The 72089-nt window shown below is 37.0% G+C and overlaps 3 protein-coding genes across 4 annotated transcripts in view; 1 reads left to right on the forward strand and 2 right to left on the reverse strand.

Annotated features, from left to right (window-relative positions):
• The window catches only part of MRI1 (methylthioribose-1-phosphate isomerase 1), a 12437-nt gene extending 41 nt beyond the window's left edge, over nt 1-12396 (reverse strand). Inside the window, exons 1-7 of the mRNA XM_081328922.1 lie at nt 12184-12396; nt 6350-6591; nt 6098-6267; nt 5337-5513; nt 4126-4350; nt 3490-3653; nt 1-961 (exon numbers count right to left, since the gene is read on the reverse strand). The exon at nt 1-961 is cut by the window's left edge and continues 41 nt beyond it. Coding sequence (XP_081185048.1) covers nt 3520-3653; nt 4126-4350; nt 5337-5513; nt 6098-6267; nt 6350-6591; nt 12184-12315 — 1080 coding nt within the window. The 5' untranslated portion in view covers nt 12316-12396 and the 3' untranslated portion in view covers nt 1-961; nt 3490-3519. The remainder of the gene's footprint in view (nt 962-3489; nt 3654-4125; nt 4351-5336; nt 5514-6097; nt 6268-6349; nt 6592-12183) is intronic.
• A 3249-nt stretch (nt 12397-15645) lies between these two features.
• Nucleotides 15646-35222, forward strand: COPB2 (COPI coat complex subunit beta 2). Of its 2 annotated transcripts, XM_081328826.1 has the most exons (22): nt 15646-15733; nt 17464-17601; nt 17977-18063; nt 19991-20117; nt 21825-21973; nt 22710-22856; nt 23169-23268; nt 24093-24235; nt 24442-24641; nt 24967-25077; nt 25460-25548; nt 25638-25744; nt 26069-26212; nt 26699-26829; nt 27486-27693; nt 28354-28464; nt 29347-29561; nt 31043-31135; nt 31218-31398; nt 31487-31552; nt 33066-33155; nt 34330-35222. In XM_081328826.1, exons 1-22 carry the CDS (start codon nt 15731-15733, stop codon nt 34420-34422), a joined length of 2733 nt encoding a protein of 910 aa, XP_081184952.1. In that variant the 5' UTR covers nt 15646-15730; the 3' UTR covers nt 34423-35222. The 2 variants fall into 2 exon arrangements, 1 of the variants encoding a protein (XP_081184952.1); XR_014026580.1 differs by lacking the exons at nt 31487-31552; nt 33066-33155; nt 34330-35222 and having other exon boundaries at nt 31023-31135.
• MRPS22 (mitochondrial ribosomal protein S22) lies at nt 34770-41612 on the reverse strand. Its single transcript, XM_081328828.1, has 8 exons — nt 41483-41612; nt 39042-39205; nt 38794-38958; nt 37237-37383; nt 36685-36768; nt 35909-36054; nt 35200-35308; nt 34770-34911 (listed from the first exon to the last, which is right to left on the reverse strand). The coding sequence occupies exons 1-8, from the start codon at nt 41598-41600 to the stop codon at nt 34810-34812; spliced, it is 1035 nt and encodes a 344-aa protein (XP_081184954.1). The 5' UTR covers nt 41601-41612; the 3' UTR covers nt 34770-34809.
• Between the last annotated feature and the right edge of the window lie 30477 nt (nt 41613-72089).

Raw genomic sequence — 72089 nt, forward strand, 5'->3', positions numbered from 1 at the left:
AAACAAAAATTAGCAAACTATTTTATTCTTCCTCCTGCAGAAATCATTGTAAAACAATGGACAGAGTTCACATGCCACCTAGTGCCAAAAAACAGTTTTGAGTCCAGAGATGAAAGTACAAAATAAATAACATATTTTAAAGATATTATTTTAATTAAACAAATACAAAAAATTGTCTTCTCATTTGAAGAATCCATGGCCCAAACTAGACAAGAAAAAGAGGTGATAAAAAGTACATTTTCTGACAGATAATATGGATTTTGTACATATTAAATAAAATCAATACCTTTATAAAGTTATGACTTTTCTTTTTAAAAAATAATTTCTGCTACATTTGAATGTCCAACCCATCTGAATCTTCTGGCAATTACAAACCTCATAGCTTCTGTTGATGTTAAAATGAATAATCAGCAATAATTGGAATAAAGAATAATTTATTTCTATGTGGATTCCATATGGATTAGAAATGGTACATGATGTAGCACATGTACAAAGTCATAACAATGACCTAATTTTAGGCTATTCATTTTAGGGGGAAAATGTTAACTTGCTCTTGATACATAGATATAACAAGAGCAGCATTCCACAATGAACATTTTTATGGCTGCTAATTGTTTGACCCATAGTACACAATGGAAATGCCAGCAGGAAAAAAATCACAACAATAATTGGTTTTAACCTTTCCAACAAGAACATTAAATAGGCATTACAACATCCAGAGAGAGAAATTATTTTTAATATACCCGCTATACGCACTGATGAAAGAGGAACTTTCCACTTGAAAGAACAGAGCCAAAAATCAATGTCTTAATATAAGGCATACCTAATGGGAATTTTTGCAGATTAGAGTCACACACTGAGTTTTCTAAAAGCTTCTCTTGACAGGCTATTTAAATTACCCTGACCTTAAGCAAATTTTCACATTAGGATTTTTCATGAACACAGCGCATCAAGAACCCATCTGTGAATTGGAGAAACAAAAAAATCATTAGGGTCAGTCAAACGCAACCAAACTATACAGAACATTATCACAGGTTGTGATCAGCTCTACTGTAGTAGTCATAACTTCAAATTCAGTTCATTTAATTGATGCAGCATTTTTCAAAATAGGGTTAGATCTACAGCTGCTGAAAATTATAGTCAATCAAAGCTAGCATAACCTCTTTTTTCCCCAGTAAGTTAAATATAGCTCCTTTGAGTTATACTTTTGCAGAACGATTAGTTGCAAATTAAAATCCCCTACATAGATTCCTAGCCCTAGGAAATTTAAATGCTTTAAAAACAGATTTATGGTCATGAACTACTATTGTGTTCATTCTTTCCAATTAAAATGGCCCATACCCATACAGAACCCCACAGATCCTTTCTTTCTATATGAGGTTGTCCATTTTTATTTCAGCATTAATTCTGCTGTCTTAAAACCAGGGCTTTTTTTCTCATAGAACACTCAGAACGGAGTTCCGGCACCTTTTTTGGATGGAACCTTGTAGGGTAGGCAAGGCATGACATGTGTGAGTTCCGGCACCTTTTTCTTTTACAAAAAAAGCACTGCTTAAAACAGTTAAGAAACAGAATCTGTTAAGGGTTCAAAGCATTTCAATACATAAGCATAGTAATTCTTCTAACAGCATCACTGACAGAAGATGGCTTGACTAAAAGGATCCAACAAGAGAGATTATTTTGATTGTATTTCTGGATCAACACAATTTCTGATACACATTTATTCATGCTTTTGTTTATATATCCTTATTAAGTAAAATTTGAACATTGTTCATATACATATGCACCCATCACACAATTTCATCTTGGGATTAGCAGTGTTACTCAAAGAACAGAAAGAGTAGGAAATAGTAAGGAAAAGACGGAAAAGAGAAAATGAAAGGAATCTAACTACATCTAGTTGACATCAGCAACATTCAAAATTTCTTTTCCTTACTTTTCTATCCTTGCAAACTATCCTTTTTTCCACTATGTCCATACATTGTGTCATAAACTGTTTTTGGAGCTTTAAATTTATCAGTTTTTTTTCTTTTTTGAGGAAGTCATCAACTTTATCAAATCTTTATATTTAACGTCTCTTTCTTTCAGCTCATTCATCTTTTGTGTGTGTGTGTGTGTGTGTGTGTTTGTGTGTGTGTGTGTGTGTGTGTGTGTGTTGCATTTTAATTTGCAATTATTCAGGCCACCTCAATAAACTTATGTTCTGGTCACACACTTTTGTATTTAAACCATTAATTCAAAATAATTTCTGCCTATGTTTTTAATTTGTATTTATTACTGTAGAAACTTTATCCCATTCCACTGCATTGAAGTTTTATCTTTCTCCTTCTGCACCTAACTCTCATTTCAAAATAACACATTGTGGAATTTCATCTTATTCTGATGAAAAGTAATGGGAAGTACATGGCCTGTTGTAAGGAATGCATTTTGTCTGAAGAACAGAAAATGAAAATAAATGTTGTTACAAAGAATCAGCTTGCAAGATCTGAGGTAGTCAAGAAGGAACTTAAATGTTATGTCACACATTTACAACTAATATTTGCCATGTGCATTGATCCTAAACAGTTACCCCACTGAAAGTAAAGCAGAAGTAAGCCAATGGTGACCTCTGTCATGAACATTATGTCAAGCTATCATGACTGAATTTCCTTGCCTCTTCCACAGTAGAGATCAGCAAGAGGTCATACTTTTATATCTACCAAGATTAGGTTTATGTAAAATGTATTGCAGAAGATTTCCTGGTACAAAACTACATTGGAAGACAATGTTACAGAGAACCTGTTGTCATAAGATTAAAATCATGTGAGATACAACACCAAAGGACCTTAAAACAGGTGCATAACAATAGCAATAGCACTTACATACTGCTCCACAATGCTTTACAGCATGCTTTGAGCAGTTTACAATGTTAGCATATTGCCCCCAACATCTGGATCCTCATTTTACCGACCTTGGAAGGATGGAAGGCTGAGTCAACCTTGATCCCCTGTCAGGATCGAACTCCAGACTGTGGACAGAGTTAGCCTGCAATACTGCATTCTAATCACTGCACCACCAGGGTAATGAACACATAATAGAATGTTAATAAAGAAACCTAAGCAACAAGTGATAAAGAATTATACTATGCATATTTTAAAAAATCACTTGATGTTAAAGAAAAGTTATATGTCATAGTATGACTCAAAAATTCCAAAATGAAGCAATCCTCACAAAGCCAAAGTAGATGAAACTCAAGAAGCAAGATTCCCACATTATTTATTTGCTGAATTTGCAAAAAAACATTCAGTAAAAAACATTGCGGAAATATCAAGCATTCCAATCAGACCCAGACTGAAAGATTTCTAGTACAACTTCCCCAAACCCAGTGGTATTCAGAGGTACTGGAACTACCATTTTCAGCTGTACAAAATTCTGCATCCCAAAAATCTAGAAAGATGCCAGATTAGGGAAAGAAGCCCTTGTAACAATTGTTGAAGATTATATTCCCACCTTATCTGGAAACATCTTAACTCAGGTTCTTTATACTTTATACACTTTCCGTGTCAGGGCTGCCTGAAGTTCAGCAGGAGGAAAGACCCCAAACTCAGTGACAATACCACCCGTTATCAATTCATGAGGAGTGACATCAAAGGCTGGATTCCAAACTCCAATGCCTAAGAAAGAAGGAAGCATATGTGCTGTTCCATTAGTGTTATAAAAGAGATGTATTTATTTCATTAATGGTATATATTATGGCTTAGTTTTCAAAAATGGGAAACTCTAAAAAGAGAAGATGTAGAAAGGATATCTAGATGCCTCTAGAGTAAAAAAAATTACAGACAATGGTAGGCAACCTTATGTCCTTCAACAAACTTTGGACTAAATTTCCATAATCAATAGTCATTCTTCAAAAAGTAGATAACAGCTTACTAGACTGTCATGCATCCAAAGAGATTCAAGTCAGAATACATTTTCTTGATCTATGACAACTTACTTGAAATATATACATCATCTAGACTTATGTAAGCTGGGGTAGCCCGTTAGATTACTGATTACAAATAGTACTGAAAATATTAGTATTCTATCATGTCTCCTTTCTTTACATACAATCTTTGTTTACATATAACCCTTCTAATGTTTTGCTACCTGGAGCTGCGATTCGTACAGCATTGATGTCTGTCAGTTCGTGGCTTGGCCGTTCCTCAATAACGATCTGCCCTCCATGTTTTAATTGCAGGTCACAGGAAGTGCTGGGTGCTGCCACATAGAAGGGAATCCCATGGTATCTTGCAGCAATAGCCAGCTGATAAGTACCAACTTTATTGGCAGTGTCTCCATTAGCAACAACCCTGTCTGCTCCCACAATGACAGCTGAATTACAAAAGGAAGGACAATGGCAATTAAAAGCCTAATGCATCCCAAATTAGTTCAATACCAGACTATCCACAATGCAGAGCAAGGGGAAAGTAGAAGAGAACAAGGAGAGCTTGCTGTGAGTTTTTGTTTTTTTCTCCCACAAAATTTCTCTAGTGTGAATTGCATGCCTGTTCTGCATTTTCCAGAATCTGGAACATGATCCCATATGTTTTTAAAATTTCCTAACGTGGGAGAGTGGGAACAATTCATTATTTTTCTTGTTCTTTGAACCATTCTTGTTCTTTGTGCCATCTCCTAGAGTTTATTGGGACTGTAGAAATTTTGGTTAAACTGGGTTGAAGCCATGGTTTAAGTATATCTTTTTGATTAAATCCCTATTAGCTGGGTTCCCACAATACATATGCTAAAACTTAACAAATCAGATATTGGCGTGGCATGTTGCATGTACTAGGCTATTCAGTAAGAAAATATAATTAGGGATCAGCACATAGAAAACAAAACTATGTCTTCAGAGAACCGTCAAATATTTTTATATTCATGGTAGCAGCAGCCCTCCAAAATTTCAAATATGGGTTTCTCTGTCCTTTCATCTGAAATCCTTTTAAGTGAAGATTAGAGATTCAACCTGAGACTCTCTATATAACAAACATTGCTTTCAACTCTGACTTCCATTTAGCCATATGTTCTTCCTTCCAACAAGATTTTCCTTTGCATGTTTGTATATGATTACTGCTACCAATTCTACCAAGCAATTCTACAAGCTTTTAGTGGTCAGTAGATTTCTTTATTATCCAATTAAAAAGTATGTCCCATCCCAAGATATCAGTGACATGACATCAGTGACCTGAACAGCAACTTCCTTAGTAACTTGACCTCCTGGGTTCTTGGCCAGCCATAGACTCACATGTACACTTTTGTCCTAGCATGGAATCTAGAAATGACACCAGTAATGCAGAAAAAGAAGAAAACCAGACATCTACCTGATATCTTTTTTTCTTTCATTGCCAAGGAGGCCATGCTGTCAGCAATGAGTGTTGAAGGAACCTGCTCATATACTAATTCATAAGCAGTCAGCCGGGCCCCCTGATTGTATGGCCGTGTTTCAGTACAGTAAACATGCTCCAGACGACCCATTACATGTAACGAGCGAATGATACCTATGAAGCAATGTTACAAACGAGTCAAAATAACAGACTACATAAAAGGCTACAAGCTGTCAAGGTACCAAGCAACTTGGAGTCTTCCTTCAGATGTTGAGAGCCCAAATCCTAAAAAACATGGAACAGTGGGGAAGGCTGTTGTAAGAGGTGACATCTCTTACAACCAGTACTTGCACTTATGACCACTAAAGCATCCCCATGTTCACATGACCAAAATTCAGATGCTTGGTAACTGGCATGTATTTACAATGGTTGCAGTATCCTAGAGTTATGTGATCACTATTTGCAAACTTCTCAGTCAGCAAAGTCAATGGGGAAATCTAGATTCATTTAACAACTCAATGATTTTCTTAACAACCATGACAAAAAAAAATCAGACCAACTCACTTAATCGTCTTGCTTGTTTGTTTGTGTCAGAAACCTCACAAATAAATTAAGGCATACTATATGACATCACATGACAAAATTTTAAGTTATTTTAGGTCATACTGTATGACTACCTGTATTACCATAATCTCTTACCCTTTATCACAAAGGACAGAAATGGCAATGCTTCTTGAATGCCGAGAGATGCCACTTACCAAGTGCAGTGCCATAACCAGCAGTGGCCAATGAGCCAGTATTACAGTGAGTCAGGACTCTCACTTTGTCCTGCCCTGCTTGTTGCAAGAGATGGCAAGCTCCATGTTCCCCAATACTTTTGTTGTCTTCCAGATCTTTGTCCAACAACGCTTCTGCCCAGTTGATCACACTACAATAAGAGGTTACACAAACTTGCACATTTCTTGCTTACAATTTCAGGGCAGAAAGAAGATAGGCTCTTAAACCCTCACCTTTCTCGTAAACTCTCTGAAGTAGTCCCTTCACGTTTTGCTTCCTGCTGGACAAAATGTCCCAGCTCCTGAGCTGCCCGGGCCATGTTGACAGCAGTAGGTCTGGCACTTATTAAGTAGCTTAGTGAGTCCAACACAAAAATCTCCAGGTTACCCAAACTCAGTTCTTCATTTCCTTTATTATGCAATTCCACTGCCAAACTCAGACAACCTATAATGGCAATGGCTGGAGCACCTCGCACCTAAGAAGAGATATTTATTTTAACTTTAAAATAACACCAATAGAAAGGGAGAAACACAAATAGAATCAGGTAGAAAAGACTGTACATTGGGGAAACAGCAAGCATATTTAGAATGTTACCACCTAATGGCTGTTCTCATAAAATGACTGTCCAAGGACAGCCTTGATTGCTCATAAAATGAGAACCCCAAAAATCCATTTACTAAAAGGCCAATGAGTAAACTTGTTCCTTAATATCTTCTCAATCCCCCAGCATTCTCTTTGCTCCCTAGGCTTCCAGTTTACATTTGATTTTCTCCCCCCACATAGATAAGAATACTTCTTAAAAGCTCTTGCTTTCAAGTATCCACTGCTTAAGAATGTTCCAATGAGGCGAATGGAATCTATATGAGATCTAGAGGCATGAATATAAACTAAAAAATGCTGGTGTGTCAGTTTTTCGTTTAATATTTTTGTGGGCCAGTTTGGTCTAGTGGTTAAGTATCAGGCTACAAAGTGGGATATCATGACTTCATTTAATATTTTTAATTAAAAGAGTCTACAACAAAATAAAAACAAGGGAGAATGGGAAGCCTCATAGGAAACAAATTAAGTTATTACAACCACAATCTTACCCATCAATCAGTATAAAGCTACCAAGATGTAAATTACACTCTAACACACTCTATGTAGATTTCAATAGAAAAGAAGTATGTAGGATTGCTTTTAAAGACAGAAACATCAGCTGGAACAGAAAAACAGCTTTCTTAGTATTTATGAGGGAAGGGCAGATGGTCATCTACTGTATATAAGCTCAGTCATTTTCCTTTACCCATGCAACTGAGAGCTGGTGAATACATATTTTCAAACACTCCATAGAATGTTCTGTGGATTAATGACTATTTCATTAACTATCTTTCTGTATCCATTTTCCTGAGAGTACACAATATTGAATCTAGTGGGAAATAATTCTGCACAGCATGTTTTATGTAGTCAGTTTTTAGTATTATTTATTTATTTACTTATCAAATTTATATGGCCACCCATTTCATAATAAATGACTCTGGTAATGTACACCAACAAAGGAATAAAAACAATAAGTCAAACAATCATATTAAAAATAATTCAACATATCAAGTACACAAGGTTAAAACTGTTTATAAATACCGAAATGTTCCTGAAGTAATGGAAAAGATTATTTGGAATAATCTGATCTGAATTTTAAAAGGACAACTTCAAACATCTAGAAAAGTGACCTGATGGAAATTAAGTCCACACTTGGAAGGACTGAGTATATTTAGCTTGTAAAGAGAAACTTAAGGAGAGATAAGATCACAATTTGACAGGCTGCTAACACAGAAGGTGAAACAGAATGATTTTCTATTATACTTGAAGACAAAACATGAACAAATAGATAGAAATATTGTCAAGTATAAGAATAAACTTATGATAGGCTTTGTTCACACTGTTAACTGAATGGTTACTTAACCTGATTTTTGTAATTTGCATGTTCTGTGAATTAACCAGATTAGTTAGGTTTGCAGAAAACAATAGGCTAAAGAGGATTATACAATACACTGAACATCCATCTTTTTCTTATGAGGAATTAGCTTGACCCAGGTAATTTAATAGGGAGAGGATTTCCAGGCACTCATGTTGGAAGAAATCAGGAGGGCCAAGACTTTCTGATTAGTAGAAAGAGAATTTCAACATTCTAAAAATACGGTGGGTTAAAAATAAATAAATTTTAATGCAGCAACAGGTTTATTTGTACATTTTGCTGGTTTTATAAATGTATTACTCAGTTACAGTGGCAGTTAGTGCACTGTTGGAAGACTTGAAGAACAGGTTAAGGATAGATCATGATGGAGAACACCTATCTGTGTGATCACGAGGAGTTGAAAAAACCTTGATGTCACATAATCATAATCAGTAAATATATATTATTATTTTATTAATATTAAATGTTGCCTAGAATCAGAAGAGTAGCTGGCATGTAAAATGTGTTTTATAAATAAAACAAGATTAAATCCAGCCAAATGCAGCCCCAATATTTCAATGCTTTGACAGTGGAACAGCCTGACTTGAGATGAAGTAGATTCTTTCTGGAGATATTTAGTGAGATAAACTGAACAGAAACATGATTCACAAGATCACGCCCAATACTTTTAATTCTACAAAGCCATACTTTATATAAGTATGTATTAAATAAGAATCTATAACCCTTTTTAGACCTCACCTATTCTGGTTCTGAGATAGCTAGTGCCTCCAGTTAGATTATTGAAAAACTGTTTTTCTTGGAAATATTTGTGATGTTTAACAAAACATCTTTCTACTGGCCAAATACAAGTGATTTCTCAAAGACCATCCTATTATGAAGTAAGTCTTGGTTCATATATTACATTAAAATAGAGAAATTTAAGTTCTCAGTTAACAATAGTAATTAGGGTTAGGGTTAGGACTGGAATTTAATATGCTGAGTGAGGCAGTTGTAAAATGCGATTGCATTGCTTAACAATGGCAATCCTGGCAATCCACACTGCTGTCATTAAGCAAGTATCATTGGTCATTAAGCAAGACCCAGGGAGTCTCAATGAGATCCGCAAGCAGGTAAGGTGTGGCATACAGCAGGGCTGGGATTGGCTGCTGCCAGGCAGGTGAGGGGGGAAAGCAACTTACAGAGCCACTTGCATCCTTCTTTACCAGCTTTCCCATTGACATTCATTGTGGGTAGCCAGCAGAGGTCACAAATGGTGATCACTTGATCACAGGACGCTGCAACAATCTTAAGTGAAGGCCAGTGTCCAAATTATGATCAGATGACCATACTCTGGGTGCCCAAACCTCAAGAACTGGTCATAAGTTTTCTTTTTCAGCACCTTTGTAACTTTGAACAATTGCTAAATAAATGCTGGGTAAGCAACAACTGCCTGTAAAGTGAATTTAACATGCAAGTGCAGTTTTCCACTGCCCCCTGGTGGCCAATGTAATTGAAACCATTACACAGGGTATATACATGGTGTAAAAATAGAAAAATCCCATCTTCCTCCAAAGGAGGTATGGAAGTCATGTAAATCTTTGTAAATAAGGGCATAACATATGTATATCTTTCTGGTCTGAGATTTTAAGAAATGGAAAGTAGACTATAAATACCATTGTAACAATAAACTTTATTCACTTGCACAGGTATAGGATAAAGGATATAAAAGGTAAAGGTAAAGGTTCCCCCGCACATGCGTGCTAGTCGTTTCCAACTCTAGGGGCTGGTGCTCATCTCCATTTCAAAGCCGAAGAGCCAGCACTTGTCCGAGGACGTCTCCGTGGTCATGTGGCTGGCATGACTAGACGCCAAAGGCGCACGGAACGCTGTTACCTTCCCACCGGAGTGGTCCCTATTTTTCTACTTGCATTTTTACGTGCTTTCGAACTGCTAGGTTGGCAAAAGCTGGGACGAGTAACAGCCGCTCACTCTGCTATGCGGCACTCGGGATTCGACCCGCCAAACTGCCGACCTTCTGCTCGACAAGCTCAGCATCCTAACCCACTGAGCCACCGCGTCCCTAAAGGATATATAGCTTAGTAATTAATGGTATTTGTGAAAGGTATTGGAATAGTGATCAATATATCAAATAGTAAATCAACTGAATACAATCAGCAGCATCGGTTGCTGCAAAAAATGCAAATGCAATTTTAAGGCTCATCAGGAGAAATATAATTTCTTAATCCTCTAAAATTCAAATATCTTTTACATTGCTGAAGTCCCATCACAAGAATTATATCTATCCAATGTAACCAGAAAAATAAGAATATGAAGATGAAAATTGAAGCATATTTGTTTATGAGAATAAATGGATACACCTTTTAAACACTGAAAGTATGGCAAATTTGTTGGCCATTGTTCTAGATTATGAAATCCAAAATAACATTTAAGTTTTAAGAAAACAGATTCAGATTGAATGTTAGAAAACACTTCCCATCAAGTACATCTATTTGACAATGGGATCAATTATACAGGAAAGTGGTATATTCCCTTCATAGAAATAATCATGAAGCGGTAATGCTATATGTAGGAGATAATTTGATTCCGATTTCTGCATTAGGTAGAAGGTTGACTGTGGCTCAAATGGTCTCTTTCAATTTTATGATATGTTTAAATATTCTGCATTCAATAATTTAAAGTCAATATATAGAAGCTGCACTGACTCATTTTGCTGAGCATGGCACATATCAGAAACTGCATTTTGGTTAAACAGCTAGAATTCCTTGCATTAATAGAAATTATTAATACCATTCTTAAAGTTGGAGAAATTCATAATATAATATTATACTTACAAGTGTGTGTAGTTAAATGAACAACCTGGCTCTTCAGATATACAGATCTCTTACACCAGGGGTCTTCACACTTGGCCCTTTTATGACCTGTGGACTTCAACTTCCAGAATTCCTAGTAAATAGCTGAGAAATTCTGGGAGTTGAAGTCCACAAGTCATAAAAGGGCCAATTTTGAAGACTCCAGTCTTACACAATGACTGAATTTGGATAAAACGTGAACCACAATTCAGTCCAAATCCTTATTTTATCCTAGCATGGTATGTGAATATTGTTTTATGTAGGGCTATCAATTTGGGTTTATGCAACTCTAAACAATTACTAGATAGCAATAGCAATAGCACTTAGATTTGTATATTGCTCCATTGTGCTTTGCAGAACAGGTCCCCAACCTTTTGGGCACCAGGGACCAGTTCCGTGGAGAAAGGTTTTTCCACAAACCGGAGAGTGTGTGGTTTTGTGTGCTGCCCACATCCCAGGGATGGGGCTTTGCTTGTTCGTGTGGCCTGGTTGCTGGTATGCCGCGGACTGGGGGTTGGGGACCCCTGCTTTACAGCACTCTCTATGTGGTTTACACAGTCAGCATATTGCCCCCAACAATCTGGGTCCTTATAGATGGGATAAGACCAGTTTTGGTACCACTACAGGCTGTTGGGATATTTGCAGTTTAAATTGGTACCCCAGATGTGGGTTGAATAGGCATGTCAAACTGCCTGGCCATGGGCCAGATGCATCATACTGAAACCACGGCCACCCCATTGCCGGCAATGGGGAAAAAGTCACGATACGTTGAGTGACATCACGTGACATCACGGGTTTGACATGCCTGGGCTAAGATAATAGTAAGCACACATGTGCAAACAGATTTACAGTCATTGCATGTCATATTAAACCCAAAAATTCTTTGTGGAGACTGCCCTTATGGCTGAAAAATACGGATTTTGTCTCACCATAGGAGCCAATTGGGATTGATTCAATAAAGTGAAAGACCACTTTGCCTTTCTGATATGAACACAACCATGACTTTGTCTATTGCCTGAAATCTTTATATTCCCTCACTTTTACTCTTAGCTTTGCAGGACTTTTAACTCCGCAAGTATTGATATCTATAAGACAATACTCAGAATCTGAGAGACTCTCCAGAGACTTTGTAACACCAACGCCTCTCTGTACTACGTGGCGGTGATTCCGATTACCATGCTTTCTAGAGATACAGACAGAACACGTGCAACACTCGGCAATTGCGATCTTGTCCAACCGCTCCCCCTCCCCCCACCGGCAGCACCTTCATAGACCGAATGGCCTCCCAGCCCTGGCGAACGCTGCTTATTTCCTCATAGAGAGTCTGATGAGGCAGCAGAAGCTGGTTGAGAATCTGCAGGGATCCCCTGCGGTACCGAAGCGCTTCCAAACTCATGGCGATCGCCACTGTGGGGTTGCAGCAGTCGGAGGATTCCCTGGTCACCTCCGATGTGATTGAATCGGCCCTTTGCCGACGTCTCTGCTGGGTCCTAGGAAACGTCAGTTCAAAAGATCTTTTGTCCCAGGCTGATTTCATAGCAGATCGGGCTACAGAATTCCGGATGATCAAATGCTGCAGCAAAGCTTTTTTTTTAATATTTGTATCTGGATTTTGGCAGGTCAGATCTGGCACTCAAACTGAATAAGGATTAACTGTAGAAGTATATCCTTATTGGGAGGAAATACATAGACAATTTCAGGAACATTATGCTTAAAATAAAATTGGGGGGGAGGTGTTTCCTTCTAATTGTCTTAATTACCAAACATTGATGCAGCTGCTTGGTTATTTTGGCAGTGATTTGGACAAAAACAAATTAATCAGTGGAACGTCTTTCTGGTTGCTCTATCATTGCAGGCTTTTAAGAAGAAACTGGACAGCCACTTATCTGGAATGGTATAGGGCAGGTAGGCAACCTTGACTCTTTTATGACTCATGGACTTTAACTCCCAGAATTCCTGAGCCAGCCATGCTGCCTCAGGAATTCTGGGAGTTGAGCATGAGTCATAAAAGAGCCAAGGTTGCCTATCCCTGGTATAGGATTTCCTGCAGGAGCAGGGTTTGGACTAGAAGACTTCCAAAGTCCCTTCAGTATATTCTGTATATACTATTGTCCTCAAGATATTCAATTTCTTGAGCATAATATACATACTAATATTAATTGTACATTTGTAGTTTAGGATATTATGTAAATCAAGCTATTCTATTCTGTTCCTTTTCCACAAACCATCATTTGCCCTTTGGCACATTAAAATATTTATATTGATGTACTACATTGCTTGAGTTGTGTTTCACCATTTATCAGATTAAAAGCCTAAATCGTAGTTGACAGATATAATTAAAAATGAATGCTGAAAGTACCAAGATAAATATATATTCAATGATGATAACTAATTGTGCAATCCTTTATTTCATTTAGAACATTCATTTAAAAAAGGTCTGTTGGATTCAATGGGATTATTCATAAACAAGCATGTAGAGATTATGGCCTTTTTATTCTTTCATGCTAGAACAATATTAAACATCTGAAAAAAAATATACAACCCTTTAATTTCTGAAGTTTACTGGTCTTGGCTGCTTAGTTCATGAGTTCAGCAGCTGGACAATGGAATAATTAGCAGATGGAATAGATAGTCCATCAAACCTAAATCATAAACTGAAATTCAGACCCCATTTTTAAAATTACCATCTGCTCAATAAGAGTTGTTGAAGTAAATTAATATATTTTCAACAAAAGCCTCTTGAAGAGTATTTGCCACCCAACCCACCATCTTTTATCTGGTTGAAAATCATGACATAGAGATAATTAACCAAATTGCTGTAAAATGAGCAGGGCATCCATTTCAGATAATTAAAATCTGTGCAAATAAAGTTGGCATGTCAATGACACTGTTGTAATGGAAGATGATTTATAATGGGCAAAGGGCAAAAATGAAATATACTTGGGTTCCCACTGGTTCATAGCTCTCATTTGTTTTTCCTTCAGGCAAAGCCTCTCACTACAAATTCCACTATTACATCTTAAACTGATACAAAATAATATTCTGCCTTTTGTCCATTACTGCTGCTACAATTAACTTCATATTTTATTACCCATTCCAACTGCACTGCACACCAGCAAACCAGATAATGAAACTTGCAGAAATGTTTTAATCTTAACTTACTTTGTAGCAGCTATTATCAAGTGACAACTATTTTTTAGACACTGACATGAAATACCCTCTTCATCTTACTATATTTATAGTATGACTTAAAAGCCCATAACCAAATATAACATTTGCATTACAATTATATTCAGTGTTTCCTCTGTGAGTTAAAAGCAACTTGCATGGGGGATCTCTCTTCATTTTATTTCTCCAGCACTGAGTTTGTGAAGTAGGTTGGATTGAGAGAATAACTGGCCTAAAGCCACTTAATGATTTTCCATTTCTTGGATCTTCGCAGTAGTAATCCAACAATTTAATCACTAGTGTTCAATCATTATAGAACCAAATACCCCGAAGACATATAACTTTTCTATTTTCCTGTTTACTTACTGTACAGTTGTAGACCAGACAGTTAAAAATTAAACATCCCTTAACTGTAACAGTACAGAATATTGTGACTTTGTTAGAGATTGCAATAAGAAAACTACAGAATGAATTCTCATTGAATTCTGATGAAGTCCCCTCCGTATATCTGCTGATGTGTAAGTAAATTAGCTCTAAGGACAGGTAAAGAAAATATGTATTCTGAACATATACAATTGAAAACAGGTATGGTTGAATCCCCACCATCACTTCAGAGTATCAAATCTTCCTGATATGAGCTCCATTCTGTGTGGGGCAGAGGATGTTTTAAAGATATTTGAAGTGTAGATAAAACCAAAATACTGATGACTTAAAAGGTGTGGCTCTATTATTGTGTACATCTGAATCAAATACTCTCTTTTTTGTTTACAATAGCAGAAGGCAAATTAACAGTTGGCAGTAAGAAAGACTCAAGATACTTAATTCTTTGAGATCTATTTATCAGTTAGAATCAACTAGGCTAAGGACTCATTCTTCAGTTTCCTAGCGATAAAACTAATGCCAAAAATGAAACTTACTGCCAGTGTTCTTGAATCAGAATCAGAAGGGCAGGGATAATATCAATAAAGCACTGACAATTGGAACCTGAGCAAAAGACATCTGTAGGTAGGATGACACACACAACCTTCCAAGTAATTCTAGACTGGATGGCCATTTCCTTTTCACTTTTAAACTTAGGTTGTTACATTTGTATTTATTTTACATAACCAATCATTTCATTTCATTTGCTTATATTAAGAAAAATATGTCAATATAGGAAAATGTAACTCTTTCAATTTGCATTGAACATCCCATAATTGTTAACATTAGGAAAAACATTCATAAAGTCTACAGATTTTTTCTAGCTTGGCTTTAAAAGACAGTTCAGTAAATCTGGATTTATTTTACACAGACACACTACGAACTTTAGTCAGTAAATACGAATGGTATTATAGTATATTTAACAGCTTCTTCTTCTAAATGCTCACAGGGGGACAGAAATTAGCTCCATACGATAGAGAATGTCAAAACAGACTATCCAAGTGGAGTAAGCTCCTCTTCACTTTTTTTTATCTCTATCCTTTTTTTAAATCTCCAAATCTCTGCTCAGGAGGCGCGCCGGAAGAATATTTGCCCGACGTTCTCGTTTGGTTTTTGGCTCTCGCGAGAACAATTGAAGCCGGAAACTCCACGTCGGTGAATTGAGTTGGGAACCGACCTCGGCAAGTTGGGTGGCCTGAGCAGCCGACGCGGGAGCCAGCGCTATGGTAAGCTGGAGCCAGTCGAGGGTCTCAGAAACTTTTAGGGGAGGCTTCTATATAAATAGTAGGCCGAGAGGGGAGAGGAATGTAGCTGGATCAAACAAGGGTCGGGTCAGGAATACGTGTAGAAAAGACTTGGCTTGCTTCCACCTCCATTCATGCAAGAGCCTCAGTGTTGCTCTTCCAAACGGTTGTTTGTGTAGGTTAATCGATGGAAGCTCGGGGGTGTTCTTGAGGCTTGCAATAAGCAGTAATACTGTATCTCTTGGTCCGAACGTACGGCGAGAGAAAATCCGTTTTTGAGGATTTCTCTGCAAAATCTGTTTTCCGTGGGAAAATGGCAACGCTGTTTTAAGTCGATCGGGAGAGGAGAACGCTTGTTGATTCTGAGCTTGATTTATTTCTGCCAATTTGCCTTTGCAGTAGATGCTGATGCATCAAAAGAGGCCCACCTGGGCTCATACGACTTGAAATTTTTCGGTTCTCTTTGTTATGGGTGAAAACATATTCTGAATCCTCTTAGAATTGTCATCTCTGCTCTGAGAGGGTTTAACTGCCAACGACGGCATACCTCCTGGGTCAATCTTTAGTTATCCTACCTGGGAGTTAGCTCATTATCTGTTCCAAATGTTGCTGGGAAAAGGACAGGCCTTAAAGTACATTTTCTGTTATATGTACATAATATGATTATGAATGTTCAACAATGCTGCAATTGTTGCTTTCATTCATGCCCTCTCAGACTGTGTAACTGAGGCTAACCCAACGATCAGTATTGACAGCAGAGAGTTTTCTGTTTCTATTTATTTATTTCCATCCAGATTTTTTCAGTATGGATATGATTGCCTTAATGTACACTTATTAAACCAGGACTAAAAGATAAGTGCTGGTGCCCCATAGCTAACTTGTGAGTTAGGTTACTGGTAAAGTTGCATAATTATTGTAATGATACTCCTTTACTTGTTCAAAACAAAATCTGCATGTTCCAGAGCTGAAGAGATAGAAATGCATGTGCTTTTTGAACAGATGAGAGATGTTTTGTTTTATCACTGAGCAGAATGAAACTGCTAGTTTATTTTAAAACTGAAATATTGTCATGTTTGATCCAGTACCATCAATTCTGATTAGTTCAACCTTTTCAGAGTGTTCCTTTTTTGTTTATTGTATTTCATTTTCAGACACAAGTGAAGGACTAGAAATCTGGAACATTAAAGCATAAAATATTCATGCTTTGTCAATGACCTTTTTCTCTTAATAGTTATGGTTATATTAAAGAGGCATCTCATTTTTTAAAAAAATATTTAAGCTTTTGCCTTCAGTGTGGTTTTAAAGTACTCACAAGTTAGAAGCCTCTTGTTCTATTTGTACAGTTGTATTCCTGTCCATTTCTAGGAGCTGCCCCAAACTATTTTTTTAATATCAGTTCTGTAATTGTTCTGTAGTGCCATAAGTCTTATTTTGATTAATCTACATAGATAGTGAGCTCCTTTTATGTAAAAATGAACGTTTCTGTGGCGTCAGTGGCAATATTTGCTTGCTTGCTTTATTTTATGGTCTGGGGTTCACAAAATGTTTGAGCAACTTCAAACATCACCTGTATGAAAAACTAATCTGGCTCATTGCAGGAAGAATAATGATATATTACATAAATATAACCAAACGTTTATTTTCATTTTATTAATAGTATACGCAGATACTGTTTGTGTTTGATATAGCCTAATATATCTTCCTCTCTTTAGCCTCTCCGACTTGATATAAAGCGGAAACTAACAGCTCGATCTGACCGAGTGAAGAGTGTGGACTTGCATCCCACAGAACCATGGATGTTAGCTAGCCTTTACAATGGCAGTGTTTGTGTTTGGAATCATGAAACACAAGTAAGCCTAATATTAAATATAGTTGGTAACCTTATGAAAATATAATTATTATTATGGAAGTAGATTCATGCAAAAATAATACTCTCCTTGTGTATGTTTTTTTTAAAAAAATCATTGTATGCAATACATTTTTTTAATTAACTCTCATGTCCTCCCATTAAAGGTTTCATTTGTGGTATTAGTATTTTTCCTCTTTGGAGGCATATAGAAAATTTTGAATTATTTTTCCCCCAAAATACCAGGTTTATATAGCATTAGAACAAAATTATTATAAATTTATGATTCTAGCCTTACAATGCTATAACTTACATGACAAACAATAGCCGTTTGAAAAATCTATTTGTGTGAAAATAATTAACATTATTTTATTTTCAGACTCTAGTGAAGACTTTTGAAGTATGTGACTTACCTGTCAGAGCAGCTAAATTTGTGGCAAGAAAGAACTGGGTTGTTACAGGAGCTGTAAGTTGTTCATTTGTGTCATATATATTTCTGAAAGTCTATTGAGATACACTATAGTTTACTTAAGTTAGAGATCCTGAAGTTCAAATTTAACTGTGATAACTTTTTATGTCCAATCATACTTTATATCCACAGTTAAACATTTAAAATATATGTTCTCATCTTTATATGGAAATTTAGGATTCTTACCGGTAGTTTGCCTGCACTTCTGGATTTTCCCCAAATTAACTGTTGACCAGGTTTTGTTTTAATATCAGAATGAGAATGGCTTCTTTGACAATCTATATCAGGGGTGTCAAACTCCCGGCCCACGGGCTGGTTTCATCATAGCGAAGCTGTGCCCACTGCATTGCCGGCAATGCAAAAAGAGTCATGTTACATCGCGACATATCACGTGACATGACAATATTGACACCTGTGATCTAAGCTGTTTAACATGTCTTTTGTTTATAAAATGTAGTTCAATATTTTTTATTATTTCTAGTGTGTTAATATCCCTAAAAAGGGGAAAATAGAAGAGGCAAATGAAAAAAAACTGTATTACAGTGTAACAAGTTATTTGATTAGGTTTTTAAGCACATCATTATAAAACTTGGTCACAGAATAATATTAATTTAACTTTCCACAATATTGATGGACATCAATTCATAAACATAATACAATGTAATAACGATATAATCAAACATCAGACATTTGGATGGAAAAGTACATGTTTCTAGCCTCTAAAGTCATCACAACATTCCTTGTATTTTTATTTATGAAACAGTCAAGGGGGTAGCATATATTGTTGTCTTATTCTCTGTTTGCTGTTGAATGCTTCATTAAACATTTAGTCATTCATCAAATTTATATGACCTTCCATCTCAGAAAAAAGTGACTCAATTACCGTGCATGCTTTTGTTATATGTCACTGATATATTAGCGATCAACTTGCAATTACATATTTACTCAGAAATCCCTTCATTCAAAAGTTTTCATTTTATCATACCCTCTTAATGTGTTATATGCTTTTTTAAAATTCTAGCCTACTGAAGACTTTTTTGTGCCTGGCCTGGGATTTATGTTTTATTATTAGGAATGCTTTTTGTTCTGTTTATTTATCTATTTATTAGAGTGTTTTAGTCTGGTCTGTCTGTCTGATTTGACATTTTCATGGAGGCACAATGGTTCAACAGTTACAGATACTGAGCCTGTCAGCTGGAAAGTGACGGGGTGAGCGCCTGTGACTTGCTTCAGCTCTTGCTCTTGCCCACCTAGTAGTTCAAAAGCATGCAAATACAAGTAGATAAATAGTTACCACTTTAATGGGGAGGTAACTGCATTCCGTGTGGCCTATAGTCATGCTGGCCACATGACCACAGAAAGGTTCTTTGGACAATGCTGGCTCCCTCAGCTAAGAAACGGAGAGGAGCACGGCCCTTAGAGTTGGATACAGCTGCACTGACAAAACTCTTATCTTTTACCTTTTATGTTTTTTAAAAAAATTCTGGACTCTGCTCAATTTGTTAGCTTGCCCATTGGAGTTGAGCAGCTAAAAAATACAAATCAAATTATTTTTTCAGTATTTCAATAGTCCTGCTTTTTTATACATTTCATATGTTGCTACACACACCAGTAAGGTTTCATAATACTTTTTCTCCATTACAAGTATCTTCCACATCACCTCCTCTTAATGTGCACATTTCATTCACTCTGTTATCAATTTTATAACTTTTATACATAAATTATTTACTTTTGCTGACTGCAGTAACTGTACTCCAGTTTCTTTCACTCCTCTCATTTTCTTCAGTTTCCATTTTCTCCCAGATTCCACTCTTGATATAACTGCATCATCCTTCTATTCTGCACTCATTTTTTTTCAGTTGTTCATCATAACAGTTGAATCAGTGATGCTTTTACTTATTCATTTGATTTTGTTTTCCCACAGGATGATATGCAAATTAAAGTTTTCAACTATAATACCTTGGAAAGAGTACATATGTTTGAAGCACACTCAGATTATATTCGCTGCATTGCTGTGCATCCTACACAGCCCTTTATTCTAACTAGCAGTGGTAAGTATATCAAGATCCGCCCCAAGGCCTCTCGTTTGTGGAGTTCCTCGGGTCGGTTCTCTCTCCCCTCCTGTTCAACATCTATATGAAGCCGCTGGGCGAGATCATTCGTGGTTTCGGGGTGCAGTATCATCAGTATGCTGATGATACCCAACTTTTTTTCTCCACCCCGAACCAACCCAGTGATGCCCTCGCGGTGATGTCCCGTTGCCTGGAGGCGGTCCGGGTCTAGATGGGGAGAAACAGGCTTCGTCTCAATCCTGCCAAGACTGAGTGGCTGTGCATACCAGCATCTCGGGTTAACCAATTTATTCCATCGTTAACGATGGGGGTGGGGTGTTACCCCCCGTTGATAGGGCTCGCAACTTGGGCGTCCTCCTGGATTCACGGCTCAGTTTTGAAGATCACATAGGAGCCGTGACCAGAGGGGCTTTTGCCCAGGTTCGCTTGGTGCGCCAGTTGCGACCTTATCTGGACCGAGATTCCCTACACACAGTCACTCATGCACTCGTGACCTCCCGGTTAGACTACTGCGACGCTCTCTACATGGGGCTGCCCTTGAGGACCACTCAAAGGCTTCAGCTGGTGCAGAATGCAGCCGTGCGAGTTGTGATGGGGGTTTCCCGATACTCCCATGTAACACCTCTACTCCGCGAGCTGCATTGGCTTCCGGTTGCCCTCCGGGTGAGATTCAAGGTGCTGGTGATGACCTATAAAGCCCTAAATGGCTTGGGTTCGGGATATTTGAGGGAACACCTGCTGCCGGCATCAAGTTCCCTTCATCCTGTGCGCTCCCACAGGGAGGGCCTTCTCAGGGTGCCACTGGTAAAAGACTGCCGGCGGATAATACCCAGGGGGAGGGCCTTCTCTGTGGGTGCGCCTGCCCTTTGGAACCAGCTGCCTGTGGAGCTTAGGACTGCCCCCGACCTTCGCTCATTTCGCCGGGACCTGAAGACTTGGCTCTTTGAGCTTTCCGGCCCAGGCTGAGAGTTTTAATTGGGGTTTTTATATTTCTATTCCAGGGATTGAATTTAATCATTTTTAATTGTTTTTTAATTTTTGTATTGATGTTTTAAACACCTTGTAATCCGCCCTGAGTCCTATGGGAAAAGGGCAGTATATAAATCTAATAAAATCTAAATCTAAATCTACTTTCTTGGCAGTCCCAAAGGTGCTTTTTCTAGAGGCAACTGGACTTTCTTGTTTTTCTTTGAAGACATTTTACTTCTCATCCAACAACCTTCTTCAGAGCTTGAAGAAGCTTCTTGGATGAGAAGCAAAACATCTTCAAAGTAAAACAACAAAATGCAGTTTCCTCTATTGGGATAACCATGACTTGGATGACTGAGAATCTCCATAGACACTTTCTTGGCAGTTTTCTTTACATTCACTAAGGTCAAAACCTCTTTTTCTGAAGGTTGAAGCATGATTTTGTAATTGAATAACTCAATACAGTTCCATCAAAACTACAGAATGCCAGTATTTATAGTTGGATACTTGATGTATTGTCTGGCTTTCCTCCCTTTTGTCAAGTAGATTTTCTAAATTTATTTTAAATTTTATACACACACACACACGCACACACGCAGAGACCACTTAGTTGCTAAGTTAAATTTTTCATTCTAGTAAAAATGTGCAATTTTTGTAAAGCGGGTAATAGTAGTGATAGAAAAATTTGCAATGATTTATGTTCTTTTTCTCCCGTAGATGACATGCTTATTAAACTATGGGATTGGGATAAAAAATGGGCCTGTTCTCAAGTGTTTGAAGGGCATACTCATTATGTAATGCAGATTGTCATAAATCCCAAGGACAATAACCAGTTTGCTAGTACCTCTCTGGATAGAACAATCAAGGTATAATATATGAATAATGATTTTTTCTTTGGAAATAGTAACTACTATTACTTGGAAAGTCAGAATTATTAATTTACAATAAAATAAATGCATTGCTTTGTAAATGCTTAACTACTTCTGTAGCAGAACTGACAACTACCAGATTTGAAACATTGATTCATACCAATGTTTATGCTGTCATATACAAAAACCTAGTTAAACTAATATATATTGCTTAGATTTCATATTGAATTTACAGAAGTTGATTATCAGTAATACACATCCTCTTGGTTACTTTTTAGTATGTTTAATGCATTAATACTTTTCATTGGTATGAAGTTTTTGCTTTAATTAGCTACTGCTTGGGGGTTCGAGGTATGGATTGTGAAAATTCGATATGGTAGCCAAGATTAGCTTCTCTTGATGCAGAAAGACTTAAGAAAAACTTCTTTTGTGAATGCCTTTTCTTGCATAAGCTTGAAGTTATTTCAGCAAGTTCATAATTTATTCAATTTTAGTGTTTATTTAGAAAACTGAAGAAACTTCTAATATAGTAAGATTTTAAATTCTTCTTAGAATGATCTATTTTTCCTTTCTGATTTAATTTTACCCACAGGAATTTGAGCAGAATATTATAAACTTAATGTAGCTGAAGGTTTCAAAATCACTGTTTGTATCAACTTTATTAACTGGTGGTGGTACATGTACTATGCCTACTGTGTTTTTTTAAGAATCTGTAATTTCATCTTTTTGCAAGGTGTGGCAGCTTGGCTCTTCTTCACCCAACTTTACTTTAGAAGGGCACGAGAAAGGTGTAAATAGTATTGATTATTACAGTGGAGGTGATAAGCCTTACCTAATTTCAGGAGCAGATGATCGCCTTGTTAAAATCTGGGATTATCAGGTATATCATATTATTTCTAAACCATTTGGGGGTGATAGAAAATAGCTGGACATGCTGGGTTTTTTAACTGAAAACTGGATTTATGGTTATGTTTTGTTATTTAGCTGAAGATTATTGTTGGAGAATGCTAAACATGTTTCTGAAAACTGTCATTGTATTATTTAAGAGTCATTGAGGGTTGGGCAGCATATAACCTTAGTAAATTATTAATATAGATATTATTTTAACTGTGCAACTGAAACTTGTGATGATAATCCATGCTGATTCAATGCAACTGAATCTTTATCAATTATTTTCTTTTTTTTCTTCTAGAATAAAACTTGTGTGCAAATTCTGGAGGGACATGCACAGAATGTTTCTTGTGTCAGTTTTCACCCTGAGCTTCCTATTATCATCACTGGCTCTGAAGATGGTAATCTAGATATACATTTATGAAACTAATTAACATTTTGTTTAGAGTATTAGATTATTCACTCCACTGCCATATTTTATAACAGTAACAAATTGAAATGTCTTATCACAATCATACTGTGCACATTTTTTTGCTTTAAGGTTATGAATTATTCAAATCCAGATTTCATTGGAATATTCCTGATTTGGTTGTAAAAGAAACCTAATAATAAATCAGTATAGGTTTATTTATGGTGTCTATTATGAATTATTGTTAATGCTTCTTTCTTCTAAACATTACTTATAAAAAACCTTTTTATGCACATAGGCCTATATTAATTATAAACAATAGATTTCCCGGGGGGGGGGGGTATTAACATTTGACTTATAACTATGTTAAGTTCAGGAAAGATCGAAAAGACTAATTCCTGTAGAACTGGTTCTGTGAAGAGCTTTCCATAAAAGATTTTTAAGAAATGCTTAAACATTGTTGAATAAATGCATGAATCAATAAATGGGTTTTGTCCATTTCCATGAGATTAGTTTAGATTGTGATTATTTAACAGTAACAATTCCTTTTAAAATAAATACTTAGGAAATATAATTCCTTATTAAACACTTCTGAGACTTTTAAAAAATATTTAAATATTTTATTAGTGGTTTATTAGTGATTAGTCATTTTACTGATTATTATCTATGTTTCTGTATATAAGCCATTTCAGGAAACCATAGATTTTTGTTCTTGTTGAAAGTGTTTAAATAATATTCTATATAATAGTTATGTTGATCATAGATCAAAATTATTTTTCTTCTTGTTCCCTCCCATTTTTTTTTAAATAAATACAGGAACTGTTCGCATCTGGCATTCAAGTACTTATCGGCTGGAAAGTACTTTGAATTATGGCATGGAACGCGTATGGTGTGTTGCAAGCCTAAGAGGATCAAACAATGTGGCCCTTGGATATGATGAGGGTAGCATCATTGTCAAAGTATGTTTGTCTTATAAAACCTATAACTGATATCCACCAAGCTGAATGATTGCATATTTTTCATAACTGAGAAACAGACACTAACTGAGCATTTGGGATTGGTGATTTTTATTACTTTTTGTAAATGTCATAGATGTAAGCAAATTGCTTTGGAGAAATGTATAGGATGTTTTATTCTATTTTCATTTTAATTTTGTCCTTACTAGCTTGGTCGGGAAGAGCCAGCCATGTCAATGGATGCAAATGGAAAGATTATTTGGGCCAAGCATTCAGAAATTCAGCAAGCTAATCTCAAAGCAATGGGAGATACAGAAATCAAAGATGGGGAGAGGCTGCCTCTTGCTGTGAAAGATATGGGCAGCTGTGAAATATATCCTCAAACTATTCAGCATAATCCAAATGGACGGTAAGGTTCATTTTTCAGAAGGTTTTGGGGAAAAGGTTTGTCTTAAATTATATGTAGAGCCAAAAGCATTTTAGGAATATACTACATGGAACTCTGTTACTCTGAATTACATCATCACTGCCAAGCCAGTTTGATTGACATTGATAAGAAATAATTTTACTTTACTTTTTCACAGTTCTGTTTGAGTGTACCCAGTACGTCGTGCATACAAGACTTGTACCCTACCACTGTTGTTTTATATATATTTTTATAATACCTTTTTTGAGTCTTACAGACAAACCATTTTTATATGGTTTACTAATGCTGTTATGTTTCTGTTTTTCAGATTTGTAGTAGTATGTGGGGATGGTGAATACATCATTTATACTGCTATGGCACTGAGAAACAAGAGCTTTGGCTCTGCTCAGGAGTTTGCATGGGCACATGATTCTTCTGAGTAAGTAAAGTAATCCCAGTAAGAGTTTTGTGTATTATATTATGTGGCACATGAAACACCTCAGTTAGAAAGTATAATGTGTATCTGAAACAACTACTACTATTTCTCAAATAAGTGTGAAACATATGTGAAAAATGTTAAAAAATAAATTGTAATATTCAAACATTTTAATAATGGTTGGATATTCTAATTTTGGGAAGGCATGCATGGCTGATGGGTTATACATAATCCATGTCTCACTTATTTCATTTGAACCCTGGAAAACATGAATAACTTAATGATGTGTTTGAGCAAACCATAGGCATTCTGGGTACCTATTGTTGCCTGCTTCTTATTATATGTGTTGGCATGTTGAAGTTATATTGAATTCTTTTATGTGCAGGTATGCAATCAGAGAAAGCAATAGCAGTGTCAAGATATTTAAAAACTTCAAAGAGAAGAAATCCTTTAAACCTGATTTTGGAGCAGAAGGCATGTTATGCATATAATGCTTAGCATTCTATTTAATTATATGGAGCATTTTCTAGAAAAACACTAATTCTTATTTCCTTTTGATACAGGTATATATGGTGGTTTCTTATTGGGTGTCCGATCTGTCAATGGTTTGGCATTTTATGACTGGGAAAATACAGAACTGATACGCAGAATTGAAATACAGCCCAAACATGTAAGTTGTTATTTCAACTGAATCTCATTCATTATCTAAGAATCTCCTAGATTTTAGAACATTGGTGAAAACCTATTTATTTGATGAAGCCATGGAGGCTGGGTTGTTATAAGTATCCTTCCAGATGAATTGGTCTTATTCTAATGAATGTGATTCTTGATTTTTATATGCAGTTATAATGCACGGCATGTTTGAAGAAAATTCTTTAAATTTAATAAATAACAGTATTAGTACTTACTGATTTTTTTAAAGTTTTTCTTCAAATGCAGAATATTCAGCTCAATATACTTTTCACAACCCATGGCTTCTGTTGTTTCGATTTAGATTTTCTGGTCTGACTCTGGTGAACTTGTCTGCATAGCTACAGAAGAATCATTCTTCATTCTGAAATACCTTTCTGAAAAAGTTGCAACCGCACAAGATACTCATGAGGGAGTCACTGAAGATGGCATTGAAGATGCCTTTGAGGTATTGGTACAGTGGGATCTGATCCCTTGTCAGTACATGTTGTATTTGTATAGATGTATTTTCCTGATTAAATAAGTGAATGGGTAAATCAATATACTTGTGAATTTCTGCTTCATAATAAGATATAAAACTATATGGGTAGCAAATGTTCATCTTTGCTTATTATGTCACTGTTTTAGCAGAATACTCTTCAATTTGGCAAATTCGTATTTTAATTTCACTTCAGAGCTCATGAAATAATGCATTAATTTGCCAATATGGCTAAACCTCTGCTTATTATGTCACTTATTATATATCATCTTTGCTTATTATGTCACTGTTTTAGCAGAATACTCTTCAATTTGGCAAATTCGTATTTTAATTTCACTTCAGAGCTCATGAAATAATGCATTAATTTGCCAATATGGCTAAACCTCTGCTTAATGAATCATTTTGCTGAATCTATTGGGATATTACAGAGTGTAAACTCTTTACCTCTTCCACTAGGTCCTTGGTGAAATTCAAGAGATTGTGAAAACAGGACTTTGGGTGGGAGATTGTTTTATTTATACAAGCTCTGTGAACAGGCTGAACTATTACGTTGGAGGAGAAATTGTCACTATTGCACACTTGGACCGGTAAGCATTCTGTAGATCATAAGATATAATTTTTGTTGATGTAAAGTCATTCTGCTATTGTGCCTTCTATCCATTCTTAATGGACAGCCATATGGTCCTTAGGGTGATTTCCAGATTGAAATAATGTCAAGAAAACTGCAGTTCTCTAGTCTTGATGGAGAGAAGAGAAATGTTGATAGTGAGGTGGTGGAGTCTTAGTAGACTCTAGTAAAGGTGTTGATGATGGGAAGATTCCATAATCCTAACTCTTTATTGTTCATTCACTGTAATGCAGAAGACTCAATATTTTACACAATTTTTCCCCGGTATGTATTTTTTTAAGGAAAAGGAATAATTCTGGATATTTATGATTACAGCAAGTTGCTTTTTAATTGGTTACTTGGAAGAAACTTTTCCACTATTGTCAGTGCCTCAGTATATTTATTATGTTTTGATAGTTCCTCATTGTTCTCGGTGGCTGTGCAAAACATTGCTTCATAACAGACTAAGAAGTGGTATTTAGACTTAGTCATAATTAGAACATGCTTGCTGATGCAATTGGCCTATTTACATTAGATAAATAACTATTCTAATCTTTCTTATTTCTCAGATTCAACTATTTGAAACTTTACATCTGTACTAACATACTTTCCTCTGTCTTTTTTCATTTCTTAAAGAACAATGTATTTATTAGGGTATATCCCCAAAGACAACCGGCTTTACCTTGGTGACAAAGAATTAAATATAGTGAGTTATTCCTTACTAGTCTCAGTGCTAGAATATCAGACTGCAGTCATGAGGAGAGACTTCAGTATGGCCGACAAAGTTCTCCCTACAATTCCAAAGGAACAGAGGATCAGAGTTGCACACTTCCTCGAGAAGCAGGTAAAATCGTTTGCCCTAGTCTTTCAAGTCTTAGTTGTAGTGGAATTTTATGTTGTGAACAACCAGAGGTTTTGTTTAAAATTAAGATGTCCCAATATTCTTTGCTTTTGAGGATGAGGAAGGAGCAATTATGAACTCAGAAAATATTAGATATATTAATTACCAAGGAGAAAACCACACTCCTACCAACACTGTCAGGACACGTAAATAATGAAATGTCTACAAGCAAACAGGCAAATGCAAAGAGCATCAGGGACTCCATTGTGCATTAATAAGGCAACAGTGTTATCAGAAAGGACAGGACATTTTCAACCCTTATATGTAATACCTGGCTGTAAAATAGGTATAATCAGGCTATTTTATTCCTTACTTTTTGAAAAGTGAACTGTACTTCGGCAATTTACAGTTAGAGTTTGTTGACACCACCTTGGTATGCTTGGCGTACTAGAAATTAAGGGGAGGAGGGGGACTAACATGCAGCCTGTATTGAGCAGTCTTGTTTAATGTGCTAGCACTGCACAGCTGCAAAATGGAAACTATATAGCAATTAACATTTAACACTTAAATATTTGAAACTATAACAGCGATCAGGGTAAAGGACACTTTTCTACTGTATAGGATGTTAAGAAAACTCTGTCACTAACAAGTTGCTGTGTTTAGGGTTTCAAGCAGCAAGCACTTGCCGTATCAACAGACCCTGAACATCGTTTTGAGCTTGCTCTTCAGCTTGGTGAGCTTAAGATTGCATATCAACTTGCGTTGGAAGCAGAGGTATGTTGGTGTCATCTTAAAAATATCGTAGAAGTACCCCATCTTCTGGAACAGAATCCTCCACAATATTAGATTGGCCCAATTCCATTTGCTTTTTGGGAAGCAATGGAGAATGGGTGTCTGGAGTAAAGATCATTGTCATTGTTTCCTCTGTGAGAAGATGTCTTCCTCAGAAGAGAAGAGACTTCCTCAGAGTCTCAGTAATTTACTGTACATTTTGAATTTTGTTTTTATTCTTATTACTGAACTGTTCAGAGTCTATCATAACTGGAATTGCATATAAGCCTCTTAACAAAATAAATGTTTATAAGAATCAGCACAAGAACTGACTTGTGCAAAAGAAATAGAATTTTGAGTGCCTAGGAATAGAATGAATTCCACGTACAGTATCTTTGCCAAGGTTGAACTGAATTTAAAAATCATTCTTGTCCAAATTATTGATCATCATGAAGGGTCCAAATGAGTTACATGTTTTCTTGAAACATTTTAAAAGGACACATATTTATTGTCTGTTATTTTGAAAAATTATGCATAATACAGTAGATTCTTCTGAGATGGGAAATGGTCATGGTTTAGCTAGCTCAAAATCTTCGTAAGTTCTTACTGAGAGTTTATGGTTTAGTGACCATAACCTGAACATTGAATTGTCTAGGAATAACTTTAAAAATTAAACACATACCGCTCTTTGGAAAATGCATATTCATAGCTTTCATATTATAAAAAGTTTCATAATATTTTTTCTTAAATTTGATCTTTTTAATTATTATACAAAAGGGAAGGTGTAACGAAATTAAAAATATCAGCCGTAGGAGAACCAAATGATTTTCAAAACCATTTAGCATGTATGATGCTCAAAAAGATGAAAATATTTTGTTTCTATAGTCTGAGCAAAAGTGGAAGCAGCTAGCTGAACTTGCTATCACTAAGTGCCAGTTTGGCCTTGCCCAAGAATGCCTGCATCACGCACAAGACTATGGTGGCTTACTGCTTTTAGCCACAGCTTCAGGAAATACTAATATGGTGAACAAGCTAGCTGAAGCAGCAGAAAAAGATGGCAAGAACAATGTAGCATTTATGAGCTACTTTCTGCAAGGAGAGTAAGTATCAAACATTATGTCATATTCAGTAGCGTTTTCCAAGTATCCTCAAAAAATAAACATTAGTATTTAGAAAATACACAAAAATCTCTCTTTTTCCCCTCTAAACCTATGCAACCATAATCTTGTTGGTTCTCTAGAGAAAGGGTGAAAATGTTAAGACAGCTGTTCTCAGTGGCCGGCAATTGGGTGTTCTTAACCTTAAAATAAGGGACGTGGTGGCTCAGTGGGTTAGGACGCTGAGCTTGTCGAGCAGAAGGTCGGCAGTTTGGCGGGTCGAATCCCGAGTGCCGCGTAGCAGAGTGAGCGCCTGTTACGCGTCCCAGCTTCTGCCAACCTAGCAGTTCGAAAGCACGTAAAAAATGCAAGTAGAAAAATAGGGACCACTCCGGTGGGAAGGTAACAGTGTTCCGTGCGCCTTTGGTGTCTAGTCAAGCCGGCCACATGACCACGGAGATGTCCTCGGACAAGTGCTGGCTCTTCGGCTTTGAAACGGAGATGAGCACCGGCCCCTAGAGTCGGAAACGACTAGCACGCATGTGCGGGGGAACCTTTACCTTTACCTAACCTTAAAATAGCTTACTTTAGCACATGAGTAAACGGACAACTCACTCAATGAAAGACTGAAACAAGGTTACTAAAACATACACCCCATGACTATTTAAAGTTTGGGAAAACCTGACACAAATATTAATGTAACCATAGTATTTGTCTTTCAACTTGGCCAGCAATTTTGTTTATTTTTTTTTATTTTTCAGTTTCACATTCTAAATTTCTATAGTTTCCAAATCTGGATAGGTAGATTTTATACCCACAAGAGCTACCTTTTCTTTAACTTTAGACTTTAACAAAGTCTGATCTTTGCGGGATTACTTCACAACAACAAGATGCCACAGAGAAGCAGCAACTTCTAGTCCAGTGTTTCTTAAATGTTTTCTCTCAGGAACTCCCACCACTTTTAAAAATTATGGAGGACCCTATGTTGTCGGTTATATTTATTGATATTTTATCATGTTAAAAATTAAATTGACGCAGTTCTGAGTCACTTGATAGTATTTTAATATTCCATTATTTTTCTACATAGGCACTCATATTAAGAAACACGGTTCTAGTCAATGCTCACTTTCTTAGAAGTGTTAGACCAGGAGTTTCTGTCTCCGTGTTCTAATAGGTCAGGCTTATACAGATCATAGGTGGCAGTGCTGCAAGTATCAAGGTGCTAAAGCCTAAAGTACTTAATAAATTAAACCTGCACTTTAAATTGTACCAGGAACTGAATTTGAAATAGGTACAGGCAGGCAATATTATTGTTACATGCACCCAATGTCAATAACCCATACTGAAACAATGATAAATAGGTTTCTTTTGATGATATCACAGATTTTTGCAGTGCTATAGAAATATTGTAGGCACACTTTTCATACTTTGTTATATTACTAATTTGTCCTTTTTTTAAAAAAGGAAGTTCTGTTTCATTGTAGGCTTGACCATTGTCTTGAACTTTTGATTAAAACTGGACGATTGCCAGAAGCAGCTTTCTTAGCACGAACATATTTGCCAGGCCAAGTTTCAAGGTAACTGAGCAGTGAAATTGGTGTTACATAGTATAAATATTTTGTTCAAAACTGAGCTGCTTGCATTGGTAATCTGTTTCAGAGTTGTAAAACTATGGAGAGAAAATCTTTCTAAAATCAATCAGAAAGCAGCTGAATCCCTAGCTGACCCCACAGAATATGAAAATTTGTTCCCTGGATTGAAGGAGGCATTTGTTGCTGAAGAATACATAAAAAAATCCCAAACCTTATCACGGCCAGCCAGTGAATACCCTCTAGTTACTGTAAGTTGATGCAAGTTACCAACAATTTTAGCAATCTTGAGAATCAGTAAAGTTCTGCTTATGCATTATTAATTTTTGTTGTTGTTAGCCAAATGAAGAAAGAAATATCTTAGAAGAAGCCAAAGATTTCACACTGGAAAACAAAGTATCAGAGGTCAGTATTAATAAATCTGAGGATATCACACCTTTTAGAGAGCACCAAGGAAAGCAGGGCTGGACAAATTGCCCTCCCCTCCAAAAAAGGCTTTTAAGATAAATATTTTGTGAAGCTTTGTATGATTTCCAAATCCTTTTGCAGTTATCATTCTACTTTTTCCAGTAGGAAAAACAAAGATTGTGAGAGAAAAAAATATAGAAAAAAAACCATGAGTGTTCTCGCCCCTTTTTAGTATGGTCCCCAGGATTGCATCACTCTGCAGAAAATAATGCCAATCCTGATACAAATAAATTCTTTAGCATTTCAAAGCACACTGTATTTTTAGGGGTTTATACAGATGATTCCATTTATACAGCATTGTAGAAAGCAGTAGATTGTATTTGATAAGCAAGTGTGCATTCTTCATTTATTTTCCTCAGAATTGTTTTAGTTTGAAGTATTTTGGCTATTCAGATCAACTAGGTATTCAGAATGATAAATTCTTAGTCCAATATTGATTACTTAATGTGAAGATTTTAAAGGTTCTGGTATAAAAAAATATAATCATTAGACTGCTCTCTGGAAAAAATCAGGTTTTAATACATTTCTGGAGGCCATAAAAAGCAGGCTAAAGGAGCCTAAACTCAGTGCAAAATGTATTTCACAACATGAATACTATCAATGAAAAACAATTATCTTTTAGCTACAGCTTGAAAGTTTTGTATATTTAAAAATAAAGTATTTGATATTGGACTATAAAGGTACTAATGTCCTTTCCCATTAATAGTTTTTTTAAAAAAAGATTCCAAAGAGCCAATAAGAGTTGGAGGAGACGTTTTCCACTAGACTAATTTCTTATCCTGTCTCAGCCATACCCAACTACTTAGAAAAGAACAGAACTGCTGTGACAATGTCTTCGTTTATCATAGATGGTCCAGGCACAAACCTCCCCTATACAGGTCACAACAGTGGTCATCTATAAGAATAACCAATGCTGTGTTCATCCCATATAGATTGAAAAGCATCTAGATAATGATTGTAGTTGCCATAATTATGCAATTGATGTAAATTGGCTGGATAATGTAACACTGAGCCAGTTTGGTATAGTGGTTAAGGTACTGGCATAAAAACCAGGAGACAGAATTCTAATCCCTCCTTAGGTGTGAATCCCAGTCGGGTGGCTTTAGGCCATTTACTCTCAAGCCAACCCAACTCACAGGGTTGTTGTGGGGAAAATAGGAAGAGAAAGGAATATTAATAGGTTCACTGATTTGGTAATTAGGGCGGGATAAATCTTTAAAAAAGTAATAACACAAATTGTTCAGATTACTTTAGAAATAACAGAAGGTGAAATTCAAAGTAAAATTTTATTTTGTGCTTCTGAAGTACACTGAATGGATGGTCTAAAAAATTGGGGTTTCGCTGAAAGTTCAGTTTATGTTAGAACAGAATGGCTATGGTACAGATAAGCACAAGTATACATTATTTCTTCATTATATGGGGGGGGTCGGTTTCATTTTTTTATCATAAGGAATCAGAAGACGAACCAGTGCCATCTCCCAGACCTGTAGTAGAGCCTCCAGTTGCTGGAAAGGTTCCAGTTGAGATCAAAGATGAAAAGGTAAATTTACTATACTAGAAAGAAAGGAATTAGAAGTTTGGAAGTTCTAATCCTACTACACTTCTGTAATTTCCTTCTTTCAAGTTACTGTGATAGTGTCAAAATTAAATGTTTTGTAAGCTATGCAGAGCCAAGTCAGTATAAATTGACTGCTAGCCAGTAAACTTTTTAATATAAGTTGTCCCTCTATTTAGAACACTAATACATCAGGTTTTTTTAACATTTTCTAAAATACTAATTAACTGCCTTCAAAGAGCAGTGGTAACTAAGATAAACAATATTTTTGAATACAGGCTAACTTTATTGTGTTCAAATGTGAGCTCTAGCATGTAGCTGCAATCATTGACTTGTCCTAGCATAACATCTTCTCTTACATTTTAAGTACTATCTTCCTCATTAATGGTTTTAATCAGCTTTAGGTATGAAACTAAGAAAGTATATATTGTTTTTTAATTTGTGTTTTTTCTAATATATTTATTTTCCAATTTGTTCCTAAGAAACTATTTTAATATGGTTAATCGTATCTGTCAACTGATTAATGAATTTCAGCATTGATCCAGCATAGTAAAAAGCTTCAGTAATTGTAGTTTAAAATATTAGGACTAAAATGGCTTTATTATCTTACAATTGATCACGAATTATTTTTTGTATGCCAAGCATGATAAAAGACTTTTTTTACAAGCTTTTTACTTATTATCATCTGTTCTACATATTGCTACACTGTTGATTTAATTCTGATATTCTGTGGATCATAGCAATCCTAATCCCTTCCACCTATTTATATAACTATATAACTAATTGTGTCTGTTGAATAAGGACTGTATACTTTTTCTAACAAGTTAGAAGTTTCCTGTTCATTTTGTCTTAAGAGTGGTGCTAGCTGCCGATGTATATTAACAATCAAGATAGATTATAACCCTTGATTTATAAACCACTGTTCAAAAAATATAAGAGCTATACACAATTCATGGCTTTTCCTTGCAAGATAGCTCTGTTGTGAAGAATTTGGCTTGATTTAAATTTGAATTTAATTACAAATAAGATCAATGGCCATATAAGATAGTAGCGCTGTCAATAAGACAATTCATCTTTAGGATCATGACAAAATAATGGGTCTACTTTTTTGCTAATAAGATATCAGATTTTTTCCCCAACTACTTTTTTCTTGTTTTAGGTTTTACTGGACCTGGATGTAGATCTGGATAACTTGGAATTGGAAGATATTGATACCACCGATATTTTTCTGGATGAAGAAATGTCTGACTGAACTTTTAAACTGATGTGCATTCTCACACCTAGTTATGCTTGACAATGTAGTCTTGTTGAAAAGTGACTCTTTTTATATTTAAGATGGAAAATAAATAGGGACAGTATTTTACAGTACAGATAGAGATTTCTCCATTGTAATGTAGGCTTCCTTAGATAAAGTAGCAAGCTCGCATCACATGATCAAACAATTCTCCAATAAATGTCTTGGATTCCCTCAGTCTCTGGTGTATGAAGGTTTGATTTAAAAGAAAAATGAAAAAGTAGGCATACTAGGAAATTGTGGAATAATTAATTTTATCATACATGGTATAAAAATGTTCTTTTAGAGCTTTATGTACATTTTTCCTCCTTTTTCATACATTAGACATTAAATGATTTTATTGATCTAATCACTTTGTGAAGCTGCAGACTTAGGTGAAGGTGCTTGATAAGCCTGTAGGATAAGTTCAATGTAGCCGGCTCTTGATGTTTCTGCCTTTGCAAATGCCTGTAAAAAAATTAAAATGATAATCAGGTATCCCATATAATTTTGAAAATAACATTCTGGACTCTTATACTAAAGCAATTGGTAAATTTGTGTGGCTAAACTTCTAAAGGAATTGACAGCTAATATGGTGAAAAAAATTACACAAGTTTAAAAACAAATTCTGAATATGAATAAACTGCTTTTATTTCAACAGCCACTAGGATGATGCAAAGTTGTGACTCCCAGCTGATGCTGATATATGCATTTTCTATAGTCAACTTTTTTACATTCACAAAATGTATATTATACCTTAATTAAATCTATCCCTTGGATATCTTGTTCTTGTGCCTCTCTTGCTGATTCACAATCAGGATGGAGCATATGGTGTAGGGTAATTAAATTTACAGCATCTTCAAGCCTGAAATTCAGAAGTTCATTTGTAACAACTCCTAAATACTTTCACATATTTAATTTGAACATTCAGATTATTAAGAATGCAGGAGGTGGCTTAATGTTACTAGCTGATAGCGAAAGAAATACTGATGAAAATAAGCCACTACTATGTAGGACATAAACTTTTATTCAAAAACTGAGCTTCTCTGTAACTTCAGCAATCCACTGTTTTTGCAACAATTAATACATAAGATAAATCAGGCAATTATTTATGAAATACTTGTAACAGTAGCAAGAAAAACTTGAACTGAATTCTGAAATACACTTTTCATACAAACAAAAATATGCTCTCAACTGAAATTCAACTCCTAGGGATTATACAGAAATCAGATTTCCAGCAGCTGAATATAAGAGACTGCCAATGTCAACCAAAAGAAAAAACTTCACAGTCTAGCCCAGAGCAGTGGAATTTCTTGGGGAACTTCCAAAAAGTACTAATCATCTTAGCTTTCAATCTGAATAGATATCATGGATAAACATGGCTCACTTTAAATACAATATTGCCAAGTGAAACAGTTTAGTGAATTCCTTTCATACAGAAATATTGGCTTACCAAAGTACTTACAAATTTCTTTGGACCATGTCTAGTAGCAATCCTTCTGTTTTCTTTATATTTACAAGGTACCAGACCATCCCACCAAAATATTTCGTTGAACGCAGGAGATCGTACTTTCCATGTTTATCAATATCCTCGTATGTCTCGTGATGAATCTGTTCAGATAAGCATATTTAAAAATCATAATGCATTTCCAGAAATGTACAATAGGGAAATTTAGCCCACTTTTTAGAATATATATAATCCTGCAGTACTGCAATGTGACCTGTGCCCTCATCTTAGTCCATGAATGAGCTGATTGAACAAATGCCATCAAAATAAATATACCGTATGATGCACTTACTGAAAATATTGAACTCATGTCTTTCTGAGCAGTGATTGCAAAGCATACTTCAAGAGGTCACTAATAACCACAGGTATAGCAAATGAATTGCAGGCCACTTACATGTTTTGTAATGTAAGTGATCATAAGTCTACCACAGGGGTTCCTAAGGGTTTTGCCAACACACTGCCTTTTAGTGCAATCTTAATATGCACACCTCTCCTATTAACCACCAAAACGAACACAAATGTTTCTACATCGTCTAAGAGTTTCTTGGACTCTCACAGGATAGAAGCAAAATACAAAAAAATAGTGAAGCCACATTAATAAGGTTTAAATGAAGTTCAAATCCACTACAAATACAAATAGTGCTGAAAAGTTCCCAAATTTTCTTTTACTTTACAGTATTTTGGAAAGCAGTTCCTAAGTTCCATCTCTCCATTGAGCAATATTGATAACTCACTCTGATATAATTAGCTGAATCTGGCTCAAACTGCATAAGACAGCGATCAAGGAATTCTTCATGACGGTCCTGAAGAAACATAGTCTAAAACAAGAAATATTGTACAAAAATGAAAGGTAGCACTTCATGTCAAAAACTTTGATTTAAATTTTCTACAAAGCAGTTAGGAGAAAACCCACTTCTGCAGTAAGATTCCAGGAATAAAAGCTATTCAGGTGTGTAAATCAAGTGTTCAAATGAAGGTAAACAGTCCCAGTTCCACCAACTGGAACTGAGAACCATTAGTATTCCTGTATTAATACTATATACCAGTAGTTTAATGTCAACTTACTAATCAAAACCTTAAATTGACAACTTATTTTTAGTCCAGTTAAACTAGAATATAAGACTGAGGGATATTCATACTCACTTGCTAAATTTAACAAGCTGGAATTAGGTGCCTAATAATTTAAAAGATAATGCTAGGCAATTGTCCCCAAATAACAGGTATCTGATAAGCCAACTGAGTCGCCCTAAAGACTATGAGAGGAAAATTAATGTTCCTGTATTTACCATTGCACAATTTTTATTGCTGAATATAGATGAAGGGACAATTTTACGGCCTTGTTTTGGGAAGTAGATCTGTATCATCCTGTCTCTTTCCTCCCAGGTGGCCTTGCGTAATACTCCATTTGTTTCTCGAACTACAATGAATCGTTCCTGAAATTGAAAAATAAAACATAAGTAAGCTACAATTTTATCATGGTGGCATTAATTCTTTTCATTTTAAAGTAGACAAGAATTAGTATAAATTTTAAACATCAACTGGCTTTTGAGAAATTCCAAGCAGCTATTTGAATGGGTAACATTCAATGGGTATCCATGATACAGCCAGTCATAGCACTCACTTGAAATACCCCAATGTTATTTCAATGGGAAAATTTAGAAACTAACTTGCTGGCTCAATTGTTCTATAATAACTGATTTTTGTCTTTACAAAAACAGTGATAAATAAGATAGTGACAAATTGGAAAATTAGGCACTGAGGTCTCGCATAGAATTCAGTAGCCGTTTCTCTTGTCAGCAAACATTATTACAGATAGTCCCTGCCTTACAATTCGTTTAGTGATTGTTCAAAGTTACAACAGCACTGGAAAAAGTGACATGACCATTTTTCACACTTAACGACCATGACCATGGTAATGTGATCAGAATTCAGATGCTTGGCAACTGACTCAAATTTATTTAGATTTAGATTTAGATTTTAGTGGGATATTGTTATTGGTACTTTGTTTGTAGTTATGTTAAAGGGGAGTTAAAGCACATTATGAATTTGGTTAATTGTATATTATGCATAATTTTTATTTAGAATATGATTATTGTAACTATAATCCTGTATTTAGCTCTGGGAAGTGGGGGGGAAGTGGGCGGGTTTGGGGTGGGGGGGATTTGGGGATATATTGTAAAACTTTGTCTTTGTAAAACTCTTTAATAAAAAAAAAATTATGACAGTTGCAGTGTCCCAGGGTCACGTGACACCTTTTATGACCTTACAAGCAAAGTCAATAGGGAAGCCTGATTCACTTAACAACCATGTTACTAACTGTAACAACTTCAGTGATTCACTTAACAACGGTGGCAAGAGAGATAAAGTAGGACAAAACTCATGTCTCACTTAGCAACAGAAACTTTGGGATCAATTGTGGCCGTGACACAAGGACTACTTGTAGTCTATTTTAAAACTAACTGTACAAGAGATAGTCTTGTAATGCAAAGATGAATTCTAAATATTCATTATGCATACATTTGATTTCTTCTAAAATCTTGCCAAGAAAAAACAGACAATTCGGGTCTGGGGGAAAAAAAACTAAAGAACTAATCTAAAGTATGGCTCAGCCGAAGTCAATCTTATATTCTATGGGAATACAGTGTCACAAAGCGGCATGCTTTGAAAAACTTTGATTTTTCATAAACCCATGAGTGATATGAAAAGCCTCAGTCACTGAAATTAGTCCTTAAAATAAGCTATTAAGCTACTGCTCTGTGTACAGCACCGCCTATCAGTGAATCAGAAAATAGGATTAAGCCATACATTTCAGAGTTATTACCATAGGTATCTAAAAGACTTACACTGTGTGGGACATCATATGTTAAATCAGTAAATACATATTTATAGGGCTCAAATCCATCAATTATCTTGTCCTCAGCTAAAACATCATCAATTGGTTCCCGTTCATTCAGTACAGGAGGCATTTTGAGATATTCTTTAGCCTTCTTAAGAGCTTGTGCTGAAGCCTAAGGGGGAAAAAAATAATGTAAATAATTACACATACAAATCAACACATCTTCTATTTATGGTCATAGAACAGTTGAAATACCTCTTCCAGCTGGGATTCTGTCATGACCTTGTATACAGGGGGTGTTAGCTCTTGTTTTCTTGCTTTGAAAATCTTCTGCAAATCTATCCCTGTCATCTTGGAGAGTAAGCTCTGAACTTTTTCATCCCTGAAACAAGGCTTTGGAACATCTGTTTTGGTTTCTTCTGTAAAACAAGTAGTTCACAAAAAATACACAAATGCTAGAACACAACAGCAAAACATATCATTAAAAAATAAACTTTTAAAAGTTTATCAACTGTTAGCTAAAACTCTATATGCAACTGGGGATAAGCACAAATAAATACAAAGTAATTATATTATAAGTTATTTATAGATGGAGGAATCATACTGTAGGTAAAAGGCAAGAAGCTATGGGGACAAACAGAAATGTATGGTTTGCAGGGTTCATTCTGGAAAGGCAGGATGAGATGCAGACACTTCATATTGCTTAATTTGTATTTTCCATCTCACTAATCCCAAGAAAGGAAAAATAAATGCATTATTTCCAATTCTCTCCCATTCTAGTGTTATCCTGGGAGACAAAGTATACTCTGGCAAAGCCTCTCTTTTTTCCTTTTCCATCAAACGGACTAGCTATTGGGGTAGACTTTTTTATCCACCGCAGATGACACTATATAATCTATGGTTCTTAAGAGTGCTTTCCCAAAGTATAAGACAGATGCTGGCTTGAAAGTTGCAGCTCCCTCATAGCTGAACGGCACAAAGATTTCATATTTCAAAGATCTAAGTTAATTCTATACAGCAAATAAATAGTATGAAAAGGATTTCATACAGATTTTTAATCTTGATTAAAGAGGTGTTGGAGTCCAGGATACTATTAACAAAGTAATTTTCCCCTGAATATATCCAAACAGACATGAATAAAAATGACTTACAGATTTAAAAACAGTAAAAATAAAGTAAATCACTATATGTGATTGTTACTCATAATTTGTCAGTAGCTACAGAATACTATCCTACTTTATCTTATACAGGTAGTCCTCAACTTACAACCATTTAGTAACTGTTCAAAGTTACAACGGTATTGAAAAATGTGACTTACAATAGATCTTTGCTCTTATAACTGTCACAGCATCACCAAGATCATATGATAAAATTCAAGCACTTGGTAGAATCCAAGAGTCATTTGGTCATCATTTGCAACCTTCCCAGCCAGCTTCCAACAAGCAAAGATAATGGGGGAAGTCAGATTCACTTAATGACCAAATGATTAACAACTGCAGTGTTTCACAGTGATTTGCTTAACTATGGCAAAAAGGTTATAAAATCAGGTACAATTTACTTAACAACTGCCTTGCTTAGCAGAAATACAGGACCCAATTGTAATTGTAAGTCAAGAATTATATGTAAAGCAAAAGAAACATGTCTTAGGGAACTACATTCTGATCTGACTTCAGGCTCATGGACTCTAAAGGCAAACTGCTCAGAATCATACTGATGACTAGATGACCATAACATTTTCAAATGACAGCATGCATGAAAGCATCAGTGTAGACATGGCAATATATACACATTTCATGAATAAATTCTAATACTAAAAGATCATTTTTAGACCTTAGGTTTATTGTCCTTTTACACTATACTTTAGATAGTCTACTTGAGCAAAATAGCATTTTTTTCCTGAGATTTCAGTTAAGCCTTCTCTTTTAGTTCGAGATCCATAAGAGCCACAAAAAATAAAAAATAAAATAACAGTATATATTATGATGGATAAACATAGACTGGGTAAGCAGCTTCCTGTCTTCACTGTTAGTTTTTACATTTTTACATCCTACTATCATGAAGTCGTATGTTCCAATAAAAACCACAAAAATATTTCCCATTGATATTAATTGAACTGCCAAAATAGCAATGAGATCAAAAAGAATAAACCCAATGAAGTGAAACTTGATCCCATTGAGATGAATAAGGCTTTAAGGCATATTGGTCTTGAAAGAAATCGTTTCAGCTTTGACAAATGAACATTTTCTCCAGTCTGACGCCTTCCGAGGGTCTTGTGCTTCAATTCCTGTAACCTAGGACTACCATATTTGAGCTACTAAAATATGCCATCTAACGACAATTCAGATTTTTGCTGCTTAAATAGGATCGCTCCAGATGATTTCCAGTAAGCTGATAGCAAAGTTATGGGTGCCTAAACTGAGCAACCAGATGGGATTGCAAAAATCTGGACGGTCAACAATGACAGCAAAGTTTATTGTATCTCTTTGCTGCTACTTAATGGTCTTTTGGATCTCGCAGCCTGAATCTGGTAGCGCATGAAATCCAATAGTTCGAGCAGAGAGAAAAGGAGGGTTTAACGCAACCATCGTTTGTTCGTATCCTTTCAATGAGGTTGCTCCCGTCGGAATACTCTCCCCTACTCCGCCATCCCTACATCTGAGGAACGGTCACTACCTAATGCCCCCGCCAAAACTAACCTGCACGGGGCCCTTCGCAAAACTCCCTCCATCCCCACGAGGCCCTTAGTAGACACCTTGGAAGCAACAAAGCCACCCTCCCGCTTCTAACGCAGCCGGCTACTCCAAGCGAAGCCATGCTAGATTGACCCGGAATGGCTCCAGTAACTCATTCCGGAGAAAACGCAATGTGTCCTGGGAAACGTAGTCTGAAATGAATCGCTCGGCAGACCTTTAACCCGCCTCTGCGGCCGTCTTCCGCAATCTGAGCGAAAATGATCCTGGAGGCTCACGTTAATTAGTCCGAAATGAATGTCGAATTACTTTGCTGGACCAAAGAAACAAATAAAATAGTCGGAGAATTTAAGTAACATTCAGTACGGTATTTCTGCAACGCGCTATGCCATGGGGTGCCCAGTCGGTTTCCTGAACAAACTGCGGTTTGTAAACCGTACTGTGTTCTCCACAACTCCCTAAGCAAAAAAATTACTGTGTTAGGAGAATTTATTTTAAAAAAATATAAGAGATAAAATGGAAGATAATCGATTTGGCCCATTCTGCTTCAAAATACAAGACAGAAAATATTGCCTCTTGTCCCCATAATATATATTTCGTACAAAAACGAAGCCAAAATATTTGTGTTTCTGATATTGCAGTTCTAAATGGAAAGTATGGAAAGAGGATGGCAAACAGCCTTGCTGCTTAATCCTCCTTCTGCAGAGGTAGTGGTGGTGATGACATTGCAAGACAAGGGACACAAATCAGAAAAATGGAAGTAGATAATGGAATTAAGAATTCTGTCTCTAGATCAAATTGCAACTTCAAAGGGAGAATTTTAGTTACTTCTCACAGTGCAGAGAGCCATATTATGAGGCATAAGTAAGTCAAATCGTTATGTGTCCTCAGATAGGATTCATTTGCTGTGCTAATGTTTAAGTATAATTAATGGATGTTGTTGCTTGATTGACAAGACGAGGCAAGTAAGTTCAGCAAGAATCATTCTTTATTTGGTTGCAGGAACTGAACTGAGAAACAGGGCTGCGAATGCAGCTATTTATACCCTGGCCTCTAGATGGAGGCCAATAGGTTTAAAGCAACCTATTGCCGCCCTAGAAGCAGCCAATGGCGGCGCTGGAGGCGGGTTGTCTGAGGAGCTGGGAGCCGTTAGCCAGCTTCCCTGCTTAAACAACCTTCCAGCAATTAACCCCATGTGATACTCTTCAGTAAGACAAAACCCAATACATTACACCCCTCCCCCCTAGAATGTACACACATTATAACAATGAAAGGAATGATTGCAGCAATTACAAGTTTTACAAGGATACAAGAGAAGTATGCAGAAGTACACCCTTTCCATTTGCTAATACAGAGGCTCTCCTGGCTAGCAGCAATTCGATGACACAGCTCAGTTATTTTGGAAGAAAATCTTGTAAATACGCAGGAGGCCTGCGAACCCTCGTGGAACGCCTGGGAGAGCCGGGCACTCCCCGGTCTACCAGCTTGCCTGCCGGGCTGGGTTGACCAGGGTCCATAAGTTCAAGCGAGTCTGGCTGACTCGGAATTCTCTGGCTGGCCATTCCAGGTCGGCCCACCCCAGAGTCTAATCCTTCCGCAAAGTTAGCACAGTGGCTGTAGTGTTCTGGTTGACTTCTTCCTTCAGGGGCCCCATGTTGCACTCCCGGGCTTTGCCCTTCTACAACCACCTCCCCATTGCTCTGACTGCTTGGGACCTCAGAGCATATGGATTGATCGGCCTGGCTGCCAGTTCGAGGTCTGTGGATGGGACCTGGGACAAAGTCCTCGCTTTGTGGCCATTCTGGAAAACACTTCCTAAGCTGATCAATATGGCGATGAACGACTCGCCCGCCCTCTAGGCCTGCTTCATATGAGAGAGGGCCCAATGTTTTGGTGATTTTCCCTGGTGCCCACAAGTTCCCATGCCCATAGTTCCAGGCCCACACCCTGTCACCCACTTGCAACCCCCTCGGGGGTCTTGGGCGAGAGGCCTCTGCTGCCACCCAGTCTGGGTGCAACCTGCCCAGTTTCATGATTAGTCACCTCCCCCAGCGCAGGTCTGTTGGGCTTTTGCCCGTTGCTGTGCACAGTGTGGAATGTTGGCAGAGCAAAAAGTGGGCCAGTCTGTGGTGCCAGTCCCTAGTCACTATGCGCCTCAGTGATTCTTTCGTGGTGTGCACCATTCGTTCAGCTTGCCCATTACTAGATGGATGAAATGGAGCCAATGTCGCATGCCTAATGAGGTTTGCCCTCAGGAAAGCCTGAAATTCTACTGCAGTAAATTGGGTCCCATTATTGGACACTATGACGTCCAGTAGCCCGTGCGTTGCAAAGAGTTTCCTAAGCACCTGGATGGTCCTAGCAATAGTCATATTTGCGATTGGTATAACTTCCAGCCATTTAGAGTGGCTGTCGACCACTATAAGAAATAACTGTCCCTGAAAGGGCCCAGCGAAGTCTATATGAATCCTCAACCAGGAGGTGTGTGTCTCCTCCCATCTATGCACAGGAGCGTGCGGCATTTCAGGCCTAGACTGCTGACACATGTAACACCCATGTACTTGAGCTTCGATGGCTTTATCTAATCCTGGCCACCATAAATAGCTTTGTGCCAAAGCTTTCATGCGAACAATACCCGGATGACCTTCATGAAGTGATTGCAATACCCTGTCCCTTAATGAGGTGGGAACAATGACCCTGTTCCCCCATAGAATACAACCCTTATGAGCTGAGAGCTTGTGTCTCCTTGTGAAGTAGCTCTGGAACTCAGGACCCGGGCTTTTCTCTAGCCACCCTGTGTGGACCCAAGATAGCACTCTGCTTAGAGTCTTGTCTGCTGCCATTTCTGCGGCTATGTCCCCCGCATGGAGGGGAAACTCTGGCAAGTCCTGAATGGATAAAATGCCAGCTGCTGAGGCCGGATCTGGCTCGATTTGAGGCAGTGGAAGCCTGCTCAGGCCATCAGCATGGCCCATATCCTTGCCGGGTTTGTGAATTAGCTTAAAGCTGTAAAGCTGATAAAATAATGGACCATCTTAACATTCTAGGGGATAAGATGTGGGGTGTCTGTCTGTCTGTAGTGAATAACCCCAGTAGCAGTTTATGATCTGTGAAGACCATGAAGTCCCTATCATACAAGTAGTCTGGAATTTTTTTACTCCAGCTACTATGGCCAATGCCTCCTTATCAATTTGTGCATAATTACGCTCTGTGGAGGACAGTGTCCTGGAATAAAAAGCAATCGGGATTTGAGTCCCATCACTCTCCAAGTGACTTAGGACAGCCCCCACCCTGTATGGGGACACGTCACATGCAAGGCATACCAGCATCGATTCCTTAAAGTGAGTGATCGTGGAACTGACAGACAGTAGAGACTTCAATTCCTGAAAGCTTCTTTCGTGAACACTAGTCCACTTCCACGCAGTATTTTTGTCCAAGAGCCGGTGTAACGGCTCTGCCACTGTGGCCTTGTTAGGAAGGAATGCATGGTAAAAATTTAGGAGGCCTAGGAATGCCTGAAGCTCTCCCTTCGTTTTGGGGTTGGGTGCCATCTGAATGGCTTTTACTTTTGACTCAGTAGGGTGGATGCCGTCGGCATCGATACGGAAATCCAAGATCTCAGTTGAAGGGACTCCAATACTACACTTATTCTTCTTAAGCTTAAGGCCTGCTTCACGCAGCCTTTGTAGGACGGCTCTAGTGTAAGCCTCCTTGCCAGCACCTCAGTGGACTCACCGGCGATGAGCATGTCATCAAAATAGGGGCAAACCTCCGGAATGCCCTTGAGCATTCACTTCATAATGCCTTGAAAAATGCCAGGGCCTACGCTGACCCCAAATTGCAAGCATTTTACTTTAAATGCCCCCCTGTGGGTTACAATTGTCTGTGCTGCAGCTGTGGCCTCGTCAACAGAAAGCTGTTGGTAGCCCTGAGCCAAATCTAATTTTGGTAAATTTTTACCACCTTGCAAGGACGCCAGGATGTGGCTTACTACTGGTACTGGGTACGCATGCTGTTTGAGTGCACAATTAATTGTGCATTTGTAATCGGCACAGATTCTGACCTCCCGGTTGACTTTTAGTGGTGTGACGATTGGGGTCTCCCATTCACCCCCATCTACAGGCTGAAGTACTCCCTGTTCTACAAGTTTATCTAACTCAACGTCTATCTTGTGTTTAAAAGCAAATGGAACTCTACGAAGTTTAATCCTGACCGGCACAACAGTAGGATCCAATTTAAATGTTATTGGCGGGCCCATGTACGTCTCCAGACCTGAGTCAAACATATCTGCGAATTCCTCGCATACTGTCGCTAGACTCACGACTTGCATCCAGTTGATTCCGGTTACTTGGATGCCTAGTGCATCAAACCAATCGAGCCCGATCAGGCTCATTCGCTGACCCCCTACTACAACAATGTCCAGGTGCCCAGAAAACCCCTTAAATTTGACAGCCAGTGTGGCCTCACCCTTGACTGCAACTCTGGCATTCTGGAAGTCAGTCAGTATAATGTCAGATGGCCTCAGCTTGCCCCATCTCTTCCTGCGATTGCAGACAAAGTTAAATGTCTCAAGTGATATAATGGATACGGCTGAACCTGTGTCTAACTCCATCTTGCAAGGGACCCCTTGCAGCTCCACCTGAAGTCTAAACTTTGACTTAATAGGGCAGCGAGCTCCCGTGCGGCAAATGCTTCTGTGGCTGGAGCAAAACCCTATGCTATACTGCCCCGGGTCCCCAGTATCTCTCCTAATCAGAATGCCCGACTGGCGATTCAATTGCCGGTCCCTCTGGCGACCTCTACAGATGGACGCAATGCGGCCGGTCTTTCTGCAGGCCTGGCACGTGGCTGTCCAGAACCTACAGTTCATGCATTGGTGGCGGCCGCCACACCCTGGGCACCTAAGGAAGGGATCTGCCTTGTAAGTTGCCCCTTGCTGCTTGTCGCTGTGACGCTGTTGGTTGTTGTGCCTTTGTAGCTTGTCAACTTCCGTTTTGTCTTCGGGGTCTTCCACATGTTCGGCATCCTTGTAGTGGACGGCTTCCTTGTGCTGTGCTGTTTTGGCGGGCGGCATGGCTCAAACAGCCCCGTCGGCAGCTTCATCCGCCATGATCTCTTTCAGCGTGTCTGGGAATGACAGAGTCTCTTTGGTGAAGAGTTTTTGCTGTAACTCTAGATTTCAGAGACCACAGACAAGCCGGTCTTGGAGCCTCTCCTCTATGTCAGAGAACTGGCAGAGGCGTGTGGCCTGCCTCAATGCTGTGATGAATTCAGATGCTGTTTCACCTTGTTGCTGAACCCTCTGTTTGAATGTGTGGTGCCAAGCGATTACCGACAGCTTGGGCTGGAAATGGTTGCCGAGCCGTTTCTTCAAGTCCACGAACATATGGACTCCAATGGTGTTGACGCAAACAAGTTCTCCGCAATGTCGAACGTGGCTGGGCCGCTACACACAGGAGTGTAGTGGCCTTCAGGCTGTTCTCGGTGACTTGATTCGCGCGTAGATAGTTCTCAACCCTGGATAGATACGAAGACCATCTTTCTGGGTGAGCTATATCAAATTCTTCCAGCTTTCCAACCTTTGCCATTTCTGCTGGTCTTCGCGGCTGGGGCTCGTCGTCTTCTTATCCTGTTCTTCCGTATGCCCAGGGACTGGTCCTCTGGGCGTGTGGCCGCTAGCGTGGCTGTGCTAGGCTGACCATGGGGGGGAATTGCTTTTCTCACCAGGCGTGTTTGGCCTCTCCCCTAGTGACTCTCAGCTCTGTTGGAGAAGCAGGATCCCACCTTCGTCGCCAGTGTTATATACTGAGTTGGTTGCTTGATTGACGAGGCAAGGCGAGTGAGTTCTGCAAGAATCATTCTTTATTTGGTTGCAGGAACTGAATTGAGAAACAGGGCTGTGAATGCAGCTATTTATACCCTGGCCTCTAGGTGGTGGCCAATAGGTTTAAAGCAAGCTATTGACGCCCTAGAAGCAGCCAATGGCGGCGCTGGAGACGGGTTGTCTGAGGAGCTGGGAGCCGTTAGCCAGCTTCCCTGCTTAAACAATCTTCCAGCAATTAACCCCACGTAATACTCTTTAGTAAGACAAAACCCAATACATTACAGATGTATTATAAACATGGTTTATAAATGGGGTACATTTACATTAGGCTAAAGCAACAATTGCCATGAAATGTGAATTAGTCTGTATATGTATTAACAATTTAAATCTTATTCGTACAAAGCTGTGTTAGAATTTAAAAGCATACACTTTTACAATGAGATTCGCATAATGCATAAAAATCTTACTAGGATTCTGTTATATTCTCAAAGGAGATTGCTGTAAACTGGACAAGGTCACAAGAGTTTTCCACCCACACAGGCTAATGGATGACATTGTCTTAAAATTAGAAAATTCCCACAGTATTACATAATATTTTCTAGCAAAGATCAGGAGTTTGGTAGCACCTTTTCCAACTAACACATTTTATTAAAAGCATACGCATTCGTGAGCTTTCAAGCTTATGCTTTTCAATTAAATTTGTTATCTGGACAAGAAGCTAACAGACTCTTGATTTTTTGCCACTATAAAGTAGACTAACACAGCCCTCTTATTTTGAAGAAAAGAGGAATTGATAAAGGAACAAACTTAATTCACATTTGAATATCTTTTCAATAGTTTGTATTATCTTTAGGAATTAAGCAAGCAATTATCTTTTCACTAGAGCAGTGGTTTCCAGAGTTGTGGTTTCAGAAGTCGAAATAATTTAAGGAAACAAAACAGAACAATTGTGAATTTCAGATACAATTTATGAACTTAATCATTAATCAATAAAGGGAAATTCAAGACTTCATTCTTCTTTGGATTCACAGAAACATATTGGACCACGTTAAAATCTTTTCATGGACTTGTTAATAAATCATTAAGCAAGGACTTAACAAACCATTAAATAAATTGTTTGCAATGTAAATCACTATAGAAGCAGTTTTATATGATTTGTTATAACAGTTTTCTGTTACATAAACAGTTTTATATAACAGCTTTATATTTATATTATAAATTTATATAACTTTACATTTATATATGCATTATCCCTAGTGGCACAGTGGTTAGAATGCAGTGTTGCAGGCTAACTCTGCCCGCAGCCTGGAATTCAATCCTGACAGGGCTTGAGTTTGACTCAGTCTTCCATCCTTCCAAGGTTGGTAAAATGAGAACCCAGATGTTGGGGACAATATGCTGACATTGTAAACTTCCCAGAGAGTACTGTAAAGCAGGGCTTTTCAACTGGTGGTATGCATACCACTAGTGGTACGTTGGCACCTGGCAGGTGGTACGCGTACGACGGGTTGAATAGCACTGTAAAAAAAATGTTAAAAAAAAGTGTAAAAGTGGATGAGGTGAAGCGGCAGCAGCGCCGCACAGGCTTGTGGGAAAGTCAGCTGGAACTGTATGTTGCCTGGGTCCTACAAAGAGCCCAGGATCAAAGCATGCAGTTCGAGCTGATTGGTGGCGGCCTTGTGGGTGGCAGACAGTCTTTGGGTGGAGATTCAGCTGGAGCTGCATGACACATTGCCTGGGTCCTGCTTACAGACCAGGATTGGTGCACGTAGCTCCAGCTGATTGTGGGTGGCAGGCAGTCTCACACAGTCTTCAGGCAGAGATTCAGCTGGAGCTGCGAGAGGCATTGCCTGCCTGGGTCCTGCAGAGAACCCAGGATCAGCAGGATCAATGCGTGCAGCTCCAGCTGATTGGGAGTGGCAAGCAGCCTCACCCAGTCTTCAGGCAGAGATTCAGCTGGAGCTGTGCGAGGCATTGCCTGGGTCCTGCTGAAGGGGAAAGAAGAGATGATATTAAAGGGGGTGAGGGAAGAGATGATATTAAAGGGGGTGAGGGAAGAGATATGTTAAAGGGGGTGAGGGAAGAGAAGATATTAAAGGGTGAGGGCAGAGGTGATATTAAAGGGTGAGGGAAGATAATATTAAAGGGGGTGAGGGAAGATGATATTAAAGGGAGTGAGGGAAGAGAGATGTTAAAGGGGGTGAGGGAAGAGAAGATATTAAGGGGTGAGGGAAGATTATATTAAAGGGGTGGGGGAAGAGATATATTAAAGGGGGTGAAGGAAGAGATATTAAAGGGGGTGAGGGAAGAGATTAAAGGGGGTGAGAGAAAAGGATATTAAAGGGGTGAGAAGAGAGGATATAAAAGGGGGTGAGAGAGGAGAGGATATTACAGGGGAGTGAGGACTACCTGTACTTTATCACTGTTTACCATTGTTGTTGTTTTTGGTCAAGTTTTTGACACCTTGCTAGGTGACTGGTGGTACTTGAATATTGCCGTATTCTAAAAGTGGTACAATCGGTGAAAAGGTTGAAAAGTCCTGCTGTAAAGCACTATGGTGTAGTATACAAATCTAAGTGCTATTGCTATATTAATGTCAAAAAAGTTTCAATGTCTTGGAGTCTAAACTGGAAGGCCTACAAATTCTGTGAAATAGATGATGCAAAATATATTACACGAAGCACCTCTCTTTGAATCATAAAAGTAGCAATACTGTTTTTCAGAAATGTGCAACTCAGTAAAGTATTGGGCATGTGTGTGGAAGCAGCCAGTTTTAGCTTAACCACGTGAGTTACTATGTGAATGAAGAATAATGTAAATGCTCTGATGATTTAAAGAGGTCCTTTATATGTACACTCGTTGCACCTTTTTTGAAGGATTGGGAATAGTACATAAATTAGTAGTAGAATTATCTGGTAAAATAGAATGATAGGAAGCAGATTATACATATTTTAGCTACGAGGTCACATTCATGGGCCCTGCAGAGGCCTTTTTGACAAGTCTGGGAGATTTTTAAAAACTTTAAAAGAGAAATCGAGAGCAGTTTTGTTTTTTATCATTTGGTCAAAGGCTTTCTAGAGGGAGTGATACATACCCTATTAGGGAATTGGGAAGATATTTGGCTACATGCCTAGAAGCCACTCCAGTCCTGTATGTGTGCTTAGATGTCAACCTTTAATTCACAGAAGTGCTTAGGAAAACAATAGCATTTATTAGGTTAGATTGAGGTAAGTTAAAATCATATTCATTTTGAATTTGAGTGGTAACAGCTGCTGGGAGGATTAGCGTTGCTGGCACTTGAGATAAAGTTAATTCTCTATACATTGATATCATAGATGAAATATATCTAGTCCATAGTACTCCCCAAAGATCATGAACTTAAGTCACAAAGCCAGATTTCGTGTTTTTCAGTCATTTTTTAGAAATAATCAGTGAAGCCCAAGAGATTTATCTCTGGTGGGCATAAAGCAAATGTGGTAGGAGAAAACCTGTGATGGTTCTGTAAGGCAGCTGTTATCATTGGGAGGAAGCATCAAAGGTTTCAGTGTTTGGACCAATGATACAAAGATGAGAGGGCTCTGGATCTTTATTTATTTAAATTTATTTATTTATTTAGCTAGATAGCTAGCTCTCTTCATTAATAATATTTTAGCTTTCACTTTGTGTGTGTATGTGTATCCTAGAGATTTGCTATTTTGACCATATTACTATTGAAGAAGTGCTCCAACTTGAGGCCATATTCTCCATATGGAGAACAGTTGAATCCCCAAGATGACACCCCGTGATGTCAAACAACCAAGAGGACGACCGCAAAATTTATTTTTATTTTTATTTTAATTCCATTTATATCCCGCCCTTCTCCAAAGACTCAGGGCGGCTTACAAGCTTAGCAGTAGCCTTCATTCTATGTATATGCCTGCTTATTAGGGCTTTCACCCCCCCCCCAAGCGGCATTATTACAAAGTCAGCTTATTGCCCCCAACAATCTGGGTCCTCATTTTACCTACCTTGGAAGGATGGAAGGCTGAGTCAACCTTGAGCCTGGTGGGATGCGAACTTGCACTAATTGCAGGCAGCTGGTGTTACTTAAGGAGGCATTAGCCAAACAACTTTCATGGAAGACTTAAAGACTCTAAACATCACATGGGAAGACATTGAAGTACTCACCCAAAATCAAAACACTGGAGATCCCTTGCTGCCCAACATGCTAAACAGCATGGGAGGAGTTGTGCTAATGCTAAAATGTACGTATCTGCCCATCTTTATGCCATAGCTTCTGGCAGTATATGAAGTTTAAAAACCAATCCATAGCTCATGACACCCAAGCTAAAAATACATTCCAATAATAAAACCACAATAACAACAGCTTGCCTGAACCACTGAGGAAAGAGCCAGGTCTTCAGAGTCTTATGAAAGGCTAAAAATCATCTGGATATTTGGGGAGATGCTGTTCCTTGAGGCAGATGCTGCCACAGAAAATACGATTTGGCCTTGTGAGTCAGTGACAAACTTTGGGGTAATACATTCAACTGCATAAGATTTATGAGCAAACCTTTATATATTAATAAAGATTTATATTCAATTATGTTCCAAAACTTTGGAATCTAACCATTTTTGAGGAGTTCTGTTGGGTTTGGACAAGTATTTTGAGAAACCAAAAAGAAATATTCTTGATACTAACAACAAAGTTTAATACATATGTAATTTATCTGTTTTTGAAACTACTAACAGAATGATGTTCTCCTTTGGCACAGATTTCATGAGATTTTACAATAATAATTATTTATACTGCTTAATTTAGATTTTGAAACATTGTTGGTGAGTTGAAAGTAGATGGAGTATGTAGTCAATTGCAGGTATGGAAGTAAATGGAATGCACAATTAGAACACCACACAACATGAAGATAAATGTGTGAGTGAGTGCAGAAAGGGAGTTTTGTCATGTGTCGAAATTGTCTATACTGAAATTAATTGCATAATAACATTTTTATGAAGCAAACACTCAAATAACAATACTCAATCATAACATAAAGCATAAAGCAAAGGAAACCTTTGTTTGTTTGTTTGTTTAAAAAGAAAACTAGCCTGGAACTACTTAATAATAATCAAAGATATATTTTCCAAGAAGACCACTAGGAGGCACTGTCTTCCTTCGTGTGTTCGCTGGAGCTCTCGATGAACAAAATAGCCTTATTCCATGCATCACAAAGCCTTCAGAAATACAAATTTATTTTAAAATATTGTAGAGACCATTGTATTTGCAAAAGCAAGCAATGTTAAGTGATTATATTCTTTTATTCTAAAAAGCATTCTTATTCTTCCTTGATGTTCCTTAGTTGTAGTTTTCTAAAAACAGAATCTTATTTATTGGGTCAGAACAGAATGAGTTTACCATGTGTCTCCTTTTTGTCAAAGAAAAGGTCAGATAACTGCTAGATATACAGAGTTAGAAGAGACAGGAAAGGAATTTTAAATTCCTGATATCATCAGAACATTCCTTAAAAAAAGGAAGGAATGAAATGAATGAAATGAAATGAAATGGTTAGTGCTTGCATATACTTCTGATGATTCATTCACACAAATCTGGGGTTTTGAAGGAAAATCATGCCAAAACCTTAGAAGTGGACATAAAAAGTGTACAAAAATACATCAAACAAATATATGACAAAAGTCACTTTTATTCCCTTCCCTTTTTCCTTCTTTATGTTAGTTTTTATTTTAATGTTTGCTTTTGAAACTTAATAAAGATTTTCTAAAAGTGGAAGTAAAAGTGGATGGCTAGAAGGTTGAATGCAGATTACTAGTATCAGAGCAAAAGAACTTTTAGAAATTTGAATGATGTTATAGCCATTTCTACTATTAGCCTAAGGAATGTACTACAGTAGAGGCAAATTTTATTAAAATTACTGGAAATGAATTCTTTAGTTTAAAAGCACATTGTGTTACTGTTCAGAATTTTAATGCTGGAAGGAATGTAGATTTGGATTTTTGACATAATGTTGATTTCCTGGGACAGAAGATAACAAAGAGAGTAGTCCACAGTTTAGCACAGAGCTAGGCAACTTTATTCAGCTTGGATACTGAACATTATACATGGATATTATACATAGTAATCATATCAAGTAATAGAGTTACATCACCAGGTACATCAGGCTGAGTGATATAAGGGTCTTTTATCTCATACAACTTTAACATATCTATTTCTCCAGTTATTTTGAGGTAAAAAAATCAACTAAAAACCTGACACTAAAAAAAATGCAGGGTTTGGGAGCTTGGGGCCTCCAAGTGGCTTACAAATCATAGGTTGATTTCAGCTTAGTGCATTCTGTGAGCCCACAGATAATTTTACATTAGATTCAGACACTTATCACTTCTGCATTGCAAAAAAGACAGCAAAGGACACAGAGATTGCCATTAAAATGCATATGCTAATGCAGAGTTCCCCAACCTTTCTGGCTTTGTGGACTGGCAAAGGAGGGGATGGTTCTGTGTAAGTGGCTGGCAAGCGGGCACAGCTCCACTTGCATGAGCAATGTACATAGGCGCCTGCCTCTCACACAAATGGGAGTGCACATGCATGTACTTGCCTGCTGCTTGTGCAAGGAAGGATGCATGTACGTACTCATACGCCGTTTCCACAACCTGGTTGCAAATAGCTCACTGCCCAGTAGTGAGCTGTGGCCCAGAGATTGGGAACTCCTGTGCTAATGTACAAGATGTAGGGACACATTTAAAACTAATTACTGTGCATATTCTGCTTTAGGGAAAGCAACATTTAGCAAAAAGAGAGTAAAACTAATAACAAAGGGAAAGGAAATGTTACATTCAGTTACCGATCTTCAATTCCATAATTATGCAAAATATTCATATGCTTTCTCTATAACAATTATGCTTTGTATGATCTTGCTGAAGAGCAAAAATCTTATACTATACCTGCAACCTGACAATTTTTCAACCTTTCTGCATTACTATATCACTTCTCTTTCATCATTTGTGTTGGACATTAATATTTATTGTATTTTTTTTTAAAAAGTTACTCTTTAACAAATCACTATCATTCTGATACCTTACTTCAATGGTGTCCCAAATCATTTCAATTATTAATTCTTTTAAGAAGTCATTCCACTGGCGACTCCCTGTTCAATCTTATTAACCCACTTCCAAAATAGTGTTGGTGCTCTCTGAGCTTAGTTGTTTGCTTGTAGATGTTTCATTTACCCAACTAGATAACATCTTCAGTACTACAAGTGAGTGGAGCAAGCTTTCTGTTTATATACAGTAGTTTGCCCTATTCTGGTGTTTGTGTTTCCATCTTAGCTTTTTTATTGTCTCTTTTGAATGGTGTGTAAATGTAAATTATCTTGATGTGCCTGTAGTTGGCTGATTTATCTAAGTGCTGCTAAATGACGTATATACACCCAACTATGCAATACTATATATATTGTATATCCATATTGTTCTGTTTTCCCCTTTTTCTCTTTGCTCTTCTTGACTACATTATGTGCAACTCTTTTTTCTTTACAGATGATATATTTCTCACTTTCATTTTTTTGCAGCAGTCATTCACATATATGTATGTTCTTGTTTACCAAAGCCTCTTTCACTTGATTCCGCCAAGCATCCCTTTCACAGTTCTCATTGGCATCAGTTCATATGATTCTGGGATCCTCTGTACTGTCTTTTGAGCAGCTTCCATACTCTTTTTCTTTACACACATTTACAATTACTTTTGTTTGGAAATTAATTTATCTTTAAATATTTTTTCAAACAAGATTAATTTTTCCATGTCCTGCAATTGTTCTACTTTCATTCTTTCTTCTTTTTCCTTTTGTTCCATGTCTATTTTTGACACCGCCCAAAATGGTTATCCTATTCAGAACCTCTTATCACCCTTGATATCCTTCAATAATTCTCAGACATCATAAAAAAGACACCAGTCAACTTTTAGTTTTATAGTAATTCCTTTTTCATGTATACAGACAAATGGGAATACTTGAAATACATATTTAAAACATACTTTTTTCTAAGCATAGACTCACTAGTCAACTTTCTCATTCATTCTTTATCTAAGTGACCAATGCCTTGTTTCTTAATTTTTAATGTGATTTTATTGATTTTTTTTAAAAGCTAAAAACTAATCCACTAATTATAAGGAAAGGAAGAAAAAAGAAATCAAAGAGAACACAAGATCAAGAAAAGAAAAAAAAGTTTAAAAAACAGAAGGAAAAGAAAAAAGATACAACAAAGTGAATTCCAGTATTCTTTAGAATGATAATAAATACCTTTATCTTTTTTGAACTTTTTTCTTAAAAGTTATATGATCATAATCTTTTTCCTATCCTGTCTAATCATCAAAACCACAAATCACAAGGTCCTTTAAAAAAAAAGTCTATAGGAGACACCAATAAATGCAGATAGTGTCTTTTCTGTAATCAATGCAAATAGTTTATCCCTCTGAGAAAGATTTGTCTGTTTCACCAACTATTCTTCCATAGTAGGGGGTGTTAAATTTTTCCATTGCTGTACATATAATAATGTTGCCACAGTAATCATATATTGAAATAATTTTCCTTGGCTTCTTTCTAACTGCTATTCCTTTGTCCAAAAGGAAACAATTCTGGCTTCAGTTGAATGTCTCAATTCCTTTAATGCCAAATTGTCCAAATTTTTCTCCCCACTTCTCTTTATAACTTCTGTGTTATGTTCCAAATCTTCCACTTTGCAACACTCTAGTTTGCACCCTACAGAGCCTTCTTCCATTTCATTTTTAACCATTGTAGTCATCTTTTGCCAAATTTTTCAAACATTTACTGCAATTAATCTGGTGAAATGCCTATATTTTTAAGTTGTTCTAGTGAACACCTATGTCTTATAGTTTAGCAGCTTTTCTTGTGATTGCCATTTGAGAAAGTGAAAATTTTTGGTTTCTCTAGTGAGTGAAAAAAATTGAATAAAAAATTTATTCATTTTTTTTCCACTGATGAATAATCACACAACTACAGGGCCTTCATACCATTGAAAGTATGCAATGTTAGCATTGTATTAGCTAAAGAACAAGCAGGCACATTTGTATAGCATAATCAGAATTTATGAGAATTAAGCTTGATTTGATTTCCTGAGGCTTAATGTGTTAATATAGCCTGTTGATATATAGCCTATAATTTAATGGATTGTCCAAAGCCTCCAAAATATATTAATTTGATAATCAGGTTATGCAATTGTGGATTAAGTCATTTTAAGTGCATTCATAGGTGTACATGTGTGTATACCTACACCCAGTCACGTGTATATATGCAAATATGGAGTCCCTAGTGCTCTCTGAGTTTGATATTTTTCTTGCAAATGTTTCATTACCATACTAGGTGACATCATCCATACACAGATAGCACCAAGACCCCACATTTCAACCCTGAGCTACAAATATTCTCTTCCATCAATATTCAAATATGAATGCAACAGACACATGTCAGTCCCTTTGAGTAACATAAATCCCTTTGAATGAAATTTCTGGATTTGTAACATAATACATGTGGTGTAAATTATTTATTTATTTTATTGGTAAAATTTATACTTTGCCATTCCTCCAGGGGTGTAAGCAGGTGCAGGGGATATGGGGCAGTTCCATCCCCATCTCCACCCTAGCTTGATTTTTAGGCATGCACCTTTCCCCAAAACTAGGGCTTATTTTTGGGGTAGGGTTTATATTAGGCCCACCCAAAAAAATCAAGCTAGGGCTTATTTTCAGGGTGAGTCTTACTTTCAGGGAAACACGGTACCAAAGTTTTAAAGTATAAAAATATCAGAAGTGCTCTACTGATTTATTCAAAGACTTTTCTAGTTTAATATTTTGTTTCCACATTACAAAATGAATGAAATACAGTCCCTAATCATATTTCTCAGTAAAATCCTATGCCGAGGCTAGAGTTCAAATATAATCTGTAAATATCCATTTACAGATTACTCACCTGATTACATATTCTTGGTGATAATTAGGCCCATGCCTAATGTTATCCCATCTTTATTAAACTTCATTAAACTAATATATTTTATTCAGGCTGGTCTTCACTTCTTATAATGACCATAGTCTTATTCTACCTTTCCTACAATGAACCCACAGTCCATGGATCAGCATTCTCTGTGTTTATGCTTTTCTATTTAGATCTCTCCATGGCTCCCAGATTTAATTTTTGGATTGTTTTCAGATATTGTCCAGCCTGTTGCCTTCTAAGTGTTGTTAAACTGCAGTTACCAGATACCACAGATTAATGTTGATTGGTATGTGTAATTCTTTCAAATTTATTTTGGTAGTGTGTTCAAGTTTATTTTGTACAAGACAACCAACAATGCTGCTATATCAGTTATATATATAAAACCAACACTTCGTAATCTTCTGGCTGTCTCTATTGCTAATCTGGTAAGGTTTCTCTCAAGGAACTCTTTCAAGGCATTTTTCCTTGGGATTTTATTGAAGGGAATTTATCTGAATGATAAGAGGTTGTATTTGGTTATTGAAATAATTATACAATGAGATGCAGGATTCCTTTACTCACAGCCCTTGAACACTTCACAACTAAAGTAAATACAAAAACTCTGCCATCTTTTTTGAAAATGTCATCACTTTTTTCATCTTTAAAAACAAATCAATTTTTCTCTTCCAACTAAAGAGAAAGAGTAATATCATACTAAAGAAGAGTAGTATTATACTAATAATGACAAAGAAAAGGACTTTTTTGTGATGGTACAGAATATATATATATATATATATATATATATATATATATATATATATATATATATATATATATATATATATATATATACATACATACATACACACACACACACACACACACACACACACATATATATATACTAAAGAAGAGTAGTATTATACTAATAATGACAAAGAAAAGGACTTTTTTGTGATGGTACAGAAAATATATATATATATATATATATATATATATATATATATATATATACATATATATATATATATATATACACATACATACACACACACACACACACACACACACACACACACACACACACACATATATACAGTGCCGGAAAAAAAGGTGCCAGAACTCACACACGTCATACAACCTGCCTTGCCTACCCTACAAGGTACCATCCAAAAAAGGTGCTGGAACGCTGTTCTGGGTGTTCTATGACAAAAAAAAAGCTCTGCATGCACACACACACACAATCAGATTTAAACATTTCACCATACGTTTAATGTTTATTTTATACAAGCACGTTCTTCTGTACAGTATAACTGTTTATTCTACCTCAGTAAGAGCATGTGAAATTTGACACTAATATTGTACAGTTTAATATTAGTTTTCATTTAAATGAATTTTTCCTCAACTAAATTAGTACTGTATTTATATGGCAAATCCCCTTGAAGTCCCATATAATATATATTATTTTAAATAAAGCAATTCCAAACTCAATATGGAGAGAAAAAGGTGGTAACAAACATACACATATTTGACCATTCAGAGTTATATAGCATGTTAATTCAGATGTAAGTCCAAGATTGCTGATTAAGCTTATTACTCTGAACATAGGCTTGCAGTGGTACCATTTATATTTCTGATTTGGGCTTTTAATTGAACTAAACATCCATATGTCCAACTTTTTTTGTAAATATGTTTAAAGCATTTTTTTTAATTTACTCTCTCTCAGCAAGAGTAAGAAACTCAGATAGTATAAGAAATCCAACCAAAATGTGTGTGGTCATGGTTGCAGCTCTTAGCAGTGAGTAGTCTTTAAAATATTCTTGGAATTGAAAACGCAGCTAGAATGTGTTAGATCAAACCAATAAAGACGTCAAAGGCTATTCTAGAATGAGTCTCTAATGACAAGTGAATCATTCTGGCAAGATAATGAATAAATATAACCAGGAAGTCAAAATGCAAAGAATAAAACAAAAGGGAAATGTTTTCCTTTTCAGTCAGGCAGTCCTTTAGGTTTAATTTTTTTCCAAGTTTTAAAAAAATACATTCATTGCTTTTTTTTCTCTGCTACAGAAATTGATTTCTAGTTCGTTGTCCCTCTATAATACTTAGGTTGACAAACATTAGCATTGTTTATGAACGGAACCAAACAACCAAATTTAAGACAGACTCTTCTCATTTGATGTCCTCCAGTACTGTCAATTATAATATATCAATGGCCACAGCCAATCCATGACCTGGTGAATATAGGAACATTGAACAGTGATTAGTTTTATTGAGAATCTTAATTAAATCCTGAAATAAATACAGAGATAACGCTCTGTGCATACTTATTCAAGTAATATTTTAAAGTAGTTCATTTTAATTGTCTATTTTATTATAAAAAGTTCATGGCATGTTTATGGGCTAGACTGTTTTTAATTTGGGAACTATGAAAACAAAAATCCAGGTTCTGTTTCAAGGGGGAAAAAAACATTCCATTGTACAGAACAGGTCTTGTGCTATAAATATTTCCAGAAGAAATATTGTGCATATTATAGTGAACATCTGAGTAATATACACAATGATTCCCATTAAGAGTAAAGAGGTATTTTGGGAAAAATTAGAATTCCATATTTAAATATGAGGTGGTGCTCTATAAATGATTGGGCCCCAAGTTCTGGAAATTTTAAAGGAACATGCACTCAATTTTATACATGTGTGCCCTTTGCACTGGATGGGTGGGATTGTGTATTTTGTGCTGGAGTATAGATATCAAATTGCAAAATGCAAATCTGGAATCAGATTGCCCCCCACCCTACCACACACAGTGACAGATATAGCTGAAACACATCAAATTTTGTACACATGTGCCCTTCATTTTTGATTATCCATTTTGTACTCCTCTATTTTGTACTCTGATATCTATACAAAAGTAAACAAAAATGTGAAGAAGAATTGATGTAGATAAGTGTTCAAGTCTGGGCCTTCATCAGTGTTCCAGGACACACTAGCTTTTCCAGCTTTGTAGTATGTCTATCTGCTTCATATCATATCCAAGAAAGGGATGTACCCAGAGCACCTGTATATCATTTAACAACTTTGAGTGATTTTGTTTTCATTTCTTTTGAAACAAGCTTTATTAACTGTCATTTTTCCTTATATTAAATTATATCTTATTTTAATTTTTTTAAGTTAGGTTAAGAGTCTTAAAAGATTTAGAGCGAGAACTTACTTTTTAATTCAAGCATCAGATAAATGACCAATAAAAATGAAAGTTAAGAAAGTTTTGTTAATTGCGATGGGAATAGAAAAGCATTGCAAAGATTTGATCTACAGTATGAAAATCTTCTTTCTGTTCCCAGTAGTTTAAGCATGTCACCTAGATGTCATACCATGGGTCACATCTCTTCAGGAGAGACATTTAGGGTTAACTCCCAGGTCTTGGTTTGGCTGTGAACTTTTGAAGCAGCCTCTGGGGCACATGAGTGGTTAGCTTTCTGCTAGCTTGTCATTTCTTTATGGATTTCATTTCCCCCAAAGTCAATTTTGATTAGAGAGAGTTTCATCTAAGTTTGAAAATACTTCCAGAGATCTGGTAGAGATTAATGCAGGGTATCTTTTTATAGTTGTCAGGTCGTGGCAAAAAAATTACATCCTTGAATATTGAGTCGTCTTTCAAGATATTGCCTAGTACATGACAAGATTTATTGCATTAAAATTGCTTAATTTTGTGACAGCATACATTTTAAGGTCAACATTGTCATCAGTTTTCACATTCTGAATATCTGCTTAATAGGTGTCATTATATTTAGTAATCGTTCATAGCCTTTCATCAACTAGGCACACACACACTTCACAACCTCCTAATTGAATATTTAGACATTTCCCAATTATTGAGTACCAACATCAGCACCCAATTTGTTTCTACAAGAATCAATCCAGCCAATAATAAGAAATTTTAGGTCCCAATAATATTATTGGAAGAATGTATTGATTTACAGTTACAAGATTTAGCACAAACTTTCTAAAGGAAGCCTATCTCATTTCATTACAGAAAACCTTCTGGAATCTAGTAAAGATCTTCCCTTCAAACAGGGAGAGAATTTTCAGTTGATGTGACATATTTTTAATGGCCTCTGATGGTAGCAGGAGGTTTACTAATGATAAGGTGACATTACTGGAGAGCTGAATTCTTTGACTTTTGTTTTTGTTTTTACAGTGTCAGGAGCTAAAATAAAATAAAATCTGAAGCTGTGGGAGGCTTGAACCTGGCAAGACCAAAAACAAGTAGCTTAGGTCCAGATAAACTGATTTGTAAACTCAGACCAGGTGCCGAAACTTGGCCAATGTGAAAAACAGATTGCAAGCAGTCCATCACAAAAAGTGGGGGAAAGAAGCTCAGGATTAAACCATAGAATATCCATATATAGAGATCTAGGTAGAAGCTGTCCTTCATCTTTACTAGTATCTATAATAAACTGGTTTTTTTTCAAACCCTGTTCCTGTTTTCCCATGAGAGCTCTAAATCCAAAATATAGAATTATTATGAGGATCAGTAGCGCCTTAGGACACCTGTTTACTGGAAAGGATAAAGATACCATTTAGCCTTTAAAGTTATGAAATGCAATCTTTTAAGATTCCATATATCAGAGAAAGAAAATTACAGCTTTTCCATTCTTGCAACTCAGCTGCTGCTTTGTGTTTTATATTTTGATTTAATATTTAATTATCATTGTTCCAACTTGCCTAGAATTCTATGAATGAAAGTTAAATGTTTTCATTGCATAAAATATTCTTTTATTCAAGACATTCAGTAGAACTTAAAGGGGTATGTGCTTAATCTGGCAGTGATCTTGTTTGGAAATTGATCAGAATTTAAATTTAAAAAGAGTTATGTTTATTTTTATTGTGCACCTGATTAAATTCAAATGATAATGCATCATGCTTATTATTGTTTACCCTTAGCAAGAAATTGATTTTTCATGATCTGAGATATTGAATAACTTCATCTAGTTAATGCTGAGTTAACAGTATTAAGATGATGTAAGATTATTAGTTCAAATGCAACAAAGAAACAAATTGTTTTATTATGATGATTTACTTGGTTGTATGGCTGTGGCTGTATTCTCAGTCATCTTCAGTATGCTGACCTAAAAAATATGTACTAACTGGATTATTTCTAAATCTATGAATTGCAGGAATGCTTTACTCTATAGTCTTAGTGCTCATAAACTGGATGGTAATACACAGGTCAGTGATCTTAGTTATAATCTAAGCAGTCTTTGAAAAATGTTTGAAAAAAAATACTATTCCATCTTTTTCCAGTACTCAGATGTTGAGCGCTAATGCTGACATAGTGAAAATAAAACCATCCAGGCTCAAGCAACTTTGTTAAACCTCAGGTTTTTAGGAAAATAAATCATAAATTGAAAAGTTAAAACAACCCACTGAAGACTGACAGCCTAATACTGGGAGGTAAAAGTTGGTGTAGGACAAGAGGTTTCCATATTACAATATTGTTCTCTAAGGTTGCACATAAAAATCAACTTGTGTAATAAATATTTCTCTAATATAAATCTGCATGCATAGCAATGGCACTGATAGGAAGATTGATTGGGGTTAACCATGGATAAACTATTTTCCAAACATTCCTGTGCCAGATAATACAACAAACCAAATCCAGATAATTTGCTGGTCAACAGAAATTTCAATTGGCATCCCAATAGCTGCACTTTTTATAATTGATCAACAAATACTTCTTGATTTACATTAGTTTTATTTTTAAAAAATGTATGGCCTGATTCAGCTCATAACTTTGACCTTTCAACTGATAACTCAAAATTAATCTGAGATAATATGGACACCATTGCAAAAAAAATTGGTTTCAAGTCCTCCTAGAGTTCTTAGAAATCAAGAATATTTCTAGATCATTTAGAAGACTTGAAATCTGTAAGCACCCAAGCTTCCAGTAATTATATCTTTTATTTCCCAACCCCTCAGGTTTTTCTTGGTCTCCATATGTGTAATTAGTTGAAACACTAGTTGCTTATTCAGTCTAAGACAAAAGACTTACTTTCACCTCACCTTCCACAGTGTTTGTTGTTGAAAAAGCTGCAACATTTTGGACAATCTTGCCCATCAATATTGTGAGGGTCCTTCCTCAAAATGAAACCTGAGGTTTAGCTATCTGTATGCCACATATTTCTATTAGGTAATCCTCTTAGCAGCTTGCAAAAGAATTATTCACACACAAATCTCTGTAATGGATCTTGCTCATAATACTTCATTCCAAGAGATTCATTCGGAATGAGTCTCTATGACTCTGGTTCTTTTTCTGTTGTGGCAGATCCAACAGCATGAAAGACACCAGTGGATTTCTTCAAAGCACCAAACTGTTCAATGATCTGATGAAGGATCTATATGGCTTTGTGAGAATGCATTAGAACATGTTATCACTTTCCATCTCAGACCAAATGCAGCAACAGTATGGAACATCTGAGTTCTGTGGCAGAGAACAGTAAAAAGTAAGTAGTAATAGGAGTACTCTCAAAAGTGAGCTGGAAAACATGTTGGTGATAATACCAGATATCTGTCTAGTTCTGAAATTGGTAACCTGCAGGGTGTAATATTGTCCAGCAACAGCCATTCTGCAGCTCCCATGCTATCCTCAAATCATTTGTTTTGGAGAGTTGAGTCTTTAAGGCTTTTGTCCCTTCAAATTACAGGGAACAAACAAACAATACCATTCACCCCACTGATTTCAATATATCATAAGCCAATTGCAAGTTGCCCCACCCTATTGTAGGATAAGAAGAATGATTCATTAGAAATATAGTTTTTCATCTAAGTGGCTCATCGTAGCTCATGGAAGATTCAGATATGGCTTGTGGGCTGAGGACAGTCAGGAACTCATACACACACATACACGATAAATGAATTCCTCACTGTCTTCAGCCCACAAGCCATATCTGGATATTCTATATATTTATATAAATTAAAAGTAATATCCATTGAATCCAATGGTGCTTGCTCCCAAGAGAGAGCATATATATTATAGCAGTGGTGGCAAACCTATGGCACGCGTGCCAGAGGCGGCACTCAGAGCCCTCTCTGTGGGCATGTGCACTACCGCTGCCAGCAGCTTGCACAGGTCGGGTGAGTGAGGGGAACAGGCTCCATGTGCAGGCCAAGGGCAAGATCTGTGAGGGGGACGAGATGACCAGCAGCAACCTGCTCTCCAACCACAAGCAAAAGCAGATGGGATTAGTAAGCTTGTCCAGTGGTCTGCATCACATTCCTCACCCCTCCCCTACTCCACCTATTGGCAGTGGGCTGCAGAGCCCCAGAGTGTGCTGGTCAAGGGACCGGCAGGCTGTGGCTGCTGACAGACACTGTCAACCCCCATGTGCTCGCTGGCCTCTTTGTGCGGGGGCGGATGGTGTCAGGCACCAGCCGCCCCAGCCCCTGCTTCACCTTGCCCCACGGCAATGGCACCCCCACCCTGCCTCCTGCCTCACCCCGCAGGACGAGTCTCCTGCCCACCACCCCACCCGCCAGAGACCCTCTGGATCTCCCCCAACCCTGCCTGGCCCCCACAGTCGTCACCCCCATGAGCAACATTGAGGTGGCCATGACCACCCTGGCTATGCCCACCCAGTGGGCCATGTCCCATGCTCCCCCTGAGGGCACTACAATGTTGTTGCAATCCTGGCACTTTGTAATAAATAAGTGGGTTCTGGCTTGCGGTTTGGGCACTCGGTCTCTAAAAAGTTTACCATCACTGTATTATAGCATGCCCTCTTTATAGCTCAGGGAAATAGACTAGAGATCTGTTTAGAGATGTAGAAACATGAGAGCAGTTCATATAATAAAAATAATTATTTCATGAGCTTTGTTTAAAGATTTTTATTTTAATTTCCTTTAAAATTGTTATTCAAACTTCAGTTGGTTAAAGACATGCTAAATAATATTTTAATTAATAGGTTTGTTAAACATTTTTTTTATTTTCATAAGCTAATTCAATAAATCCGATTTCAGCTAGATCAAGTTGCTGAACTAGGCTGTTGTTATTTAGGTTAGTTTAATTCAATGATATGGTTGGCTGGTGGGATTGAGGATCAACGTTGCTCCTTTCCATGCAGCTAATTCAACTAATGTTTTGCTAACAGTGATTAAAGTTGAAACCTGCCTTCATGGTTACTTGAGAATTGTGTATACTGTGTTTTGTTAAAGTAGTATTGGTTGGAAGATTTGATAAGGAATTTAGAATTCAGCAGGTCCCAAATTCAGTATTTGTACTGTTGTTACATGGTAATCACATTAACTCACTATCTAAAAAGTCATCCATGTGACAAAATAGTGACACACAATTGTCAGAAATACAGTACAGGCATGCTTCATCTATACTTGCAAATACAAGACCTGCATTTTTCTAGTGACAGCAAAAGAAACAACTTGAAATACTGTATAATTCTTTTCAACAGTTCTTAACCTACCGTATACATGGACACTGCTATCCATACCAAATTCATATCATCATAATAGTAAATGCAGCTATTTTACATTAACCACGCATATTGAATCCATGGATAACTGCTGCCAATAATCTAGTTCCATCTATATTTGCTTAATTTAGATGACATACTGTGGAGAAATTTGGTATGAATCATTTCATAATTAGCTATGCTAAATTCAACAGTGGTCCTTTGGTTTCATGCAGCAGAGACATTTGGAGGGTTATCTGTAGCAATTTCTGGCATAAAATATTGATGCCTCCCCTTCATTATTTCTTCGTTCTTCAAGTGGCAGACTTCTTTGAACCAATAGTCACAGCTAATCCAAAATGTGTGTCCTGCTGTGATAGTTTTGGAATCATGCCATAGGAATGCTGGAGGGGGAGGAATAGATCTGGATAAATTAACCAATACTTTGATTTATTTTAGTATAACCAAATATATCTTGAGAGCCAATCCTTCAAAGATATAAGGATCAATGGCTGATCCTTTAAAGGTAAGTTTGCCTCTAGCTTCAGCTTTAATCATTTTCATTCTGTGCTCCTTAATTTGCTCTCATATGTTTTTCCTTTAGATAACATTACTTGTACAAATTCCAACCTAAGCTGAACTGGTAAGACTCAGAGAAATTTTATGGCATTTCTTATGTAACAGAGCTTACCGTACCTTTTTGTGCATTGCATTTGAGGTTTACAAAGTGCATTGCCCTGTCTATCACTATCCAGGATTTTTGAAACTTAAGCAATCATCTTGAAATCAAATGAAGGTTAGATGCTGGTTTATTGGACACACTGTGGTAACAGAGAGCAGCAGACATATAGATGCATTTGAATGTAACAGACAGTAGAGAATACAATGGAAACCAGCAGTATCCAAATAGATTCTTGTACTTTTCTGTCATTAGATATATTGTAATGTTTCCCTGGCTTTGCATGACAATTGTACAGTATTTGCTACATTATGGATATATTGCACTGGTCAATATATTCTTTATTAGCTTCCAATTTGAATCTGGACCTATATAGTTATAATTGGCTTAAAGCCTAGATACCTGTACCTCTTTCAGATCTTCTTCCAAATGGACAATCATCTGGAATTGGTGGGATGGTGAGATTACAGCTAGCATACATATGGACTGCTTTCTTCCTTCTCCTATTCCTAAAGTATGTTGTTGACAATGCGAAGGGAATATTGTGAATGCCCTCATACTAAAGTTATCATTTGATCATGGATACCTTCAATACATTTGTTTTCTTTATAGCACTGTTTCCTTTACTTTATTTGTCCATATGAAATATGAATGTTTGGAAATTCCTTTTAGGAGTCTTATTTATGTGCATATCCATGTATTGGTTAAGAAGTACAGTACTTGAAATAGCGAGGAATAATATTCACCAGTGTTTAGCAATACTGTACTTCTTTTCTTTCATGGAAGCCATGAAAAATTCTGTCTGCTGAGCATGAGATACCTAAAGTGAGAGCTCCTATGGCAGTGTTTCTCAACTTTAAGAAGCATGAACCTTAACTCCCAGAATTGCCCAACCAGAATGGCTGGCTGGAGAATTCTGGGAGTTATTCATATATCTTAAAGTTCCCAATTTGAGAAACACTGCCTCTCTGGCACATTCTTAGGTATTACTTGGATGCTTATGTTTCCTGTGGGTCTTCAAATATATTTCTGGATGAAACCTGGAAATAAACTTTATGCATTTTGTACCATCTCAGGACATGATGCAGATGGTTGTGTTCTTTTTCATTAGGCACCTTATGGTCTTGCTTCTTTTGTACAGAACTGATGAAGGTGCTTATGAGAACCCTTTGAGCACAATGCTATACTTGTTTCTCTGTCACAGTGTAGCTCAACCTCTGCAGGTTTAAGAAGCGTGGATTTGAACTCCCAGAATTTCTCAGCTGGCTGGAAATTCTGGAAATGGAAATCCACACATCTTAAAATTGTGGAAGTTGAGTAACACTGCTCCAGTAGAGAAAAGCTTTTCTCTGACACAGATTATTAGTACTTATCAGCATCCCAAGGCTGGTAACTCCCTGTGCTTGTAATATCTTGCAGCTTCTTTTAGATAACTGGATTGTTAGCCACACCTGCACACACAGATGCCGCCAACAATATTCTTCTTTGTCAATTCCATGATTAATTTTAAAATATCATTTCTAATTAATTCAGGCATTTCAAAATTACTTTGAGTTTGATGTAAATTTTGTAACTTGCCAGTTACTTACATTGTTTAAAAATAGTTTTAATTTTGTAAATTTCCTTAAAATTTTAATTTCTATACAGTTTAAATTAGATAAGCATGTAAATTAGGCTTTCACTGCATTTTTATATAATTTTAGAAGCTAGAACACTGTTTTTACAAGATTTTTTTTCCTTTTCCCTATGAATTGAGTTATTCTACCGAAATTACACAGCATAATCATTCTTTTATTTCCGATATACAGACTAAAATGTGTTGTTGTTTTTAATAATCCAGCTGGTACTCATACATAAAAAAGATCTAACAAGCATCTTAGAGAAACCTAAAAATACCAGGGGAGTAGCAGCAGTAAATGAGAACTGAAGATGCTCACTGACTACAGATTAATGACCAGAGAGAGAATGAGTGGGTGTAAAAGAGAATGGAATGTAAGATGTGGAAAAGGAAATGTCTGCCTGGCTAGAAACCTAAATAAAAGAATTCAATTTTAGCTGTTGTTGTTGTTCGAGGCTACTTATTACTTGATTTGATCTTTTAGAGCCTTTTAGTCAAGGAACATTTAAACCCTTTGAAAAAGTAACAACTCTGTCCATTATTCGCTGTCGAATGAAGAGTTCCTATGAGCATACAGATGTACGTGCATAAAGTTTTCCCATATAAAAGTAGGTGTTTTGAATGGATCATATATTTGTAGCAATGATACTTTATTTTCTTATTATACTTATGATGTTATAATTTCATAGCATGAACATAACAACATGAAAATACACAGATATTTCACAATTATTGCACACACACAAGGATAATTGTAGGAGATTCAACAAACCATGATTAAATACTCAAGTCCCCACGTACTTCACAAGCCAAAACTAAACAAATTCAGTCAGATTTAACACACTGGCTGAACTCCAGAATCCAATATAAACACATAAGCCACTCTGTGGAAGAAAAAGGAATACAAATATAACGAATACATAAAAGTCAATGACAAGAATATCTGTTTCATCATATTTAGATGCTTCTCCAAATCTTTGTGCTGGAATAATCTGAGATCATTCTAGCATTCATATAAAGATGTAACTGGAGGGTAATAAACAGAATGGTATCTCAGGAAGCATTTCTTTCTGATGTAACTAAGCCTTGACATAACTCAGAAACATCGTTGTTAACAGCTGGCAACACCTGAAACGTCCTTTTTCTTTCCAGAGAATCTCTTGCTTCTTTTTAACTAGGAACATTTTTCCTATAATTTCCAAAAACATTATTTTTGAAACTTATTTCAGGCATAGAAATATGAATTAACTAGAGCACTTCTTTTATACAATTTCTTTTAAAAAATATTAAGAGATGAACTGTCTTTTTGTTGTTGTTGTTGTTGTTAGTTGCGAAGTCGTGTCCGACCCATCGCGACCCTATGGACAATGTTCCTCCAGGCCTTCCTGTCCTCTACCATCTTCTGGAGTCCATTTAAGCTCACGCCTACTGCTTCAGTGACTCCATCCAGCCACCTCATTCTCTGTCGTCCCCTTCTTCTATTGCCCTCAATCTTTCCCAGCATTAGGCTCTTCTCCAGTGAGTCCTTCCTTCTCATTAGGTGGCCAAAGTATTTGAGTTTTAGCTTCAGGATCTGGCCTTCTAAAGAGCAGTCAGGGTTGATCTCCTCTAGGACTGACCGGTTTGATCGCCTTGCAGTCCAAGGGACTTGCAGGAGTCTTCTCCAGCACCATAGTTCAAAGGCTTCAATTCTTTGGCGCTCAGCCTTTCTTATGGTCCAGCTTTCACTGCCATACATTGCAACTGGGAAGACCATAGCCTTGACTATACGCACTTTTGTTGACAGGCTGATGTCTCTGCTTTTTAGTGTGCTGTCTAGATTTGCCATGGCTTTCCTCCCAAGGAGCAAGCGTCTTTTAATTTCTTGGCTACAGTCCCCATCTGCAGTGATCTTGGAGCCCAGGAAAATAAAATCTGTCACTACCTCCATTTCTTCCCCATCTATTTGCCAGGAATTGAGAGGGCCAGATGCCATGATCTTGGTTTTCTTAATGTTTAGTTTCAACCCAACTTTTGCACTCTCCTTCTTCACTCGCAACAAGAGGCTCTTTAGTTCTTCTTCACTTTCTGCCATTAGAGTGGTATCATCTGCATATCTTTTAGGTTGTTGATGTTTCTTCCGGCAATCTTAATTCCAACTTTTGATTCATCTAGCCGTGCCTTTCTCATGATGTGCTCTGCATATAAGTTAAATAGGCAAGGCGACAGTATACAGCCTTGCCAGACTCCTTTCCCAATTTTGAACCAATCGGTGGTTCCGTGTCCAGTTCTCACTGTTGCTTCTTGGCCCGCATATAGGTTTCTCAAGAGACAAATAAGATGGTCTAGTATGCCCATCTCTTTAAGGACTTGCCACAGTTTGTTGTGATCCACACAATCAAAGGCTTTAGCATAGTCAATGAAGCAGAAGTAGATGTTTTTCTGGAACTCTCTAGCTTTCTCCATGATCCAGCGTATGTTAGCAATTTGATCTCTAGTTCCTCTGCCTCTTCGAAATCCTGCCTGTACTTCTGGTAGTTCTCGATCCACATACTGCTGGAGTCTAGCTTGGAGTCTGTCTTTTAAATGTAAAGAAATGCTGTACAATTGTGCATTGATTTTCCAATAAATGAAAGAAAGGAAAAAAAATGGTCTAAACTATTGTGGACTGTGTAAGAAATTATGTATCAGTAGATAATTGCATTATTAGAGTTTTTCTCTGAATTGTGGCATTGGTTTTATTGGCTAAAATAATTAAATAATTAAATAAACATAATTTAACAAAATGTGAGCTGATCTTTTTTCATTTTCTTGACATTATTTGCTGACTAATGTCAACTTGGTGACTTCAGAAAGATGGACAGATATTAAGAATTTAATAGGAAGTTTTAAAGCAAAGTAACGTTTTTTTTACTTTTTTCTGATGTGGATTTTAACAACAGGTGAACATGCTTAATGGGTTTCTGCATTATCTTTTTATTATCGCCATGTGTCTTTGAGCATTGTTTTATTTAAATATCCTAAAATTAACTAAAGACCCATTGGACCTATTTAATCATATTTTATTTGCTAACCATTGTATATTAAATAATAAGGAAGACAGACTCAGGATGCTCATGAATAAAGAATTGCACTCATAATGAAGTGATAGTTAATTTTGTTACTGGCTCCTGGGCATGTTTTGGCTTTTCATTTCCCATTACTAAAAGCCAACATGGGTTTGTCAAAAACAGATCATGCCAGACAAATCTTATTGCATTTTTTGACCAAGTGACAAAATTAGTGGATCAGAGGAATGCTGTGGATATAATTTACTTGGACTTCAGTACGGCATTTGATAAAGTAGATCACAACCTACAACTTGATAAGATAGAAAAATGGATTCGTAGCTGGCTGACTGGCCGTACTCAGCATGTGGTCCTCAATGGATCCGCATCTACATGGAGGAAAGTGTGTAGTGGGGTGCCCCAGTGTTCTATTCTAGGCCCAGTGTTCTTCAACATCTTCATCAATGATTTGGACAAGGGGATAGATGGGGAACTCATCAAACTTGCAGACGACACCAAGCTAGCAGGAATAGCCAACACTCCAGAAGACAGGCTTAAGATACAGAAGGATCTGGACAGTCTTGAACACTGGGTGCTATCTAACAAAATGAAATTCAATTGTGAAAAAAGTAAGGTTCTACATTTAGGCAAGAAAAACCAAATGTACAGGTATAGTATAGGAGGTACCTTGCTCAATAGTAGTAACTGTGAGAGGGATCTCAGAGTACTAGTGGACAATCACTTAAATATGAGCCAGCAGTGTGCTGCAGCTGCCAAAAAAGCCAACACAGTGCTAGGCTGCATTAACAGAGGGATAGAATCAAGATCACGTGAAGTATTAATACCACTTTACAATGCCTTGGTAAGGCCACACTTGGAATACTGCATCCAGTTTTGGTCACCACGATGTAAAAAAGATGTTGAAACTCTAGAAAGAGTACAGAGAAGAGCACGAAAGATGATTAGGGGGCTGGAGGCTAAAACATATAGGGAACGGTTGCTGGAATTGAGTATGTCTAGTTTAATGAAGAGAAGG

The sequence above is a fragment of the Vipera berus genome (genome assembly GCF_964194415.1).
Source record: "Vipera berus genome assembly, chromosome: 5".
Classification (NCBI taxonomy): Eukaryota; Metazoa; Chordata; class Lepidosauria; order Squamata; family Viperidae; genus Vipera; species Vipera berus.

Excerpts from the sequence above, each read along its gene's own strand:
- COPB2 (XM_081328826.1), top strand. Across the intron at positions 28,465-29,346 it reads AACTTGCGTTGGAAGCAGAG|TCTGAGCAAAAGTGGAAGCA; the intron begins GTATGTTGGTGT and ends TTGTTTCTATAG. Across the intron at positions 31,553-33,065 it reads TGGAAAACAAAGTATCAGAG|GAATCAGAAGACGAACCAGT; the intron begins GTCAGTATTAAT and ends TTTTATCATAAG.
- MRPS22 (XM_081328828.1), bottom strand. The coding sequence starts at position 41,600 with ATGGCTTCGCTTGGAGTAGCCGGCTGCGTTAGAAGCGGGAGGGTGGCT. Across the intron at positions 36,769-37,236 it reads GCAATAAAAATTGTGCAATG|ACTATGTTTCTTCAGGACCG; the intron begins GTAAATACAGGA and ends TTCTTGTTTTAG. Across the intron at positions 35,309-35,908 it reads GACATGGTCCAAAGAAATTT|GCTTGAAGATGCTGTAAATT; the intron begins GTAAGTACTTTG and ends TCTGAATTTCAG.